At 37.8% G+C, this 62833-nt stretch overlaps 7 protein-coding genes, 2 long non-coding RNA genes and 2 pseudogenes across 20 annotated transcripts in view; 9 read left to right on the forward strand and 2 right to left on the reverse strand.

Annotated features, from left to right (window-relative positions):
• The first annotated feature begins 648 nt into the window (after positions 1-648).
• On the forward strand, positions 649-4068 carry LOC103341105 (beta-1,4-N-acetylglucosaminyltransferase family protein). 2 transcript variants are annotated; one of them, XM_008244584.3, is made up of 2 exons: positions 649-1034; positions 2590-4068. In XM_008244584.3, exon 2 carries the CDS (start codon positions 2683-2685, stop codon positions 3772-3774), a length of 1092 nt encoding a protein of 363 aa, XP_008242806.2. In that variant the 5' UTR covers positions 649-1034; positions 2590-2682; the 3' UTR covers positions 3775-4068. The 2 variants fall into 2 exon arrangements, with proteins under 2 accessions (XP_008242806.2, XP_008242804.2); XM_008244582.3 differs by having other exon boundaries at positions 650-1050.
• A 5109-nt stretch (positions 4069-9177) lies between these two features.
• On the forward strand, positions 9178-19625 carry LOC103341104 (topless-related protein 4-like). Of its 6 annotated transcripts, none has more exons than XM_008244581.3 (26): positions 9178-9346; positions 9574-9669; positions 9765-9944; positions 10071-10184; positions 10288-10446; positions 10548-10725; positions 10811-10934; positions 11377-11492; positions 12134-12302; positions 12450-12559; positions 12674-12743; positions 12895-12968; positions 13131-13226; positions 13310-13405; positions 14434-14561; positions 14682-14916; positions 14995-15159; positions 15230-15319; positions 15500-15646; positions 16453-16560; positions 16652-16831; positions 17451-17579; positions 17666-17761; positions 18210-18398; positions 18683-18849; positions 18955-19625. In XM_008244581.3, exons 2-26 carry the CDS (start codon positions 9590-9592, stop codon positions 19148-19150), a joined length of 3396 nt encoding a protein of 1131 aa, XP_008242803.2. In that variant the 5' UTR covers positions 9178-9346; positions 9574-9589; the 3' UTR covers positions 19151-19625. The 6 variants fall into 6 exon arrangements, with proteins under 6 accessions (XP_008242803.2, XP_016651789.2, XP_088898538.1 ...); XM_016796303.2 differs by having other exon boundaries at positions 9206-9346; positions 11380-11492; XM_089042412.1 differs by having other exon boundaries at positions 9214-9346; positions 9501-9669.
• Positions 19626-20768: 1143 nt separating this feature from the next.
• On the forward strand, positions 20769-23087 carry LOC103341163 (F-box/FBD/LRR-repeat protein At5g22700-like). The gene is made up of 4 exons (XM_089042415.1): positions 20769-20890; positions 21197-22180; positions 22282-22425; positions 22662-23087. Exons 1-4 carry the CDS (start codon positions 20858-20860, stop codon positions 22971-22973), a joined length of 1473 nt encoding a protein of 490 aa, XP_088898541.1. The 5' UTR covers positions 20769-20857; the 3' UTR covers positions 22974-23087.
• Positions 23088-28492: 5405 nt separating this feature from the next.
• LOC103341162 (F-box/FBD/LRR-repeat protein At5g22700-like) lies at positions 28493-30803 on the forward strand (annotated as a pseudogene). The gene is made up of 4 exons (XR_016122647.1): positions 28493-28525; positions 28822-29807; positions 29909-30052; positions 30293-30803. The product of XR_016122647.1 is annotated as an F-box/FBD/LRR-repeat protein At5g22700-like (transcript).
• Positions 30804-34107: 3304 nt separating this feature from the next.
• LOC148914492 (uncharacterized) lies at positions 34108-38383 on the forward strand. The gene is made up of 3 exons (XR_016122960.1): positions 34108-34286; positions 34430-34480; positions 34682-38383. It is a non-coding gene; the product is annotated as an uncharacterized LOC148914492 (long non-coding RNA).
• Positions 34729-38180, reverse strand: LOC103341103 (BRAP2 RING ZnF UBP domain-containing protein 1-like). 2 transcript variants are annotated; one of them, XM_008244580.3, is made up of 11 exons: positions 37867-38180; positions 37330-37438; positions 37122-37236; positions 36907-37004; positions 36474-36580; positions 36055-36307; positions 35890-35943; positions 35637-35780; positions 35442-35506; positions 35114-35168; positions 34729-35027 (listed from the first exon to the last, which is right to left on the reverse strand). In XM_008244580.3, exons 1-11 carry the CDS (start codon positions 38178-38180, stop codon positions 34866-34868), a joined length of 1476 nt encoding a protein of 491 aa, XP_008242802.1. In that variant the 3' UTR covers positions 34729-34865. The 2 variants fall into 2 exon arrangements, with proteins under 2 accessions (XP_008242802.1, XP_088899660.1); XM_089043534.1 differs by lacking the exons at positions 34729-35027; positions 35114-35168 and adding an exon at positions 35229-35368.
• A 504-nt stretch (positions 38384-38887) lies between the features above and the next one.
• Positions 38888-41321, forward strand: LOC103341101 (putative clathrin assembly protein At4g32285 pseudogene; annotated as a pseudogene). Its single transcript, XR_016122534.1, has one exon. The product of XR_016122534.1 is annotated as a putative clathrin assembly protein At4g32285 pseudogene (transcript).
• Positions 41322-41552: 231 nt separating this feature from the next.
• Positions 41553-44137, forward strand: ARP6 (actin-related protein 6). Its single transcript, XM_008244578.3, is given in 9 exon segments — positions 41553-42373; positions 42492-42567; positions 42569-42709; positions 42798-42861; positions 43219-43303; positions 43389-43439; positions 43525-43587; positions 43668-43803; positions 43913-44137. Coding segments are annotated over 8 exon segments (1284 nt in total). The 5' UTR covers positions 41553-41696; the 3' UTR covers positions 43795-43803; positions 43913-44137.
• A 792-nt stretch (positions 44138-44929) lies between these two features.
• On the forward strand, positions 44930-47252 carry LOC148914493 (uncharacterized). Its single transcript, XR_016122535.1, has 3 exons — positions 44930-45355; positions 46172-46273; positions 46965-47252. It is a non-coding gene; the product is annotated as an uncharacterized LOC148914493 (long non-coding RNA).
• A 954-nt stretch (positions 47253-48206) lies between these two features.
• On the reverse strand, positions 48207-57396 carry LOC103341098 (Transducin family protein / WD-40 repeat family protein). Its single transcript, XM_008244577.2, is given in 21 exon segments — positions 48207-48929; positions 49035-49088; positions 49408-49481; positions 49694-49786; positions 49893-50037; positions 50219-50340; positions 50527-50813; positions 50898-51102; positions 51259-51364; positions 51496-51656; positions 52286-52468; positions 52565-52640; positions 53002-53110; positions 53250-53415; positions 53618-53684; positions 54332-54468; positions 54634-54815; positions 54942-55029; positions 55534-55993; positions 56262-56958; positions 56961-57396. Coding segments are annotated over 21 exon segments (4011 nt in total). The 5' UTR covers positions 57259-57396; the 3' UTR covers positions 48207-48628.
• Positions 57397-60819: 3423 nt separating this feature from the next.
• Positions 60820-62833, forward strand: part of LOC103341097 (uncharacterized) — a 2127-nt gene continuing 113 nt past the window's right edge. The window contains exons 1-4 of one of the 3 annotated variants that reach the window (XM_008244575.2): positions 60820-61207; positions 61296-61410; positions 61497-61611; positions 61800-62833. The exon at positions 61800-62833 is cut by the window's right edge and continues 113 nt beyond it. In XM_008244575.2, the coding sequence (XP_008242797.2) occupies positions 61107-61207; positions 61296-61410; positions 61497-61611; positions 61800-62731 (1263 nt within the window). In that variant the 5' untranslated portion in view covers positions 60820-61106 and the 3' untranslated portion in view covers positions 62732-62833. The remainder of the gene's footprint in view (positions 61208-61295; positions 61411-61496; positions 61612-61799) is intronic. The other 2 variants (XM_089043446.1, XM_089043448.1) reach the window with 2 other exon arrangements.

Here is a 62833-nt window from a genome sequence, read left to right on the forward strand (position 1 = left end):
AAGTTGTAATCTTGTTTTCATTCAGTAATGAGTATTTCCGGTTTTCAAGTTTAATAACTTCAAGTTTTCAGTTTCTCTTTTGAGTTCCAACATTTGGTATCAGAGCCCCTTTACTAGGGCCTAATCAAAACACCAAGCAACAGCCTTACTCTTGCGGCAATAAGATTAAATGGTGTCTGAAGGCAATGTTTTGTGCAACCAACAATCCCTCGCTTTGATGGTTATTATGATCATTGTAGCATGTTGATAAAACAGTTCTAACTGTGGTGAACAACCTCAACCACAACTCCTACAAACTAGGAATCCTATTTGATTTGGACTCTGGGTAACTTTATTTAATTAAAACTTAATTAAACATAACTAAATAACTCTTAATATAAACATATCATAATCCTAACTTAATACTCACCCTCCTTTGCAATTTGTAAAACGACCTTTCGTTTATAGCAAAGAAGGGACGGGGTCGTTTTAAATAAGGGTAAATAGGTGATTTGGAATGCAAGTCCATTCATCCAGATCCAGCGTGGATACCAATGGGATATACGAAAATAGCCACGTCGGTCGATGTCTCCAGAGTCATAACTCATAACCTGCCACTATCAGGAGTGCCGATCTTATCTCATCACCGATTCACCTACACTCAAACATATTCTGCTCTGAACACCCAATAAATATGTGCCACCCGGCTCCCGACTTTAATTCCTAACACGTGTCTGCCCATCGCGAGTTGTAATTGCAAACTGTACGATGTTGCAGCTGTAGGCGAGCGCTGTTCGCATGTTTTCCTAAGGCTCCGAGGTTCCACAGTTCCACTTCCTCCGGCTTCGGGTCTTCACCACTTCGTCGCACGTGACCAGCCGTGCTCCGATATTGCCTCCGAGCTTCTCTTCTTCTCTCTCGTCCCCTAAATCTCTCTCAATCTCTGCAATATCTCTCTCTCTCTGCCTCCGAGATTCTCCGCTTCTCTTTCTCTCTTGGCGGCAATGTGTGCGCGGCCAAGTAACATTCCTCTCAGCCTCTACAACTTCAACAAGGTCAAGCTTTTATTTTGTAAGTGTCGTATTTATCATTTTTCTGTGTTTTTTTAAAAAACTATTAATTATCTTCTTCATAGCAAGGTGGGTTCTTTGTTGATTGATTACTTACCTCGTGAAGGTGGGTCCTTGTTTGAATGTTGTTGGTTTTCGTTTGACTCTTTAGCAAGAGAAAAGGGTTGCCTAAAATTTCACATATTCAATGTTCTTCTCATAAGTCATAGTATGTACAGTATAGAATTTGAAATTAGTCAGAGTTTGTTTCGTTCAATTTGTTTTTGAGTGAGTGGGTTTCATTCAATTTGTTTTTGGTGCTATATTGTGCTAACTGTCATGAATAATGGTTAAAGAGGCAACCACCAAACTTGGTGTTTCAGTAACCATATTAGGCTTCACATCCAAAACCTGAGAGCAATACTGCAGGGTGTAAACTTTTTCCTTTTTTTGGTCCTACGAAGTATGTTGCTTGCATAGGCATTCCACTTAGCCTTAATTGGTTTTAATTACCTTGTAATATCTCTCAAAATCTGCGGTTATAATTCCCACAGAAAGGAAAGATGATCAAGGCATTGATTGGAATCAAGTCTGTAAAATGGGCCGAATAAAATTACCCCCATGACATGAGGCTGGCATTTCTCTTTCTTCTATACCCCATCTTTTGATAAAAACAGCTCGAAAATAAATTCCAAAACCCTTCTCAAATCTCAATTTTTGGCTCCTTCGAAAGCTGGTGTGTTGTCTTAAACATCAACGCCGTCGAGTAAGTTTGTGCGACAAGTTCTAATTGATTATGTAATGGTTCTATGCGTCTGCCGCCTTCTCGATGCCTTCTTTACTTTCTACAAAATCTGTTTAGATTCTGCATAGTTACTGGAGGAATAAGACCAAAAGAAGAATTCTTCGGCAACTATTTTGTTGGGAACTTTGGATCCTCATCTAGGCTTGACCGGCCTGGTTTTGTCGTGCAATTCCTTTTGGTCCTCTTCTCTTGCTTTTCTTTTGTATTATATCTCGTATATTGGAGGAAGAAGTCAATGTTAAATGCTATAATATTTAACTTCATCGCTCTCTTTGTTATATATAACTTTGATATGTTGTTTTCTATGCAACTTTGTACATTTGACTTTAAAGTATTATTGGTGGTGCTAGGGTGGCAAGCAACTATTTAATAATGCATCAGATAATGATTTGGCAGCTTGCCTTGCATGAAATAAATAATCATAAAAGGTCCAATTCAAGAAGTCAAAGACACAATTCTTTTGTGTACATAAGATCAGACTATAAGTGCACATTTCTTTATCCTAGAATTAATCTTTGGAATAGAAATTTGTAGAAATTTGTCCATATCTGGAAAAACAGAAATGCTCGTTTACTTGTGTTTGAGTGAGTATATGATTAAATTGAAGTTTGATTGAGGATATGCTCCTTCCCGTTCTGGCATTCATCAAAATATGGGTTGTAGTATTCATTGAACTTTTATGCAAAGTGAGTTATCGCCTTATATATCATGAAGGCTTTTATTGTAGTAGCTAATCTACATATTAATTTTATGCAGGTGACCAAGGTTGTTAGAGCAATGTTTATGTTGGTAGTTGAATTGGGACAAACATGTTAAGTACCGCCCATCTTGATAATTATATTTCAAGGTATGGCAATACGATCTCTCCGCCCTACTCTCAGACGAACACCACCTAAGTTCTTTTGTTTCATTCTGTTGATAGCCGTGCCTACATGTATATTTGGAATCTGCACAAATTACCCGAAAATTTCGTACTTCTTTCGGCCACTTTGGGACAAGCCCCCAGCCCCTTTCATACGCCTGCCACACTACTATGCTGAAAATGTAACCATGGACCATCTTTGCCGCCTTCATGGCTGGTCCCTACGTGCTGAACCCCGCCGTGTTTTCGATGGCATCATCTTTAGCAATGAGTTAGACATGCTTGATATTAGGTGGCATGAGCTTTATCCATATGTCACAAAATTGGTAATACTTGAGGCAAATACCACTTTCACTGGCATCCCGAAGCCTCTTTTCTTTGCTTCAAATCGGAGCAGATTTGCCTTTGCTGAGGAAAAAGTCGTCCACGATATCTTTCCTGGCATAGTTGTACCCCATGGATCGAGTACGGACCCCTTTGAACTTGAGAAAAAGCAACGTATAGCTATGAATGCTTTACTTCGGCATGCGGGGATTTCCTATGGTGATGTACTGATAATGTCAGATACTGATGAGATCCCAAGCCCGCATACTGTGAAATTACTGCAATGGTGTGATGGGATTCCATCTACAATGCATCTTGAGCTGAAGCACTACATGTATTCATTTGAGTTCCCTGTGGACTATAGTAGCTGGAGGGCTACATCCCACATCTATGGACCGCGTACCTTTTATCAGCACTCTCGACAAACAAATTATTTATTTTCTGATGCAGGATGGCATTGTAGTTTTTGCTTTCGGCATATTGAAGACTTTGTGTTTAAGATGACTGCTTATAGCCATGCGGACCGTGTGAAGCGGAGAGAGTTTCTGAATTATGCAAGAATTCAAAAGCTCATTTGTCGAGGAGATGATCTTTTTGATATGTTACCTGAAGAGTACTCATTCAAGGAGTTGATTAAGAAGATGGGACCAATACCTCGTTCGACTTCTGCAGTTCATCTTCCTGCTTACTTGATAAAGAATGTAGACAAGTTTAGGTTCCTTCTCCCCGGAGGCTGTTTAAGGCCACAGGATTGAAGGTTTTGTAGGTAAGGAAAGCAATTTTTCTGATTTTAGCTTTTGATGTGCACAGGAAACTAGCTAGCTAGTATTACAATAGCGGTGGCATATGCAAGCTGAGAAAGATTTATGGTGATCCAAAACAAAACAAAGATGCTGAGAAAGATTACATAGTTTGTTCTTTTTTTTTCTGAGAAAGATCATAACTTATGACTTAGAAAAATTGAGAATGTTTTCACTTTCCAAACGAAGGAATCAAATCCACACTGAAGTACTGAATTGATGGGAAATCGAATGTTTCCTTTTTGTCCATCCCTTACATGGTGGCTTTATTATTACTTCAGACGTCTGAAAGTGAGATTCTTGAGACAGCTTTTTCCTATGAAAGGTGAAATGAAATATGAACTCGTCTTCTACGAGGAATTTTGTATTCACCATTTTACGGTTTCCGATTCATTTACTGGATTTTATACATAACGGTTCATATTCGCTATGACCACTAAAGTTAATGAAGGCAGGCTCTCTAATGAGAGATGAGTAAAGTACATGAAACCTTAAATTCTACTAAAAAAACAGTAAAGGAACCCCTATTTAGCAAAAGTTGTGTAAAAAACAAAAGAAAAAAAGAAAACTCTCACCCACCCATATTGTAATGAGTTTTTTGCATTTTGAAAATGCAATATTCTAAACTACCATAATGTACAAAAAGATGATCAAACGAGTGAGTACATTGTCCAAGTTAAAGGAGTGAGTGAACTCGAGTTAAAGGAGTGAGTACATTGTCTTCGTCAACTAGGCAGGACTGCAATTTATTTAGAAATCATTCCTCAAAATTTTGTATTTGGTTTTTGTCTTCGAGGTTAAATAGGTCTTCCCAAAACTCAAGCGCTGAAGTGCGTTTTGGACCACCATCTTTTTAATTAATATTATTTATTATCATCAAGGTGGCTAAATTAGTTTCGACTTTTGTGCAACCCTAGATAATCTACTTGGCATCAATTTTTAATGCAATTGGATTGGTATTTGGAAATTGGGAGGGCTCACATTTGTGCACTTCTACTTTTCATGATGCCACAACTCCAGACGAGTTTAGAGACGTCATGGTATTCAGCGTTTTGAACTTGTTTGTCTTTTTAACTAAAACGATTATATCATGCTTTCAGAAATTAACATCGAAACAAACAATCACCTTTCCAAATGTGAGAATTTGAAGAGAAATAAAAATAAGAAAAAACAAAAACAATGCCATCCAAATAAATAAATTATTTAATAGCATTAATTTAATAAAATAAAATAAAAAATTTGATTTAATACTAAGGCGCATTTGGTTAATGGAAAATAAAGTTTGGGGATGGAAAATCAATTGCATTGCCATGTTTGTTAAGCCCAGGTGCAGGAAATGGTTTGCTTGAAACATGGGGAAGTATGGAGAAAGTGAAGCCCTCCTCTCAACTTGGGTTTTGTTTTATCTCCTCATAGGAAAGTTTGGAAAAATGAGCCAACATTAAATGCACATTTTTCATTAGCATTTTGTTCCCATTAACAATTTAGAATTATAATATATCATTAGATGCTTTTTTTTTTTTTTTTTGAATTAATATGGGTAATATTAAAAAAATTATACAAATTTTGTTTTCCATTCTTACTTAAAACAAACATGGGAAACAAAATAAAGTGATATCTCCCGGTTTCTTTTCGGGCATTACCAAACGTGAATTCCATCTTTTAGAAATGACATGAAGTAATTTCTTAAATCCGTTATGTGAACCAAACTGGTCTAACTGCGAAGACAAAATAAATAACAAATACAGCAAAGCACTTTGTTTTTCTTGGTTTGACATGATTTGAAGGAGTTACCCAATTCCCACCCACTCTTTATCAACCAAATGCAGCAAACAAAACGTGTAAAAGCACAAAAGCAACCTCTTCATTGTCTATTGCTGGAAGAAAACAATACAATATACGAGTGCTTGTAGCCTGTACCTCCAATGGACCGAAGCATCCAAGAAAATTCCATCGAAAGTGACATTTGTCAGGACAAATGCTGCGACTCAGTCTTCTGTAGGAATTCTCACAAGGACTATTAATTAACGTATATGGCATGAGTGGTATTTTATGGATCTAAATATAGGGTTCAAAATCCCTAGACATCCAATCCAATTCCTATTTAACATCAAAAAAATTATTTAATGCACATACACCATAAACTTCATAATCATTCTCGAATTTATAGTTATGTGATATCACACAATAGTTAATTTGTTCATTATGTTGGAATTTAACAATTTTAGTACTTAATTTATAATTTGTTCATTGTGCTATTAATAGCTAATTTTCAAATTATTGCATTTATATAGTTTGACAGTCCACCTCCCGGATTTTAGATTAATTTAAAGTAAATAGTAATAATAAGAGTGGTAATAGAATAAAGTCAAAAGTATTATAAAAATGAAAAAATAAATCATTTAATAATGCTCTTACTGGTTGTTCCAAAGCGTCCCACTTTATATACCGTGGAGGGTTACGCATGTGATATGAACCCTCCTTTTCTCTAGATAAATACAAAGGGATCTGATTAGAACCGTTTAAAATGTCTTTCGTCAGAACGAATTGACGTGTGGTTGTTATCCCACGTGAAAATGACTTGATAATAAACATATATATCGTGCTACGATATATATTATCTTCTCGATCAAAGTGAAACGATAAATTGATTATTTAGGACTTTTCTTATTCATCACTTTATTCTATTTAGATTATTCTTTAACCAGTATTTCAGTCCAGCACGCATTCATGTGCGTACTTTTCCTTTTTAAATTAAAAACATGGGTGCATACGTTTGTGTTTTGACAGGAGCAGACGTAGCTTACTTTGAGCCTAAATTGGAATGCCCTTAATGTGCATTAGATTATTTACTGTAATTTAGACTATCGATTGTATAAGTAAAAAAGTGACATATACTCGAAGTCTTACCTCAATTTGATTAAAATGGAGCAATGTACATTATTTGCAAAAATGGGTATATTAGATATTTCCATATTAATCTCTTTTACAAGGACATAATCCACCCACAGAGAAATGTCTTCCTAGATTTTGAACATATTCATTCACTCATTAATATATAATTATAGTCACTAATTTGAGAAAATAACATAATTAAAATAGAAATAACAGAAAATACGAATCTTTGGAATCCATTAAATACACTTCCTTTTGTGTGTATGTACTTTTTTCTTTCTTTCTATGTGTAGTAGTTTTTATTCATTCCTTCCTTAAAAAGAAGATGGTAAATGATGACAGACCATATGTAGCAAATGGCAAATAGTGACCAACCACCCTAACAACTTTCACCCAAAATTAGAGGTAAAGGCAAAACTTGGTTTGATTGTGGTTCCTCATATTTCAAGAGGAGAGGTATGTCATTTCCTGTAATAAATGCATTTTTATGGAGGATCCCCTGCACTTGCTTGCTCCTATGTATCTTTTAACTCACCAAAATTATTTTATCCCTTCAAATATTATTATTAGTTTCTTAACATTTTGGCAAGACTTTACTATCCACGCATGCATGCACCTGCGTTGCCCAAAAAACACAAAAGACATATAACATATTCTTTTTATTTTTTATTTAAAGAAACATTGCACGCTACACATAATTGTCTTGCACCGGCTATTTAAAGCAGTATGAGTCCTCATGCAACTTTGATGAGCTTGACTAAAATGTTTTTTTTTTTTTTAAATACAAATGGTGTAATATTTTAATTTAATTAATCTAAATTATAGAGAAGGGATTCAAACTCGGGTGCAAATTTGCTATAGCCAACTTAACTAAGCCAAAGTTCGTGACTAAAATGTTTTTTGGTATATAAAAAAAAATCATGATTTAGTTGTTTGGTTGGACATGTTAATTAACCTGATAACGTAATGTTTGTTAAGCACTTTGATTTCTTATTATTGTTTATTTTGCCATGAAATTAGTACACACGGATTTAAAATATGTAATAATTGACACGGATTTAAGAAATGTAACAATTGACACATCTTAAATAAGCAAAAGGTTTGAATATAACTCTTAAATTAATGACAATTTATCATCTTCCAAAATGCGTAACTCATAACACATTTATATTCTTCATTATTCTCGTAAGTAAAGCGTAAACTATTTAATACCAAACTTTGAAAAAATAAAAGTATATTGAATTATATTTGTACGTTCTTTCTAATAGGCACAACTGTATTTTTATGTCCCTCCTCATTCTTTCTATTTATTTTTCAATTAATCTGGTCAAAATTGAGTTGGGGGACATATTTGGTGGGGAATTGGTCGAGGGGAAATATCTTGTGGGGCTAGTTAGGGAAGATCTCGTGGTGTAATTTGGCTGAATTTGGATCTTTGACAGGTGTAAATAAAAAATCAAAAGAAGGCAACTGACTTTTGTTATTTGTTTTTATGGTGGTGGAAATGATGGATTTGGGTACAAAGTGGTGGTGGGAATGGTGTCTGGTGTGAGTGATGGGAACTGAATTTTAAGTGATAATTTTACTCCTAAATTTATAGAAAATTTAACAAATCTGACGGAAGGCCAACATTGCTAATGAAAGTTGAGTTTAGGAGCTACACCAATTATTTTGCAAATTCGGAAACCAAAATGCAAATCGAGTCTAAATTCAGGGACTATGACAACTAAAAAGCCTATATATGTATATAACTTTCATGAGCAGACATATATAATTTTTTTTAAAGCTATATGCTCACTACATGAGAAGCATAAAGCAAGTATACTTTCGAAAAGTAAAAGTTTATTAATGAGAGGTGATTTTATCACTTTTTTGTTGTCAACTTACATTATTTTTATTGTTATAATAAAAAAAATATTAAAAAATAAAAGGGAGTGTAAGTAGACAAAATGAAAGTGAAAAAATTAGCACCCAAATTATATATTATATATTTTTTATGAGCAAATAAATACGAGCCACTTTTTTAATCAATTGATTTCGAATCGATGTCAAAATTTGAGAAACATCGTAATATAGTGAGAGGAGTTATGATTATGAATATGTGTATATATTTTCTTGCTATATGCTCACTACATGAGAAGCATCAAGAAAGTATATTATCAAGGGATGGGCATTACAACTGTAACAACATTTTGAGGTATACGAATACCAACATACAGATTAGCGAAGCCAATTTAACGTTAGTATTAATAAAATTGTGATTTGATAATAATTTAGAAATTTACAACAACTAAAGGCCGCGCAAATCCAGCCGAAAATAACTCCAAATCTAGCGATACACGTACCCTATAAGCAAAATGTACTTATCACCTATAAACGATATTCGTTGATTTATAAGCATTAGCGATTATCAACCCGCTTATCATTCCAATACATCTCATATCGTTCTCGCTCACGCTATTTAATTTGTCTGCTACCATCTACCTCTCTCTCTCCTCTAAATCCCTAATCCTCTTCTTCTTCTCCGTATAAATACTTGAGCTCCCCAACTCCAAAATAAAGAAAGCTAGAGAGAGAAATTAGAGCGAGAAAGCTTTCAAACCTTCCGATCTGAGCCATCGATATCATTAAGGTACCTGCTTTTCCTTCTCATTTTTCTATCTGATTTTGTTCCATCTTGATTTTTTTTTAAAAATAAATAGTTTTTGTTATTTAATTTTTCAAACTGAAACTATATATATATATATATATATATGTATATTGTTTAATTTTTGCACGCAATATAGGAATTTTTGTGTCGCAGTATTGTCGAAATTGAGGCAAGAGGGTTTAGATCTTTGACTTAATTAGGCTTGGCAGGGAGTCAGGGGCGGAGATGTCCTCGCTTAGCAGAGAGCTCGTGTTTCTCATACTTCAGTTTCTGGATGAAGAAAAATTTAAAGACAGTGTTCACAAGTATGCTCAATTATGTTTTAATTTTGTAGGTTGTTGTAATTCAGTTTAATTTGTTTCAATTTTTATTTAATTATGTTGTGATTGTCTGTGTGGAGGTTGGAGCAAGAGTCGGGGTTTTTCTTTAACATGAGGTATTTCGACGACATGGTGACAAATGGGGAGTGGGAGGAGGTGGAGAAGTATTTGTCCGGTTTCACAAAGGTTGATGATAATAGATACTCTATGAAGATCTTCTTTGAAATTCGCAAGCAGAAGTACCTTGAAGCTTTAGACAAGTAGGTTTTCTTAACCTTTTTTTAAAATTTAATATATGGTATTATGTTTAATCATTGTTGATGAGCTTACTCCGTTGAAATTTATTTGCCCCGTTTGTTTAACAAGTTAATAAATGGTTAATGTAGGCGGGATCGAGCAAAAGCTGTGGACATTTTAGTTAAGGACTTGAAAGTGTTTGCAGCATTTAATGAGGAACTTTTTAAGGAAATTACACAGCTGTTGACTTTGGATAACTTCAGGTGAGAACAGATTTTCTTGTACTATTGTTGTTATAATTGGCTGGCTCGCATTTCTGTTATATTTATGACGTTACTTGTTTTTTTGGTATGCATTACTTTTCAGGGATAATGAACAGTTATCTAAATATGGTGATACAAAGTCTGCAAGGAGCATAATGCTTGCTGAACTGAAAAAGTTAATAGAGGCGAACCCGTTGTTTCGTGATAAACTTCAATTTCCTACCCTGAAGAACTCGAGATTGCGCACTCTTATTAATCAGAGGTCCTTGAGAAGCTCCTGCCTCGTGTGTCTGACACTCTATATTTTTCCTTACTTTAATTGTAAGATATATAGTTTCCTAATTTTTGTCATTACAACTGCAGTTTAAACTGGCAGCATCAGCTTTGTAAGAATCCAAGGCCTAACCCTGACATAAAGACCCTATTCGTAGACCACAGTTGTGGACAACCAAATGGTGCCAGGGCTCCATCCCCTGTCACTAATCACTTAATGGGGGCGGTCCCTAAGACAGGGGGTTTCCCACCATTGGGTGCTCACGGGGTAAGTAGAACAGAAAAAATATAGTTTTGTTGGAAGTCAAACTGTCTATAAGTTGAAGTTTGACTGTGTGTGTGTATGTATGTAGCCCTTTCAGCCCGCACCAGCTGCTCTTCCAACATCTCTTGCGGGATGGATGGCAAATCCATCACCTGTGCCTCATCCCTCGGCTTCTGCTGGGCCTATTGGTTTGGCCGCAGCTAACAATGCAGGTATTATGGTGTTACCTTTTAATGGGTTTCAAATTGTCAAAATGCATTATGTGAAAACTTTGATGAGAAGCCTTGTCCATTACTGTGGTTGTCCTAAATTGTACAAGATACACTGTATATGTCAAGAGAATGCGTTACACATTTAACTTGCGCGTTCCTTTTTCATCTTTTGTCCATAGTTTATTTTGTCCTTTTCATCCTTAGATTGTGTGTGGTGTTCCTTTGTACCTCCTATGAAAATATTTATGATGAAAAGGTGACGCACTTTGGTCAACAAATTGTAAGAGCATGGAAGTTTATGGACAATTTATTAGGTTTAGCTTGTATTGTTATTTTTTCTGAAATGCTTTATGACATGCTTGCTTTATTCTTTTTCCGTTTAACACATGCTTTCTGCTTGTTATTTTCTTATTACTCTTTATGTATTTACTTGTCTTGATAGCAGCCATGTTAAAGCGGCCTAGAACTCCTCCTACCAATAACCCAACTATGGACTATCAAACAGCAGATTCTGAACACGTGCTGAAGAGATCAAGACCTTTCGGAATAACTGATGAAGTATAAATCTATTCGTTAATTTTCGCATATTCTGATTTACCTGCTGGAAGTCTGAGTTATATTACTAAATTATAAGTTTTCCGCTCTTTTGATGTACATTCATTTGACCATGTGATATTAAAATTGTTTCAGTTCGACCCAACCAAAAAAAACCAGTTATTGCAAAATAGTTTTTTTTTCTTTAACAAATTGTTTCTTAAAAGGTAGGTAACAAAATGTTAAGTTTATGTTTATGCAAAATACGAGAGCACAGCTTGATAAGGAAGGGTGCTTCGTATTTTTGGTGAGGCATTGATTAAGCAATTGTGTCTTATCAGTTCCTTTTTTAACAGGGAACATTCTGTTTTTGTTGGAATTTAGAAATTTTGGTTAGCTGGACGAATTTTTGGATTTAAATAGAATGCAATTTAAGCATTAATAACATCTCGAGTCAGTACTATTGTGTTTTACAGCCTATCATAATTAATAGTAAAGTATATGGTTGTTAATCTGATGGAATTGGTCCTGCATTACATGACTTGTGATGTGAATTGTTTGACTTGTTGCCAAAAATCCGTATCATGGCTTTATTTTAAAGAAAGATTTCAAGTTTCGACTTCTTAGTTTATGTAATTGTTCTCTATTAACTTAATTTCTAACAGGCCAATAATCTGCCAGTAAATATGCTGCCTGTTGCGTTTCCTAACCAGAGCCATGGTCAGAGTTCCTACTCTTCTGATGACTTGCCCAGGTCTGTTGTTATGACTTTAAGTCCAGGTTCAGCTGTCAAGAGTATGGATTTCCACCCAGTGCAACAAATTATACTTCTTGGTAAGCTCCTACTTGTGGAGAGAGCTGTTCTCCAATTCCACACAATTTAAATTATTGTTTTTTATCTCACTTTTTATTTCATTTTTTAACTGTTGGATTATAGCTGTTATGTTCCCCTTCAAGTAATAAGCTATATTATCATTTCAGTCGGAACAAACATGGGTGATGTCATGATATATGAGCTACCAAGCCATGAAAAGATTGCTATTAAGAACTTCAAAGTCTGGGATCTTGGAGAATGTTCAGTGCCACTGCAGGTTTGGCTTTTGATTCTCTAATAATTTGAAATTGAGTATAATATGAATGCATTTCAGAAGAGTCATTATTTGTCATTATTATGAAAGAACATTCCCCTTTTCATTGTCCAATAGGCATCTTTGGCCAGTGACTATACAGCATCAATCAACCGCGTGATGTGGAGCCCTGATGGGACACTTTTTGGTAAGCATAGGTGTCCTTGTTTGTTTAGTGTCTATTTAATTTTATTCTCATATTGTGAATTAGACACCTGCTAGTTCATCACAAGAAAGTATTATCAAGAAATAGGAAATGAATCTTAAGCTGGTTATGATCAATCAGGTTTCTACTGCAGGTGTTGCATACTCTAAGCACATCGTGCACATATACTCCTATCACGGTGGTGATGATATACGAAATCACCTAGAGGTTTGTTCCATTAACCCATCCCTTCGAAGATAGTTATCTTGTTATTTTATTTTGCTTTTTTTTTAATCTCCTACACATGTTCCTATTCTCGCTAGATGTCTCATGTTTCTGTATGGGGGTAAATTGACTTAAGTATTGCTGTGGTTGTCCTCTTGTTTTCAGATCGAGGCTCATGTTGGAAGTGTAAATGATCTTGCTTTCTCATACCCCAACAAACAGCTGTGCGTTGTCACGTGTGGGGATGATAGGGTCATTAAGGTTTGATCTATGACTTAACTAATTCTAAAGTGATTGTGCAGGTTCAAGTTCAATGTCAGTTATGATTTTTCAATATTCTGCAGGTGTGGGATGCAGTCACTGGGACTAAGCACTATACTTTTGAGGGCCATGAAGCACCTGTATGTTCGGTGTGTCCACATCACAAGGAGAATATCCAGGTAATATCTGTTTCATTTTATCATGTTGATAACCTGGAATGCAAAATGAAGCTGTTTGGTTATTTTGTCCCTACCCCCTCCCCTTTCCAGAAGAGGTATTGTTTCGAGCATCCACAATGGGCTTCCTAAACCACCTCCTTAGACAAATTTTAGGGAGGAATTGGAAAAATACAACTCCAACCATGCTCATTGCTCCCTATCCACCTCCTAAAATAGGGAGACCTCTAGGAGCTCCTAAATTTGAGGAGAGAGAAAGGGCTTCTAGTGGCTCCCTGTAATTTAATGTCGCTTTGTTTTATGCATATTTTAAACTTTTAATTAATACTAACTATTTTTTATTATTATTATTTATAGAGATTGACCAATTATATTAAATCAAAAAATAATTATAGTATTTATGACTCCCTAAACTAGGGAGTATGATTGGAGTTCATGATTGTAGGGAGTATAGCTATATTTAACTAAAAATAAGGAGTATAGCTATATTTAACTAAAAAATAGGGAGTATAGCTATATCTAACTAAAAAATAGAGAGCACGATTGTTGATGCTCTTATAAAAATAAAATGACAAGTAACAAGTTTCTATTTTTTTTTTCTGTGCATAAATTAAATGGAGAATGTGGAACAGTTATTACATAAGAGCCGGTTATTTCATTCAAAGATTTGAAAATGAATGGAACTCAACTCTGCTATATTTTTGGACACCACTTTCCCATATTTATTCTTTGGGATGTCCACAACATGGTAAAAGCTACTCAAGACGTTTAGAAGTATGGATTGTTAAGTTCGAATTAAAAAACTTTCTACAGATTGGTGAATTGCTCCATATTACTCTTACTTTCACCAGATGGGGGAATAAGAAACTAATTCATAAAGTACATAGAAAAAACAAATATTTGGGGGGCTCTCAACATAAAAAAAAATCCTATGCAGTTTTAGGTATTAGTAACTTTAATTTGATGTTTAATAGATTATACAATTATATATAGTACTAACAATTTCTGATTTACTACTATTTCCTTTTCAGTTTATTTTCTCGACAGCTACTGATGGAAAAATAAAGGCATGGTTGTATGATACTGTGGGCTCAAGAGTTGACTATGATGCACCAGGCCATTCTTCTACCACCATGGCATACAGTGCTGATGGGACAAGGTTGGCATATTTTCTGCCCCCTTTACAAAGTCATTCTTCTTTTAGTGGTGTTGATATTTTTTATTTCTTTTATGTGTGATATTATCATGGACATCTTTGTATCATCTCTGGACAACATAGGTTGTTCTCATGTGGGACAAATAAAGAAGGTGATTCATACTTGGTGGAGTGGAATGAAAGTGAAGGAGCTGTAAAGCGTACCTATCATGGTCTTGCAAAGCGAACTGTTGGGGTTGTGCAGTTTGATACTACTAAGAATCGGTTCTTGGCGGCTGGTGATGAGTTCACAGTCAAATTTTGGGACATGGACAATGTCAACCTTTTGATAAGTACTGATGCAGATGGTGGATTGCCGGTAGGCACTACAACTTGTTTATTTTTCTCAATATAACTGTTCCTCCCAGATAATCATCACGATCTTATAAACCTGCAGGCTTCTCCCACTATTAGATTTAACAAGGAAGGAATACTGTTAGCTGCATCAACGAATGACAATGGTATTAAAATTCTGGCAAATTCTGATGGAATTAGGTTGCTAAGAACTGTGGAAAGTCGTACATTTGATGCTTCAAGAGCTGCTTCTGCAGCTGCTGTGAAGGTAAAGTTTCAACTTTTCCATATCTTGTTAAACTTAAAACTCATTAGCTAAATGCATCATTAATATGCAGGCCCCACCATTAGGAACATTTGGGTCTTCCAGCATAGTTGGAACAAGCATTGGAGAGCGAGCTGCTCCAGTGGTAGCCATGGTTGGACTGGTGAGTGTCATGATCTCTCTTATATTACCATCATCAACATAACTTATGTTTTAATGATCTGATCAAAATGTATGTGATTATGCATATGAGATGTGTTTGAATCCATTATTTTTTTCCAGTAGTAAAAAAGGGTGTTGTGATATTCAATGGTTTAACCTTTTCTTTTTGGAGTTTTTGTAGAACAGTGATAGTCGAAGTTTGGTTGACGTGAAACCTAGAATTGCCGATGAGTCGGTAGAAAAATCCAGGATCTGGAAACTGACTGAAATCAATGAACCATCACAATGCCGGTCACTGAGGCTCCCTGATAGTTTAACAGCAACGAGGGTATTGATTCTCTTTTGCCCTAAATTGTTAAAACTTATAATTTTTAAATACTTTTTCCCATGCCTTAGCTCTTTATGAACTCTGCGAATTTCCTGCAATATTTCACGTGTGCGTAATTACCCCTTATTTTACTTTCTTGAAGCACATTCTTATCTCTATTCTTGTTGCATGATTAGCCAGTGATTGTTCATCTGAGATAAACCTGTTTGTTAGCATAGTTTTTACAACTTAGTTTGACCTTGCAAAGAAAATAAATACTTTTTCAAAAGATGGGCCATGCAAATCTTATATGGTCTTATACTTTATATGCATACTTATATAACGTGCTTGAGCATTCTAACACTGTGAGACATCCTGTAGAACTTTTTTTCTGCTTGTGGAAATGGATGTTTGACCCGCTCGTGCCAGTGTTAAATTGTGATACAGGAGTCAGGATTATTTATCTATAAATTTTTAGGTTTATATTTTATGCTTTGTTCTGTTTTCTTTTCTTTGTGCATCATGCATGCTACACCTTGTAGATAAAGAGCAATGTTGTGGAAAAACGTCATCCTATTTATTTAGGGTACATTGATTATGTTGTGCTGTAATTTTCAGTGAGTTGCTTTTTTAAGCATATGACTTATACTCAAACCAAAATTAATCTTGTGGAAAGATTTGTGATTTCCTTTTTAAGACATTTCAGTACAAACGCTACATTGTGAACCTCTGTAATATATGCATTTGATGTTTGTTCCTTTTAAAACATTTTCATGAGAACCATGCATGTTTTAATGTCAAGCTCTGAGTATTGATAATTATTTCAGGTTTCTAGATTAATTTATACAAATTCAGGACTTGCCGTATTGGCATTATCATCTAATGCTGTACACAAGCTCTGGAAATGGCAAAGAAACGAACGAAACACGACTAAGGTATTAGAATTCCTAACAGAGATGGTTGCATTTTTGTAACTTTTTATGTATCCTTAAGCTTGCCATTTACTAAAATGTTTATTTCTTGTAGGCCACAGCTAGTACTGTACCCCAATTGTGGCAACCTGCAAGTGGAATATTGATGACCAATGATATAAGCGATACAAACCCTGAAGATGCTGTTCCATGCTTTGCACTTTCAAAGAATGACTCATATGTTATGTCAGCTTCAGGGGGGAAAATATCCCTTTTCAATATGATGACATTTAAGGTAGGTTGTTTCCTCTGAAAATTTCTCTCATTCGATGCATCTAGTGTACGGGTTGATTAATTTAAGATAAGATACTGGATATGCATCGTCTATGAAACTTTTGAAGTGCCATGCATAAGACAATCTAAAAAGACAGTGGTGCTTCTGTACCGTCCTTCAAAATGCTTACTCCACCATCTACTTTGCATACACCTATTGAAAATCAGGGGAAAAAAAAAAAAGAACCATATTTTTCAATCTACCCACCAATATTTTCTAAAATACCCTTAAAACCTAATTCATTTTTGCTCGGTTTGTTTCTGTTTTGTGTTATTTGTTTAAAAAGGGGTTGGGATGAGCATATTTTGGTTTGGAAATAGAAGCACTCACGGTGAAACTGTCAGTGTTCTTTTTGCTTTCAATCGGATGTAGCTAACTTTCTTTGGGTGGCATGAAAATTGAAGTTATTTCTACGATGTTATAATCATTCTTATGCTTCCTTTATTGTAAACAATGAAAACTCCCTCAAAAAGGGCAAAGAAAAAAAAAAAGCAGAAAAAGAAAAAAAAGAAAAGAAAAGACAAGACAAACACTCATTGTTTTATATTGTTGTGATATTGTTATGCCTTTTGAATTGCAGACAATGACAACATTCATGCCCCCACCACCAGCTGCAACATATCTGGCGTTTCATCCTCAAGACAATAATATCATTGCCATAGGAATGGAAGATTCTTCCATCCAAATTTACAATGTTCGGGTTGATGAGGTCTCTGTTCACTGAACTTAAATTTGTCAGTTTGTGATGATATCTGGAATATGGGATTGCTTACAATGTGGATGCTCCTCTCACAGGTTAAAACCAAGCTAAAGGGACATCAAAAAAGAATAACAGGCCTTGCCTTTTCTCATGTTCTTAATGTGCTTGTATCATCGGGCGCTGATTCCCAGGTATGAATGTGCGAGTCTATATCTGTGCATGTCGCTGTGCCTTTAAGGCTTTAAGCAATGAACTAGTGACTAACAGAACTAACTTATCACAAGTAGCCAAGCCAAAACGGATCAATGTAGTATCCAGATAGTTTATAGTTCAACTTCATAGCAAACTGATTCCCTGGTTGCATTTGATGATTCACGTTGAAATCATTTCATTTAACCGTAAGTGGAGAATGCTTTTCTGAAATGCATTTCTCTAGAATTGTGGTTTACTTAGTCACTTAGGTGTTGATTCCCTCAGGCCTTTACAAAAAGCTATTGGTTTTAGACTTTCTTGCTTTTAACCAATATAGTCTTTCTGTTTCTGTCCTTGAACTTCATGCAAGAGACGCTTCAATAGATTGACTAGGTGTTGGTACTGGAGTAGTTAAGTCATCAATGCTTTTATTTTTCTTCGCTGCAGTTGTGTGTTTGGAACACAGATGGATGGGAGAAGCAGGCCAGTAAATTTCTTCAGATTCCAAGTGGGCGAGCTGCTGCTCCTCTTGCAGATACCCGAGTTCAGTTTCACTTAGATCAGACACTTTTGCTGGCAGTTCATGAAACACAGATAGCCATATACGAAGCACCAAAATTAGAATGCCTCAAGCAGGTGCAATGGTTTATTTTTTGCTCAAATTTATTTTTTAAATTAAAAAAAATCCTGTTAGTTCAGATTAACACAGCCAGCATTAAAATAGATATTATTGCATGGGCCTTGATCATTTCATGCATACAACACTGGCATAAGCTTGTATCTAGTAAGAGCGCAAGCAAGCATTAAGATAAATGTTTCGGTGATTGTGATGTTCTAATGTGTTTAATTGTTTGCTTTTACTTTGTTGTTTTGGTTTACTTAGTGCTACTTACATCTGTGGAACTATGTTTCTCATGTAGTGGGTTCCTCGAGAAGCTAGTGGTCCAATTACACATGCTACATATTCCTGTGATAGCCAGTCAATTTATGTTAGCTTTGAAGATGGAAGTGTGGGGGTTCTCACTGCATCTACACTTAGATTGAGATGCCGAATACTACCTACTGCTTATTTACCTCCAAATCCAAGGTATGTTTTTTTGTAAGCAAAGTGAAGATAATAATTTTTTTTCCTAGGATATTTGCGGTCTTTCTGTGTTGTAAATAACATATCTAACAATAAACGTTTTAGCAGTTTTGTGCATCCTCTTGTCGTTGCGGCACATCCATCCGAACCCAATCAGTTTGCCTTAGGACTTTCAGATGGTGGAGTGCATGTACTTGAGCCTTTAGAATCAGAAGGAAGATGGGGCACTTCCCCTCCGATTGAGAATGGTGCTGGGCCGAGCACCACTTCTGGAGCAGCCGGTTCAGATCAACCCCAAAGGTGACAATTCCATGTGCACAGCTCCCAATGAGGATCTTGAGTGTATCTCTTCTGTGTGAACCCTTTTCCTGGTCTCACCATATTTTATTTATTTGTTGAGGGGAAGTTGCAGATTTAGGTATTTATAGTTTTAGGATACTCAGTAGAATTCGATAACCCAATAGAATTTGTTATAGTGGCATTTTAAGGTGAGGCAATTTCCCCTCATTTAGGATAATTGGAGAAGTGATGGAACTATAGTGTAAGTTTTGAAGACAACGAAGCACCACCGGCAAAAGGTCGAGTTCAGACAATGAGGGAATTCAGCAAAATATTTTAGTTGCTTTGGTTGGTTCGTGTCTAGACTATTTTATCCCTTTTTTCTTCTAAAGTTATTATCCTAGAAATTAATTTAATTGTGAATCAGACATGATTACTCATTTGTTTTCCCCACTCTTGAGTTAATTTTCAGGTGTTAATAAGAAATCAGCTTTTGGCTCTGTGCTTTTGTCCTTTCGTTAATGTAGTGTCTTGCCAAGCAACTCAAAAGAGTTATAATGAACCGGAACGAACGTGGGATATTTTCCTTCAGACAAAAAAAAAAAAAAGAACGTGGGATATTTTCCATTACGTACCAGTCTATATTGACTCTACGCAATTCAGAGTATCTTGAATCTAATGAAGTAAAAGTAAAGAAAAAAGAAAATAAGTGTTGAGTTTAAATGACCCAAAACATGGGCAGATAATTCTAAAGCGGAAAAAGAAAAGAAAAACTGGGTTGATCATTATTGGTGCATCATATGAATAAATGGGTCTCTTGCATTCTCTTCCTCATCGCACACCATTCTTTTTAGATGGAGAATCACTCATAACGAGCCCTAAGAATCCAAGTGATAATAGAAATAATGGATAACTGAATCACCAAAGATTATCAAATGAGCAACATATATAGATATTTGACACAGTAGAAAGAATTTGAATCCTTTCCTTAGTATGGGTTTTTGTCCTATTACCTAAATTTGAAAACCTAGAGTTGTTTTTCGTCAGCAGATATGTATAGATTCTTGGCCGAGTGGATTGACAAAAAATTAGACTTATACCCGTCACGTCACAGTGAAAAATAATAAGAAGATGAACAAGTTGATTTGAAAACTTAAAAGAATTACTAGTTTTCAAAATCTTGAGGTGGGGAAGACTAGACATCGTTATTCAACTCCTATCTTTAAGGTGATTTTTTATTATTTGAAAAATGGGAGATATTAGTTTTTTGTCCTATTTTTTTAAATTAGATTGCGAAAAAAAAAACTGTACCCATTTTCTCTTTCTTATTATTCAACGTGTGTGTGTGAGAAGGGTAGGGTTACCTAAACCCTAAACCCTAAATAAAGTTTTGTATGGTTTAAAACTACTCTCTCTCTCTCTCTCTCCCCAAAACGCTCTCCCTCTCTCTATACAAAACGCTCTCCCTCTCTCTCTACAAAAAAGCACAATGTAATTATAAATTAAATACTCTCTCTCTCTCCCCCAAACGCTCTCCCTCTCTCTATACAAAACGCTCTCCCTCTCTCTCTACAAAAACGCACAATGTAATTATAAATTAAATTTGCAGCACGGCATATCTGCAATTACGTTTCTCTCTCCCTCTTTCATTTGACAAAATCCCTAAAACTAACTCTTCACGCCAAGCACTGCTGTGACTCGTCGCAAACTCCCAGTTTTAGTGGAAAAAAGAATGAGCACAACCTCTCAATCTGTCCAACTCGAGGTAAACATCACAAACTAGTTTCTACACTAACACTAGCATGCATCAAAATTGCACCCTTTTAAACTTTTTTTTGTTTTCCCTTTATATAACCTGTTCAAAATTTTGCATATTTTTTTGGTACGTTTATTTTCTTAATGTTGTTATCGGTCGCTATTATTATTTGATTTTTGAAAAAAAAATTATAGTTGAAATCATTTGACTGAATGATGAAATCAAATAGACCCATAGCAACAACACCACTAGTGCGTTACTTTATTATTTTATTATTATTTTATATAAATTTTCTGATATCTCCATAATTATAAGGATGATGAGTACAAGTTAGATGAGCCGCGAAAGAGAAGGAAAATAATCAAGGATGATGAGCACAAGGTGGTGGAGGACCGAATCAGTGAGTTGCCATATGAGGTTATTGTTAGCATAGTGTCACTCTTGCCGCTAAAGGAAGCAGTAGCTACAAGTATCCTTTCTAGGAGATGGCGGTATGTCTGGTCATCTACTACGACCCTCAATTTAGAGACTGTTAATTTTGAAGACCCTGAGACCGTAAACTACTTCTGTCAACTTGACTGTGATAAACGAGACCAAGAAGAAGGCCATAAATACGTCAATTGGGTGAATCACGTGCTGGAGCAGCATAACGGCCAAAGCATTGAACGATTCAGGGTTATCTTTTTTCTAGATGACGTCTTTACAAGTTCCATTGATAAATGGGTTCAATTTGCAATGGAAAAGAGAGTTCAAAGACTTGAGTTGGACTTATTGACAACTGGGGGGGGTTGGCACGACGATGACTATACATTTCCCTACAAACTGTTGGGTATGGAAAAGGAAGAATTTGCTTCCAATGGCATTCCAAGTCTAGGTTCTGGTGGATATTACAATAATATTGGTTTCAAGTTCCTCAAAGTTATTCATTTTCGACATGTTGGTGTGACCGGGGAAGTTGTTGAGTTCTTCTTGTCCAACTGTCCACTTCTTGAGCGGTTGTCTCTAGATGTTGCCAAAAATTTAGTTAATTTAAGAGTTGTCGGTCCCTCGATCGCATTGAAATATTTGGAGATAAAACATTGTCAACGACTTAAAAACATTGAGATTTGTGATGCAAACATTGTCTCATATATTTATTGTGGATCATTGATAACTTTGCATCTCAAGAATGTACCGCTGCTTGTTGATGTAACCTATTACAAGTGGTACGCTTATGCTGAATTCACAAGGATTGTGTTCAGCCAACTTTCGCCTTGTCTTTCTCATATAAAGATTCTGAAGCTAGATATCAGAGGAGCGGTTAGTATGTAGTATTATTATATGTGATGTGTCGGTTTTCTTTTCTTCCTTTTTGTAATTTATTCTGTTCCTTACTTGTGATTTGGTTTGGTGGATTTCAGGTCTACAATCAAAATCATGTACTTCCCATACTAGCAAATCTAAGGCATTTGCAATTATTAGTTGATGCAGGCTACCATTGGTCCCTTGGTCGCTTAGCTTCTTTCATGAAGGCATGTCCTTACATGCAGAGACTTGTTTTGGGGGTATGCATACATAATTATTCATAGATAGATTGACTGATTACACATACAACTTGATAGACAATTGTATATTGTGCATTCATATCTAGAGTGGTTTCGTTCATTATTTCTCTTCATTTTATTACCAATTGCCAATATTTCTGAAGAAAGAAAAGCATAAAACGGAGAACAAGAAAGGAAGGTTTTGCTTCTAGTTCTTGTGAAGTAAACTAAAGTGTTGTTTCTTTGGTGCGGTGCAGTTAGGTCTGAAAATATCCAATACGAAGATGGCAAAAATAGAGAAAGCTGCCGAATGCCCCCATTACTACCTCAAGGAAGTAGAAATATCAGGGTATCGTGGTCACAAATGTTGTGTTCAACATGTCATGTACTTGAAAAAGAATGTTATTGCATTGGAGAAGATTGTTATAAATCCTGTCCGGTTTTGGTGTGCACCTTCTGGAACCGAGTTCAATTTCCTGCGAGTCAATGAGGAACAGAATGCAAGAGATCATGCTATCCAATACCTTAAACAAAAAATGCCTTCTACCACAGAATATATATGCCTCTAGTATTAAGAGCAAGTGCAAGTGCTTAATAATATATCTAGGGTTTTTATTAGTATCAACAATTACACTTTGATTTATCTATGTTTACTCGATGGCTTGTGCAAACAAACTCAAATTGAGTGCGCATATTTTATGTTCTTTCCTTTCGATTAATTGATTATGGTTTTGTGTTTTGATTAGTTAATTAGTAATGAAAGTTCCATCATTTAATTTTTTCAAAGTTATGTCAGACTTTTACACAATGACCTCATGGTCTAAGGATCCTGGATCGGCCATTGCCAATTCAGGACTGCCTCTGACCAAAACTGATTTGGGAGTTGCATTCCTTTCATCATGTTTCGTGTCATGTCAGCGATTGTTGCAGTTTTTCTCTGCCCTGCGACTCCCTTTTGATGTGGGGAATGCCTAACCGTAAGCTGTCTTCTATGCCTTCTTTGCTGCAGTAATTCATGTAGTGATTGCTAATAAATTGAACTCCACGATCCGTTCTTAAAGTCTTCAATTTCCTGCCACTTTCTCTTTCAACATGTGCTAAGAATCTTAGGAAAACAAAAAAAACAAAAAAAAGCTTATGATTTGTGATCAAGGAAATATAGCCACATCATTCGAGTATAATCATTAACAAATAATAGAAAATATCGCCCGTTATCAAGTGAAGGAGTCCTTGTAGGCCCAAACTAGTAATGAACTTTTCAAAATTAATCTCAACAATTGTGATATTCTAGTGTGTTTAATTTTTTGCTTTTATTACTTTCTCGTTTGGGATTGACTTAGTGCTACTTACATCTGTGGAACTATGTTTCTCATGTAGTGGTCGTCCAATCACACATGCTATGCATTCCAGTAGCCAGTCAATTTATGTTAGCTTTGAAGATTGAGCCATTAGAACCAGAAGGAAGATGGGGCGCACTTCCCCTCCGATTGAGAATGGTGCTGGGCCGAGCACCACTTCTGGAGCAGCCGGTTCAGATCAATTCCATTCCATGTGCACGGCTCCCAACGAGTGTTTCTCTTCCATGTTTCCTGGTCGAAGCTGCAGATTTAGGTATTTATAGGTTTAGGATACTTGAATAATTAACCCGTTATAGTGGCATTTGAAGGTGAGGCAATTTCCCCTCATTTAGAATAATTGGAGAAGTGATGGAACTATAATGTAAGTTTCGAAGGTAACGCAAGCAGCACCACCAGCCAAAAGGTCGAGATCAGACAATGATGGAATTCAGCAATAGATTTTAGTTGCTTTGGTTGGTTTCGTTTCTAGATTGTCTTATTTTATCTTAGAAATTAATTTAACTATTGTGACTCTTTAGTTAATTTTCATGTGTTAATAAGAAATCAGCTTTTTGCATCAATGTATATGCTTTCTCCTTTCGTTCGTTAATGTACGTAGTGCCTTGCCAAGCAACTCAGAGAATTTCATTCGGAACGAAAGTGGGTTATTTCCCATTACGTAACAGCCAATAGTGACTCTTTGCAATTCAAATTATCCACAATATAATGAACGAAAAGAAAATAAGTGCTTAGTTTAATGATCCAAAACATGGTTGCAAACAACTGGTACATAATCCTACAGCAAAAAACTAAAACACAAAATTCCTAATACTATATAGCATATGTCGGTCTTTTTCGTTATTCTTGTCGTCTTTGAAATTACTCGTCGTTGCTCGTGAGTTTTATTACCATGTTGTTCTTTAGGCCGATGTCATCGATCGACAACTCTTCATATGGACTTTAATCGAGCCAAAGACGAAGTGATATGTTGCTGCTGGCATAGGGATGTTCAATTCAGCCAATCGTTGAGCCAACCGTGGTCTCAAAATGGAGACCTTGTCGCTAGGATAAACATTAATGATGTATTGATTTCTCCTTTCTATTAGGACCTTCACCGCTATCTTATGTTCTTCCCTTACATTGCCGACTACTTTTTCTGATGCATCATCTGTATGGTTGGCTGCTAATGCTGATGCATTCGTCTGATTGACTGCTGCTGCTGCTGATGATGCAACATTTGATTCTTGGGTTAGATATAATGAGGTGGGATCCCAGGCTGGAACCATTTGATTTGCCGCTGAGCACTCGCCGACTATGACCTTTTGGTTGATGTCCTCTGCGCCAACAATGGTTCCTTGCTGGATAATAATATCCACCCAATTCTCGCTCAAGTTTGTGCGAAAATCCAGGAATGGGCAACAGTTCTGCTCCAATTCCCTTCCGTTAAAAAGTACTGTTATATGGTGTGAATTTTGTACTTGCAACACTTTTCTCAACCGTTGTGTAAGTGTGAACACGTTGTCCAAAACGCCAACCACTTCAGTAAAATGAGTAGACTGACGATCAATTAACGAACAAGCCATAACTTTCACTTCAACAGTTTGAGTTTGAGAACCATCACTAAACAAGAAAGCAATACTCAAGAGCAGTAGTCAATTTCATGTCAATGATCAATAAAGCACGTAGTTATTAAAAGAGAGGGTCAATTCAAGAATTAATTACCCAGAATTAAGAATATATGCAATTTGCTCGTCTGTGACTTGAGCTGCCTCTGAATTGTCAAGACCACCACCACCACTAAAGAAAATTGAGTTGTCAATGTCATCGGGAATAACCAAGAAAACAAATATGTATTAAAAGAGGAAACAATTGAATAACATTCGAGGATTCATTACTTGGAATCAAGATGAATATCAATCTCCTCTTTTGACACCGCGGCCACCTCTGGATTGTCAAGACCACCGCTATTGAAAGAAGACGAAATTGTTAATGTCATCCGGAAATCAAGAGAGGACATAGAGAGGATGATTAAATAAATAATTAATAAAATATAAAAGAATTAGTTACCTGGAACCAAGATGACAACCAATCTCTTCATCTGGCACCGTGGCCACCTTAGGATAAGGTAAAACTACAAAAAATCCTTTCTCCAAAGTTTCAAGACCTATATGCTCATCTTCTCCAACTACCAGAAACAACTTCTGTTGGTCAAAGGCAATGCCAGAATCTTTTTCAATCTTACACTTGACGTCCTTCACTCTCTGCATGTCACTGCAATAGTCCATATTGTAGCATTCGTAGTATTTGTAATCTTCGTGTATGAAAACCACAGGGAACTCTAACAATTCAAGGGTGGAGGTGGAGGTGTAAAGTTTCAAGGGCTTAACAATTCAAGGGTGGAATTCTTGCGGAGGTGTCAGTATCAGTGTTACGATTTCGAAGGCTTGCTAAACAATGATAAAGTATGCTATTTCTCTTTAATATTAAGGTATTTATATAGATGTACAAATTATTTAAGTTAACAATAGGAAAGAAATCCTAATTACAATATGAGTATTAAAAAAAGGTAAGTATTTACAAACAAAGAAAAGGTAAGTATTTACAAACAAAGAAAAGGTAAGAAGTACAAAAGAAAAGGTAAGTACTTACAAAAGAAGGGTTAGTATTACAAAATAATAAAAATAAAAATAAAATAAAAAAGGAAATAAAATATTATGGCCGCCAGAGCTATGATATGAATGTGTGCGGGGGAGGGAAATATTTTATTTTCTGTTTAAACTAGCCCCTTTGGCACACGTCATGCCAATTATTTATTATTTAAAAAAATTTATTTTAAAATTAAAAAAAGATAATATGGGTAATTATGTTCCATAAAAATAGGACATATTATCTGATTTTGTTTTTAATATGAAAATTTTGAATTTACCATATTATCCTCATTTAACAACTAGATCCATATCCTATTTGTTGAATTATTCGATACTGAATCCGATAACTTGATCCATTTATTTCATATATACAAATAATTGAAAATTATTTTTGTTTATTTACAAAATTCACAAGATTGTTACATATGCATATATATTAAGTAAGTAAAAATAAAATAAAATGAAATATATGTTATATCAAATGGGATCATATCATTATTGGATCGAATTAGGCAAGATCCAAACTTGTTTCGTGAACTTAACAGGTTAACAGATTTGAAATATAATCTGGTTATCGGATTAAGCCACCAAATTCATCTCCTATTAATTACATCATATTTGGATCGGATCAAAATTCAAGCAGTTACCTGCAGTTTACAACAACTCAGCAAGCAGTTGCCTGCGATTTACAAAAACTCTCAGACAAAGAGGGAATTCAGCAAAATATTTTAGTTGCTTTGGTTGGTTCGTGTCTAGACTATTTTATCCCTTTTTTCTTCCAAAGTTATTATCTTAGAAATTAATTTAATTGTGAATCAGACATGATTACTCATTTGTTTTCCCCACTCTTGAGTTAATTTTCAGGTGTTAGAAAATAAGAAATCAGCTTTTGGCTCGGTGTTATCTTTTGTCCTTTCGTTAATGTAGTGTCTTGCCAAGCAACTCAAAGAGTCATAATGAACTGGAACGAACGTGGGATATTTTCCATTACGTACCAGTCTATATTGACTCTTGTTGCGCAATTCAGAGTATCTTGAATCTAATGAAGTAAAAGTAAAGAAAAAAGAAAATAAGTGTTGAGTTTAAATGACCCAAAACATGGGCAGATAATTCTAAAGCGGAAAAGAAAAGAAAAACTGGGTTGATCAGTATTGGTGCATCATATGAATAAATGGGTCTCTTGCATTCTCTTCCTCATCGCACACCATTCTTTTTAGATGGAGAATCACTCATAACGAGCCCTAAGAATCCAAGTGATATTTCATAGCACAAAATAATGGATAACATAATGAATCACCAAAGATTATCAAATGAGCAACATATATAGATATTTGACACAGTAGAAAGAATTTGAATCCTTTCCTTAGTATGGGTTTTTGTCCTATTACCTAAATTTGAAAACCTAGAGTTGTTTTTCTTCAGTAGATATGTATAGATTCTTGGCCGAGTGGATTGACAAAAAATTAGACTTATACCCGTAACGTCACAGTGAAAAATAATAAGAAGATGAACAAGTTGATTTGAAAACTTAAAGGAATTACTAGTTTTCAAAATCTTGAGGTGGGGAAGACTAGACATCGTATTCAACTCCTATCTTTAAGGTGATTTTTTATTATTTGAAAAAATGGAGATGTTAGTTTTTTGTCCTATTTTTTTTAATTAGATTGCGAAAAAAAAAAACTGTACCCATTTTCTCTTTCTTATTATTCAACGTGTGTGTGTGAGAAGGGTAGGGTTACCTAAACCCTAAACCCTAAATAAAGTTTTGTATGGTTTAAAACTACTCTCTCTCTCTCTCTCTCCCCAAAACGCTCTCCCTCTCTCTATACAAAACGCTCTCCCTCTCTCTCTACAAAAAAGCACAATGTAATTATAAATTAAATACTCTCTCTCTCTCTCTCTCTCTCTCTCTCTCTCCCCCAAATGCTCTCCCTCTCTCTCTACAAAAACGCACAATGTAATTATAAATTAAATTTGCAGCACGGCATATCTGCAATTACGTTTCTCTCTCCCTCTTTCATTTGACAAAATCCCTAAAACTAACTCTTCACGCCAAGCACTGCTGTGACTCGTCGCAAACTCCCAGTTTTAGTGGAAAAAAGAATGAGCACAACCTCTCAATCTGTCCAACTCAATGTAAACATCACAAACTAGTTTCTACACTAACACTAGCATGCATCAAAATTGCACCCTTTTAAACTTTTTTTTGTTTTCCATTTATATAACCTGTTCAAAATTTTGCATATTTTTTTGGTACGTTTATTTTCTTAATGTTGTTATCGGTCGCTATTATTTGATTTTTGAAAAAAAAAATTGTAGTTGAAATCATTTGACTGAATGATGAAATCAAATAGACCCATAGCAACAACACCACTAGTGCGTTACTTTATTATTTTATTATATAAATTTTCTGATATCTCCATAATTATAAGGATGATGAGTACAAGTTAGATGAGCCGCGAAAGAGAAGGAAAATAATCAAGGATGATGAGCACAAGGTGGTGGAGGACCGAATCAGTGAGTTGCCATATGAGGTTATTGTTAGCATAGTGTCACTCTTGCCGCTAAAGGAAGCAGTAGCTACAAGTATCCTTTCTAGGAGATGGCGGTACGTCTGGTCATCTACTACGTCTCTCAATTTAGAGACTATTAATTTTGAAGACTCTGAGACCTTAAACTACCTCTATCAACTTGACTGTGATAAACGAGACCAAGAAGAAGGCCATAAATACGTCAATTGGGTGAATCACGTGCTGGAGCAGCATAAAGGCCAAAGCATTGAACGATTCAGGGTTATCTTTTTTCTAGATGACGTCTTTACAAGTTCCATTGATAAATGGGTTCAATTTGCAATGGAAAAGAGAGTTCAAAGACTTGAGTTGGACTTATTGACAACTGGGGGGGGTTGGCACGACGATGACTATACATTTCCTACAAACTGTTGGGTATGGAAAAGGAAGAATTTGCTTCCAATGGCATTCCAAGTCTGGGTTCTGGTGGATATTACAATAATATTGGTTTCAAGTTCCTCAAAGTTATTCATTTTCGACATGTTGGTGTGACCGGGGAAGTTGTTGAGTTCTTCTTGTCCAACTGTCCACTTCTTGAGCGGTTGTCTCTAGATGTTGCCAAAAATTTAGTTAATTTAAGAGTTGTCGGTCCCTCGATCGCATTGAAATATTTGGAGATAAAACATTGTCAACGACTTAAAAACATTGAGATTTGTGACGCAAACATTGTTTCATTTATTTATTATTGTGGATCATTGATAACTTTGCATCTCAAGAATGTACCGCTGCTTGTTGATGTAACCTATTACAAGTGGTACGCTTATGCTGAATTCACAAGGATTGTGTTCAGCCAACTTTCGCCTTGTCTTTCTCATATAAAGATTCTGAAGCTAGATATCAGAGAAGCGGTTAGTATGTAGTATTATTACATTTGATGTGTCGGTTTTCTTTTCTTCCTTTTTGTAATTTATTCTGTTCCTTACTTGTGATTTGGTTTGGTGGATTTCAGGTCTACAATCAAAATCATGTACTTCCCATACTAGCAAATCTAAGGCATTTGCAATTATTAGTTGATGCAGGCTACCATTGGTCCCTTGGTCGCTTAGCTTCTTTCATGAAGGCATGTCCTTACATGCAGAGACTTGTTTTGGGGGTATGCATACATAATTATTCATAGATAGATTGACTGATTACAAATACAACTTGATAGACAATTGTATATTGTGCATTCATATCTAGAGTGGTTTCGTTCATTATTTCTCTTCATTTTATTACCAATTGCCAATATTTCTGAAGAAAGAAAAGCATATATAAAACGGAGAACAAGAAAGGAAGGTTTCGCTTCTAGTTCTTGTGAAGTAAACTAAAGTGTTGTTTCTTTGGTGCGGTGCAGTTAGGTCTGAAAATATCCAATACGAAGATGGCAAAAATAGAGAAAGCTGCCGAATGCCCCCATTACTACCTCAAGGAAGTAGAAATATCAGGGTATCGTGGTCACAAATGTTGTGTTCAACATGTCATGTACTTGAAAAAGAATGTTATTGCATTGGAGAAGATTGTTATAAATCCTGTCCGGTTTTGGTGTGCACCTTCTGGAACCTGAGTTCAATTTCCTGCGAGTCAATGAGGAACAGAATGCAAGAGATCATGCTATCCAATACCTTAAACAAAAAATGCCTTCTACCATAGAATATATATGCCTCTAGTATTAAGCGCAAGTGCAAGTGCTTAATAATATATCTAGGGTTTTATTAGTATCAACAATTACACTTTGATTTATCTATGTTTACTCGATGGCTTGTGCAAACAAGCTCAAATTGAGTGCGCATATTTTATGTTCTTTCCTTTCGATTAATTGATTATGGTTTTGTGTTTTGATTAGTTAATTAGTAATGAAAGTTCCATCATTTAATTTTTTCAAAGTTATGTCAGACTTTTACACAATGACCTCATGGTCTAAGGATCCTGGATCGGTCATTGCCAATTCAGGAATGCCTCTGACCAAAACTGATTTGGGAGTTGCATTCCTTTCATCATGCTTCGTGTCATTTCAGCGATTGTGCGGTTTTTCTCTGCTCTGCGACTCCCTTTTGATGTGGGGAATGCCTAACCGTAAGCTGTCTTTTATGCCTTCTTTGCTGCAGTAATTCATGTAGTGATTGCTAATAAATTGAACTCCACGATCCGTTCTTAAAGTCTTCAATTTCCTGCCACTTTCTCTTTCAACATGTGCTAAGAATCTTAGGAAAACAAAAAAATAAAAAAAAAAAGCTATATCAATGATTTGTGATCAAGGAAATATAGCCACATCATTCGAGTATAATCATTAACAAATAATAGAAAATATCGCCCGTTATCGAGTGAAGGAGTCCTTGTAGGCCCAAACTAGGAATGAACTTTTCAAAACCTTAATCAACCAACAATTGTGAAATATTCTAGTGTGTTTAATTTTTTGCTTAAAAAAAAAAAACCTGCCTATCAAAAGTACTTAAACAATCTCACGAACTATATTTTGGGATTGACTTAGTGCTACTTACATGTTTTGTGAGGTTGATCACCTATGTTTCCTCATGTAGTGGTCGTCCAATCAACAACAAATCAATTTATGAAAGGTTAGCTTCGAAGATTGTAATCATAAGCCATTAGAATCAGAACAAAGGTACCAAGATGGGGCGCACTTCCCAACATCCGATTATAGAATGGTGCTGGGCCGAGCACAAACTTTTTCTTTGGAGCAGCCTTGAGTTTCCACAGATCAATTCCAAGTGATTCCATAAAAAGTGCACGGCTCCCAACGAGCCGCGTTTCTCTTCCATGTTTCCTGGTCGACCCCAAACGACGCTGCAGATTTAGGTATTTATTGGTTTAGGATACTTGAATAATTAACCCGTTATAGTGCCACATTTGAGGCCCCAACAAGCTGTGACGCAATCTTCCCCTCATTTAGAATAATTGGAGAAGTGATGGAACTATAATGGGTAAGTTTCTGAAGGTAACGAAAGCAGCACCACCAGCCAAAAGGTCGAGATCAGAGAGAAGGGCTGCGATGAAGGGAAGGTTCGAAGCAATAGATTTTAGTTGCTTTGGTTGGTTTCGTTTCATAACGGATTGTCTTATTTTATCTTAGAAATTAATTTAACTATTGTGACTCTTTAATTTTCATGTGTTAATAAGAAATCAGCTTTTTGCATCAATGTATATGCTTTCTCCTTTCGTTCGTTAATGTACGTAGTGCCTTGCCAAGCAACTCAGAGAATTTCATTCGGAACGAAAGTGGGTTATTTCCCATTACGTAACAGCCAATAGTGACTCTTTGCAATTCAAATTATCCACAATATAATGAACGAAAAGAAAATAAGTGCTTAGTTTAATGATCCAAAACATGGTTGCAAACAACTGGTACATAATCCTACAGCAAAAAACTAAAACACAAAATTCCTAATACTATATAGCATATGTCGGTCTTTTTCGTTATTCTTGTCGTCTTTGAAATTACTCGTCGTTGCTCGTGAGTTTTATTACCATGTTGTTCTTTAGGCCGATGTCATCGATCGACAACTCTTCATATGGACTTTAATCGAGCCAAAGACGAAGTGATATGTTGCTTGCTGTCATAGGGATGTTCAATTCAGCCAATCGTTGAGCCAACCGTGGTCTCAAAATGGAGACCTTGTCGCTAGGATAAACATTAATGATGTATTGATTTCTCCTTCCTATTAGGACCTTCACCGCTATCTTATGTTCTTCCCTTACATTGCCGACTACTTTTTCCGATGCATCATCTGTATGGTTGGCTGCTAATGCTGATGCATTCATCTGATTGACTGCTGCTGATGATGATGCAACATTTGATTCTTGGGTTAGATATAACGAGGTGGGATCCCAGGCTGGAACCATTTGATTTGCCGCTGAGCACTCGCCGACTATGACCTTTTGGTTGATGTCCTCTGCGCCAACAATGGTTCCTTGCTGGATAATAATATCCACCCAATTCTCGCTCAAGTTTGTGCGAAAATCCAGGAATGGGCAACAGTTCTGCTCCAATTCCCTTCCGTTAAAAAGTACTGTTATATGGTGTGAATTTTGTACTTGCAACACTTTTCTCAACCGTTGTGTAAGTGTGAACACGTTGTCCAAAACGCCAACCACTTCAGTGAAATGAGTAGACTGACGATCCATTAACGAACAAGCCATAACTTTCACTTCAACAGTTTGAGTTTGAGAACCATCCCTAATCAAGAAAGTAATAATCAAGAGCAGTAGTCAATTTCATGTCAATGATCAATAAAGCACGTAGTTATTAAAAGAGAGGGTCAATTGAATATAAATTCAAGAATTAATTACCCAGAATTAAGAATATTTGCAATTTGCTCGTCTGTGACTTCAGCTGCCTCTGAATTGTCAAGACCACCACCACCACTAAAGAAAATTGAATTGTCAATGTCATCGGGAATAATCAAGAAAACAAATATTTATTAAAAGAGGAAACAATGAATAACATTCGAGGATTCATTACTTGCTATTGAAGAAGATGAAATTGTTAATGTCATCCGGAAATCAAGAGAGGACATAGAGACGACGATTAAATAAAGAATTAGTTACCTGGAACCAAGATGACAACCAATCTGTTCATCCTGGCACCGTGGCTACCTCCGGATAAGGTACAACTACAAAAACTCCCTTCTCCAAAGTTTCAAGACCTACATGGTCATCTTCTCCAACTACCAGAAACAACTTCTGTTGGTCAAATCCAATGCCAGAATCTTTTTCAATCTTACACTTGACGTCCTTCACTCTCTGCATGTCACTGCAATAGTCCATATAGTAGCATTCGTAGTTTTTGTAATCTTCGTATATGAAAACCACAGGAACTTCATGGCTTACGTGGAGGTGGAGGTGTAAAGTTTCAATGGCTTAACAAGGTTGGAATTCTTGCGGAGGTGTTGTAAACCAAAATATTCAGAGAAGTATATGAAGAAGATATCTAAGGAAGAAGGAAATAGAAAGAGAGAGAAATTGCAAATCTTGACTTAATGTATTGCTTAATAGTAAGGCTTAACAGTGTAACCAATCCAGCTGTCTAACTAATTTTACTAACAACCCAGGTGTCACTATCAGTGGTACAATTTCGAAGGCTTGCTAAACAATGATAAAGTATGTGAGAATCTTCTGATATGTATGTTTCTCTTTAATCTTCTGGTTATCGGATTAAGCCACCAAATTCATCTCCTATTAATTACATCATATTTGGATCGGATCAAAATTCAAGCAGTTACCTGCAGTTTAGAACAACTCAGCAAGCAGTAACCTGCGATTTACAAAAACTCTCAGATCAGTCCAATCCTCTCATATGCGCAGAAAGCCAAATTTCCGAAACGCGGCGAAAGGTTGTATGGTTCTAAATTCTATGCATTGCCTTTCCTTTACTTCATTGTTTATTTCTAGTGTGTTTTCTTGCAAATCGTATAAGTGGGATGTGTTATATACTGATTTGATTACTTTCTTCTCTCAATCTATTTTCTTTACACAGAAGAGTTGATTTTGGGTTCACAATCTAACTGTTGGGTCTTCACGGCACAAGGTGAGAATGGCTTTCTTTTCTTTTTGCTTCGACTAAGCAAGAAAAAAAATATATATTAAGTTTGCTTTCGTATACAATTTGCTTATAACTTATTGTTCTTGGTTACATAATTTTTTAAAAATCTTATAGGTTTACAATGGTTCGTTTGCACTGTTTGTTGTTCTCATACATATTGCCTCTTTGCTCAATCCCTTTCTTCAGGAAAATCCTTGGCATGGTCATGATTTGGAAACCTTCTCACTCACAGATGCACATCCAAAGGAAAGTTTCTGAAGCATTAAGACTGAATGAAATCGCTACATGATCCAAAATCAGCTGGACACACAATTATTAATATACACGAAATGTTGAGTTTACTATACACGAAATGTTGAGTGCCCTTCTTTTAGTTCCGTCTTCGACCAGATTTTGTTTGTCGTCTAGAGTTGGCAGGAGAAGATTGCTTTGAAGAAGGTACAGGCAAGAGCGTTCCCCCTTTGATGCCATCTGAATCCGTCATGTCCTTGAGTGTTTTTTGGGCTTCAATATAGACTGTAAGATCTCTAATCTGTGACCACCATCATTTAAACTTGTTAAGAAACCAGCAACTTCTAAATATAGTGGCTAACAAGCAGAAACTCGTAACAGAAATACCTGTTCTTCTAGATCAAGTATCCTCTCCTCTCTTAACCTCAGTGATGCAGCTTCCCTAAAAGGAGGATATAAAAACCAAAGAACTCAGTGCTGCTAATAATCACAGACTTGCCTCTATGCCATATCCTATTGATCTAGCACTGGCTCATGGGTCCTGAAATGATCACTATCCTTGGTTGTGTAGGAGAGGAGGGGACAGGGTGGGAAGAAAGAAAAAAAACATATTTTGAACAACCCCTTATCACCCTCATGGTCCTATCCGAAGTGTTAGTATCTAAACAATGGGAGAATTGACATCTATCAATGAAGGAGAGAAAATAATATGTACCTCTCTTCAATTTCCTTCAACTTTCCACGCCGGGTTTCTTGGCCCTTGATGAGATTACGGTTGATCTAAGAAACAAACACAAAAATAGGCACAATAAATTAAAATAGACTGTCAGAAAAAAGAAGAAGAAGATTTCAGAGACACAGTACACCTATGCCAAACTCCAAAATAAAGAGGAGCACATTACAAACTCACATCTTCAACAACATTTCTTTCCTCAAGACATTTCTCCAGTTTCGCTTGAAAATCCTGCATCTTGGAATTTACAGCTTTCTCCACTGCTTCTAACATTGAACTTTCCTTTTTACTTTTGGCCTCCATAAGTAGAGATTCATAATACTGAAGTTCAAGAAACAGAAAAGGATATCACTTGATCAACAACCAATTAGGTGGAGGGAAAAATAAGAACACAAAGCAGAGGTCAAACGTGGGTTTGGTGACAGCCTACTTGTCTTTGAGTTTCAAGCTGACTTGCAAGAAGTCGGTTATACTCGTCTACAATCTGTTGTAGCACAACATCTAAAGATCAGTTATGTGAATAAGAAATCGAAAATAATGGATAGTGCTAGGTAGAAAAAAAGTTAAAAAAAAAAATCTTAAAATATATACATACAGTTTCAACTTTGCTGCTATAGAGGGCTCCACTAATTCCAGAATCATCACTGCATTCACACCTGTCACAATCCCCTTCCACAGACATACATTGAGAATCCGTATCAGTTATTAGCTTGCCATCAATTTTTGATTGGTTCAGGCGGTGAACATAAGCATCGCCAACGTAATCCCAAATCTGCTGCCTGTTCAACTCAAGAGAATAGCAATGCTGTGTATCCTTCCAGTGCTTAACAGCATGGCCTTCTGTATATCTTTTTGAAGAAAAAATAATATCAATAATTTTCTGTCTGGACAAAATTTAATTAAGACAACGCCATAGCTCATCAAGTAAATGATGCGTAGGCTATATTGTTTTCTTTGCTTTGGAGACAGAAATAACCAAAGATATTAGAAGAAAAAAGAGTGTATCATGTTTACCTTCCACATCCTACAAAACCACATATTACGCAAACCCAGGGATTCGCAGATATTCCACAAACAGAGCAAGCTGGCTTTTCATCCTGCTGCTGACAAAATCGGCAAACCTAGTGGCACACAAAGTCAGCAACTTTCTTGTATAAAGCTGGATTCTCAAACTTTGCTCGAGTTCTAATACATATCAGAGTTACAAAGGGCCCAACGCCAACTCAAGGAAAACTCAAGCTCAAATTGATAAACCCAAGACCACAATTGTTACATAGAAATATTTCATAATAATCTACATAAGAACTTTTAAATAATTAAATTACAAATATTGCAGTACATGCAAGTAACAATAGATATCAGTAGTGCAGTCAACAATGCTCTCAACCAAGATCTCTAATAAACTTAAACACATAAGACAAAATTTTGGAACAGAAAACCAACTCACCTGACAAGATAAATAAGTCCATTTTGAAATGCATGGACATTGAAATGAATGGTCACAAAGTGTACTCGCTATTCCACTTGTGTCTGCATCCAATCTCTCTGACATTGAAACAAAAGTCAAACCAAAATAATATAAATACTGGGCACAAGAATATTATACCTCTGAAAAAAATAAATAGAAGAACCCCCGTCCCACCAAAGAAAATTGTGACTCACCAAGGCAAACTGGGCAAGTAGGTAATTCAATACATCCTTCTGGAGGAGTCCCAGCTATTTCATCTGAATCTGTGTAGTCCACAGAAAGCAGAAACAGAATGTGGCACACCTCAGCCTGAAAAAAAAAAAAAAAAAAAATCGCACACATAAGCTCAAGATGTATATACATCATCCATGAATATAAGCGATAATAAGAAAAGCTCATTACCTCTCCAGGCGAATACTTCTTCCCATTTAAAGTGTGATAAAATCCGTCGGCGGTCATCTGATTCTTCAGCTCAACTAAAACACTGTACCGATCTTCCATCCCATCGTTCCTAATCCAATTAAGCAAATACTAAATTAGACTTTGTTTAATCACTAAGGAAACAAAAACATAGATAAAATGGAACTTTAATTTCAAACAAAGATATTCACTGAACTGATACATAGACCCTTTTTTTTCCCTTTAGTTCAAAGCATTGCTTTTTCAGATTTTCAGCTCAAGTTTATCTTTTAAATTTGATTTCTTATATTCATGAAAATTATCAATGTAAGCCTGGCACAACTCTGTGGCTCAATTGAAGTAAAACCCTATCCAAATTTTTCTTTAAAATAAAATTATAAAAAACAAATTTTGCTATTTCCTCAATTTCGTCACAAACCCAGTGCAGGGTTTTGATCAACAATCCAACCCACAACTTCCGAATTGAAAGATTCAAAATTTCTTAATTTCTGGGTAAACAAAGAAATTCTAGAATGGTACCTGATGAAGACGAGTTGGAGGACATGGTCGATTCGGGACCCACAGAAGCGGATGAAGTCGTCGAAGGAGAGGTAGTTGGGAACAGCAATGACGAAGAGGAGAGTGGATCGAGAGGCAGGGCTGTTCGGCAGCGACGAGTGTCCTATGCTTCGGAACAGGTGAGCTATGCCTCTTCGCTCGCTGAATTTGGGGATGATGTTAGGGTTTGATTCAGTAGCACTGGTGATCTTGGAAGTTGTGATGGTGGTGAACTCGGCGTCTTCGAGGCTGAGAGGGTGGTTGGTGTCCACTGAGTGGACTCGGAGGAAGAACATCGTGGTTGTCTGAGTCGACTCGGTTGGGGAAGAGAGAATATAGAAATGACAATTTTGAGAGGCAAAGCTATTTATAAGCCAAATGCGACCGAAGCTGGTATTCGCGGGAAATGCGCTTTCTCCTTTCCGACAGTGTATAATATTTACAATTGTTTTTTATTTATTTATCAGAAAGTTCAATTTTATAATTACATTTCAGCCCATTTATCTTCGGAAATTTCAATTTCTTGCTAGCAAATAGGAAAAAATTATAATAATTGAAAAGTGAAAACTATTTTTGGTCCGTGTTTATATACTCTATTCTCACCAATTTACAATGTGACGAAAGAAAATATATGACCGTCAAATTCGAACTTTTTCCTTTTCTTTAGAAGAAAAATAATTTAAAGTGCACAAGGTAATTGGGATAAAATTAACATTTAGTAATTTTTTTTTATACTAGCAAAATAAAGTGGGGATTAAAAATTCAGGAGCCGAATGTAAGGACGACTATAAAAAAATTGATGTGATTGTCACCTCCCACATAAGGTGGTATGAAAATGTGATAAGAGTATTATTGTTCTAATATATATATATATATATATAAATGAATATTTATTGAGTAACCATATAGATTTACATTGACAAAATTGCTATGATTGATACCCACCGTTACTGGAATTCACATACATTGCATGGAGAAAGAGTCCACAAAGTTCAAACCGTCAAACGCCATCTATCTTTTGCATTGAATTAGCCCGTAAGCAAAAGGTTTTAGATTACGCGCTTTTAGCCTTTCGCAGCACAGCGAAAAGTGAAAGAAGACAAGACTGCCTTGGTCTCTGGTTTTGCAGCACAGCTCCGTGAGTCGTGAGCCGTGACCCTTTCCAATCTACTGCAATTCCGATCGTACGGACTCAATCTCCACCGTCTACGACGTTGAACCAAGTCAGCAGATCTCTCGTTTCATCCTCTACAGTCTCGATCCACGCCTGCACAGCCCTGAACAAAGCATAGGTAATCAACAAAAACAAACCCCTTTTTCCTCTTGCCTTTTGAATCCTATCATCAATGGCACCCAGCACAATTCGCAAGGCAATTGGGGCTGTCAAGGACCAAACCAGCATCAGCCTAGCCAAAGTGGCCGGGAACATAGCCCCGGACCTCGAAGTTCTAGTCGTTAAGGCCACGACCCACGATGAAGACCCAGCTGACGACAAGTACATAAGGGAGATCATCAACTTGACCTCCTACTCGCATGGATATGTCACTGCGGCTGTGGCAACTATATCTAAGCGTTTGAGCAAAACCCATGATTGGATTGTGGCTCTCAAGGCTCTTATGCTTGTTCACAGAATTTTGGTTGATGGGCACCCTTCGTTTGAGGAGGAGATTGTGTATGCAACTCGCAGAGGCATGCGGGTTTTGAACTTGTCTGATTTTAGAGACGAAGCGCATTCGAATGCTTGGGATCATGCCGGGTTTCTAAGGTTTTATGCGATGTATCTTGATGAGAAGGTGGAGTTTGAGGTTTATGAGAGGAAATCGGGAGGCACAGATGGCGGTAGATTGGATCAGGAGAGAGATTATCGAGAGGAAAGGAAAGAATTTGATTATGGAAATGATGTGAGTGATCAGTCACTGGAGAGAGAGCAGAAAAGAGAGACCAAGTCTAGTACGCCAATAAGGGAAATGAGGCCTGAGAGAGTACTGGGGAGGTTGAATGACTTGTTGAGGGTTCTTGATCGAATTTTGGCTTGTAGGCCTGCAGGTGCGGCTAAGAGTAGTAGGTTGGTGATTGTTGCGCTTTACCAGGTTTTGAAGGAGAGTTTTAGGCTATATGTTGCGATATGTGAGGCATTGGGGGTGTTGTTGGATAGGTTTACTGAGATGGAGTATGCGGATTGTGTTAAGGCTTTTGATGTTTATGTTAATGCGGCAAAGATGATTGATGAGCTTGTGGGGTTTTATGGTTGGTGTAAGGACACGGGGATTGCCCGGTCGTCTGAGTACCCAGAGGTTCAGAGAATAACTGATAAGCTTTTGAGCTCACTTGAAGGGTTCTTGAAGGAGAAGACAAACAGGCCGAAGAGTATGGAGGAGAAGGGTCAGGTTGATAGTGAGCCAAAACAGGATATGAATTATGAGGTGATGAAGGCTCTTCCTCCGCCGGAGAATTACACTCCTCCTCCCCCGCCACCTGAAGCCCAGCCTAAGGCTTCACATCCTCAACCTGTGACAGAGGACTTGGTCAATTTGAGGGATGATGGAGTTACTGCTGATGAGCAAGGAAACAAATTGGCTTTGGCTTTGTTCTCTGGACCTCCTACTACTACTAATACATATGGATCCTGGGAAGCATTCCCATCAGATGGAGAGCCTCAAGTGACCTCAGCTTGGCAGACACCAGCTGCTGAGAGTGGTAAAGCAGACTGGGAATTGGCATTGGTTGAGACAGCTAGTAATCTGTCAAAGCAGAAGGCTGATTTGGCAGGTGGTTTTGATCCATTGTTATTGAATGGCATGTATGATCAGGGAGCAGTGAGGCAACATGTGAGCACCTCACAACTGAGTGGTGGGAGTGCAAGTAGTGTGGCAATGCCCGGGGCAGGCAAGGCTGTTACGCCATTGCTGGCTCTGCCTGCCCCAGACGGGAAAGTGCAAGCAGTGGGGCAGCAAGATCCGTTTGCCGCCTCCCTTGCAGTGCCACCTCCTTCATATGTTCAGATAGCAGAGATGGAGAGGAAGCAATATTTGCTTTCACAAGAACAACTGCTTTGGCAGCAATATGGAAGAGATGGGATGCAAGGGCAAGTGGGTTTAGCCAAGATTTCTTCTGGCGGCTCTGGCTATTATGGCCAACCTCAGCCGATGATGCCTCAGCCAGGAGGGTACTACTATGCGCCCTATTGAAATCGGATGCCGCCTTGTCTTGACCAGTTTGTTCCTCCCATTATGCAAATACCTTTCGACTGTTTGGATAAAGCTTTTGATGCTGCAGCTGCTTGTTATGCTACCTCTTTCATTTTGGAAAATTTTCTTTACTTACCTTATGTAATTTGTCATTTTGCTGCACTTACTCGCAGTCGTGCACTGTAATGTTGTAGATGACATACAAAGTTTGATATTATATACTTAGCAAATTTTTGTCTTTAAATAAAATCAATTATCCTATTGTAATTTGTAATGGTCGGAATGTTCGGAATGTCACAATTTGTGTGAAAGAACACAATGGTACAATAATTATATTTCTATCAAACCCTTTGAGTTATATAACTTGTACCAACCAAACTAAACCAAAATTTTCAGTCTAAGAACTTAAGTAAAACCCAAGTAGTTCAAAAGCGAATACAAGCTCTAAATTTTTGTTTGACATTGGCCTATTGGTGCATTTTCATTTCCTGTTGCAATGCATCCTTTAGACCCCTAATGGCAAATGCATAAACCCCAGCGAGTCACTCACACACACTCGCCTAAACCTCAACCTCGCGCCAAATCAGTCCCAGACCCCCACCACCCAACCCCCTCCACCTGGACATGCATCAAAACGTCGTCGTGTTGGACAACGGCGGCGGCCTAATCAAAGCCGGACTCGGCGGCGAGCGCGACCCCTCAGCCATAATCCCCAACTGCGTCTACCGCCCACTCTCCTCCAAGAAATGGGTGCACCCTTCACCCACCGAGCCCATGGACCTCACCTCCGCCGCGGTCCGGCGGCCCATCGACCGCGGCTACCTAATCAACCCGGATCTCCAGCGCGAGATCTGGGCCAATCTCTTCTCCTCCCTTCTCCGGGTCAACCCGGCCCAATCGTCCCTTCTCCTGACGGAACCCCTCTTCACCCTCCCCTCCATCCAACGCGCCACCGACGAGCTCGTCTTCGAGGACTTCAACTTCTCATCGTTCTACGTGGCCCACTCTCCCTCCCTGGCCCACCTCTACGAGGCCAGCCAGCGGACCTTTAAGGCCCAATGCAGCCTCGTCGTCGACTGCGGCTTCTCTTTCACTCACGCCGTCCCTGTTTTCCAAAACTTCCCCATCAACTACGCCGCTAAGCGAATCGACTTGGGCGGCAAGGCCTTGACCAATTACCTCAAAGAGCTTGTATCTTACCGCTCTGTCAATGTCATGGACGAGACCTTCCTCATCGACGACGTTAAGGAGAAGCTCTGCTTTGTTTCCTTAGACGTTGCTCGTGACCTCCAGATCGCAAAGTTCGTGAATTTATTTTAATATTGTTTCTATTTTCTTGTTCTATTTTTCCTGGAATTTGGTTTAATATCAGTTCTGGGTTTTGTTGTTTTTTTTTTTGGGCTTGAAATGGGTGTTCAGGAAACAAGGGAAGGACAATGCTTTCAGGTGCACGTATGTGTTGCCTGATGGTGTTACGCATACAAAAGGGTTCGTTCAAGAACCCAGAAGAGGCGCAGAGATACTTGGCTTTGGGAGACGGTGACACACTTGAAGAAGTGCAGGAAAAGATGGATGTGGATCAGATGGAAGTTACAAACAAGCTGGAGGATCGAAAGAAGATTGATTTAACCAAGAATGTAATCTTTCTCCCATATATTTGAGCTAATTTAGTAACTGGTTGTGTTTGTTTTCTACTTCTAAGTGGTGTTTGTTGTTTTTGGGCAGGAATTTGACTTGACAAATGAAAGGTTCCTTGTGCCGGAGATGATCTTCCATCCTGCTGATTTGGGTTTGTCTTATATTCTGGTTTCAAAGTACACTTTTGGGGTTTTAGTTTGATTCTTGAAACAAATACGATATATGATTCTTTGTTGTTGAATGAAACATTCAGTATCCTTTTGTGGTTCATGTTGGCTAGGGGTTATTACTTCTGCAAGTTGTTGCGTGATTCATGTAGAGCATAACGTTGGAAATATGTCATTAGCTGTTTCTGTAGAATATGATACTATGTGGCATAATAGGAGGTTTTTAGAAATTCTATAACTTGTGTGTAAATTGTATGTGATTTAGTAATGATTTTGCTCATTCCTTTTGGAACTCTATGATTCTTACAAAACAAAAGCGCTAACTTGGACCTGTTTTGCAGGAATGAATCAGGCTGGGCTAGCGGAGTGCATAGTTCGAGCTGTCAGTTCCTGCCATCCTCATCTTCAGCCTGTACTCTATGAAAAGTGACCTTCCAAACTCTGCATTTTACTTGAAAGAAAAAAAAAATTATTGTCAGTACTCACCCGCGTGTCTGAATGTGTTGGCCAGCATTATTTTAACCGGCGGAAGCACACTATTTCCTCGACTTTCTGATAGACTGTATGTACTGATCTCTTTTCCGTTCAGTTGTGCAATGCCAGATTTAATACTAAATCATCCTTAAGTTTGTTTTGATATTTTGCAGAGAGAAGGAGCTGCGGCCTCTTGTTCCTGATGACTATCAAGTGAACATAACTCCTCAACAAGAGTAACTTTCCTCCTGATCTGTATTACTCTGTTTAAGCATACCTACTTCCAGTTTTATTAAAATTGTCCATGTTTTTACAGCCCCATACTAGGTGTTTGGCGAGGAGGATCTCTTTTAGCATCAAGTCCTGATTTTGAAGCAATGCGTGTCACCAAGGCTGATTATGAGGAGCTTGGATCTGCTCGATGTCGCAGGAGATTCTGTTAATCTTGAAGGGTATGTTATCTGAATGATAAAATCCACCTTTTACAGTAATTTACATATCATGCTGTTTGGTTGAGAGGAATTGTTGGACCACATATCATTCCCTTGTAAATTTCTATAGCACCTTTGTGGAAGCGAATAGTCCGTGAGGGATAATGCAGCTGCCTATGCATGTCACTTTTGTTGTCAACACTGAAGAAAAAGTAGGTAAGAAGCAGGCTTGGCAGCTTGGTTATGAGAACTGAAACCTGATTGTCCGCCCTCGTCATACTCATGAGCGTGCTAAAATGAAATGCTACATACATTCTGCCTTCCCCGACCCCTTTTATTTATTTATTAATTTTTTAATCGATGTCCAGAGGAAGATTGAGGTTCGATCCCTTCGCTATAGAATCCTCCCTAGACTATCCAGGAAAGCTATTATTTATGTGGAATGGGCAAACTCAAGAAAAAGACGTAAAAATATTAAGATTTAAAATTTTGATCCGGAAGAGTTCAGGAGATGGTGACTCCTCGGCCATTGTAAGCTACATTGCAGTGTCTTCTAAATCAAGACCTATCTGATTCGAGCTTTGCCTCCAGTATGGGGTGGACGCGCAGAACACCTTGGTTTGTTCATGTTTGAGATACCTTGGTTATTCTTGTAGAAGAAAGATACTTGTTCTAACATGTTACCTGCGACATATTTATCTTGAATCGTCTTTTAAACATAAAAATACTGCATCCCTATACTTGTATAAAATTGCTCTCTAATACGTAGGATATTTTATTGACAAGTTCATGTTGATGTTTGTTCGACTTTCTGTAGCTACAAAATCAAATTACAGTCCAAGTTTTTGGATGAAATCATCAACCAAACAGCCCCAGCCCCAGCCCCGAATAAGTAACAATCCAAGTTTATTGCTTATTGAACACGGGCCACTTCTTTTCTTGGGCCGGAGAAGCAACAAAACTAAACAAGCCCGTAGCCCATCCAAATCGACAAACTGAGATCTGAGACAATCGTATTCATAAGCCCTGAGGAGAAACAAAAATCCCCAAACCCAAAGCCCAAACAGAGCACAGAAAACCCGCCAACCGTCTCTCTCCGAGGCTCAAGCCCTAATCTAATCCCCGACAAGAAGCTTTGATTCGATTCGACGAAATCATCTACGATCGCAATCACCGATATGTTAGTCACGTTTGGGTTTGAGGCCTTTGCGAAGATCGCGGTTCAAACACACTCGACGGATCTGACGCCTTTGCGATGATCGTGTTCGATCGGTCGGGCCGGTTGTTTCCGTAATTCGATCCAATTTGGGTTCGAAGACGATCGTCGATGGCGAGGTCGCTGGTTTTGCCCGTGGATGAACGATTTCAAGGTCGCGGTGTTTCCGATGGTGTAAATTACAACCTTGACGGTGTAACGTTAGGGTTTGTTGTTGGGCAGATCGTATGTGGCTGATGTGCCTGATATGGTGGAGCCTGAGTGAGCTTCGGAATTGATTCAAGCGATTCTCTCCTTTTTTGAGACAGATTGACTCGAAGATGTTCAAATCTTTACCTTCTCGATCTTCATATGCAGGTTAATTTCTTCACGCCTTATACTTTTAAGAAAAATGATAATAAAATTACTAATAATAAATGATTATGATAATAGTTTTATTTATTTATATAGTGGTGATATATATTACGAAAATAATCATGGACATGGTTATCGCCATTGGAGGCGTTGAATGACTGTTTATTTGTGATGGAAGGCATTGAATTACTGTTTATTTGTTGAAGCATTTCCACCTCATAAGAAGAGTGTCTATTGTTGAAAATCTTTCTGCACATCATTATCAAAGAAGAGTTTTAGATTACAAGCTGTGAAACCTTTAGGGTTTATTTGGACCGTTACATATTTTATCGTGAAAATAGTGATTTATTCAATACGGTTTTGTAATACAAGTATATGCTGTTTCTAAGGTAAATTAAGATTTATAAATGAAGCATTCAGCCACATGAGTAGCTGATAGGGAAAATTTGCTGCCCTATAAAACGCAATGGTTAAGTTATATTTTTCTGTTTTATACTTTGGTGCCGATCAGTGGTCCCACCGACCATTAACAAACAAATTTGATGCTATGGTTTGAACCTTAATTGGAAATTTTGTTGTCAAAAGTTGAAATCGTCATCAAGGTTGGTCACCTTCCTCGTTCAAGCAAGAAAGGATCTCCGATTAGTTAGTGGCAGGAATTATTTTCATAACTTTTACACCTGGGGAAAAAGAAAAAGTTAAAGTTAAAGGCCTGTAATATTTGTATAATTTAACCAACCTAATGCCATGATATTAGATAGATAAAATTTAGCCTTTGTTCATGTGTTTAAATTCGTTTGTTTTGTTCTGTTCTTGAAGAGGAGGCAACCTCAGGAAGGCAGGACGGGCCTCGCAGGACCAATGTTAAGTGAGACAAAGTTGTAAAACTTGCAAGGTGAACTCATGAAAGATCTACATAAGGTACATATGGAGGCTAGGACACTTACTGAAAGCATATTATACCTTATATTGGAAATGCATAAATTCAGAGCATTACACTTTCTGGAAACATAATTCTGTGAACAAACCTATATTGTTCCTATGCATTAAGTCATGCAGCCACTCGTGTGGCTGGGAGCCAGTATGTTGCACTATAAAATACAACCATAGTTATAATTCTGTTTTATGCTTTAGTGGCATGCTCGATGCTGATCAGTTGTGCCACAGGCGATTAAGAACCAAATGCTACTGCTGCAAGCTTATTGTTAACTTCTGTGTATGGATAGTTAATGTGGGGCAATAGTTGTATCAAGGTTACATAATTTGGGTCAATGTTGGGTGTGGTTGTCTCCCATCTGTGGTTGTTTCAGTGATGATTTGCATTGTTATGAATGTGGTGTTTTCTCGTATGTTTCTCTTTGTTCCAAAAAAATCAGGTGCTTGGGTTGCACCTTGGACAACTAAGGGTTTTGTTGCTGTTTCCAAAATATTTAAAAGAAATCTGTGCACGTTGATGTTTAGCCTTTGTGAAACTGAATTTATCGGGTCTAGGCACATTTTCAAATCATCATGTGTATATATTTTCAAAGTCTACGCACATTTTCATAATCATCATGTATATATTATAACATATTGTGAGAGTTAACTCTGTTGTCCTCAATATTTTGTTCAGGTGGGCAGTAGTGTGACCACAATCAAAGTGTGGAGTTCTACGATACGAAGTAGCTGCTGCTCAGGATATTTTTACTGGGTCCTTGTGTTTTGGGCAAAGGCTTCAATTTCCTGATAGGTGTTGTTCCCTGATGAATGCAGCTCTTAAATTTTACGGAGCTTGAACTCGAAGTGGGTTGATATTTCAAGTTGGGTTTTCTCGTTCACTTATATATTTCTATAGATAGGACTCCTGCAGCAATTCCGTAAACTTGTTTCCGGCCTTTTTTATTATTATTTTTTTCCTGTATATCAATAGTAGCTAATGCAGAGTCATTCTACAGTGCGGACTTCAGTTAAGGGCCATATATAAGGCCCTCGTTACAGAATTCTTGAGCTAATGCAAAACGGATGTAAGGTGTCATCATAAGTTGCGTCAGTAACAAAGGTCGTCTTTGTACAGAGTTGACAAGAACCGTCCTGCTGACTAAATTGGGCCCAATATCTGAAGCTCAAGGGCTAATAAGACAGCCCAGAAACGACTATGCTAGCCCAACCTAAAGCCCCAAGGCGAAAACTTAGACCCAAAGAAAAGCCCGGTAACGATGGCCTAACTTATATAAACAATGAATAGTTCGGCCCATATACAAGCCCAAGTAATGAATAGTTAGGCCTAGAAAGAATATATGGACGAACTAAAAGCTCAATAATGAATACTTGGGCCCAGTATCCAAAATGATGGTCCAAATAAAGCCCAATAATGGACATGTCAGCCGAAATTAAAGCCCAATAACGAATAATTCCGCCTAAAGAAAAGCCCAGTAACTAAAATTGGGTCCAAAAAATACGTCGGCCCAACCAAAAGCCCACAAACGAATATTGTGGCCCATTATCGAAAATGATGGCCCAACTAAAGCCCAACAACAAAGTATTGGGCTCTAGAATGGAAATTCCTGCCCAAACAAAAGCCCAATAACGAATAATTCCGCCCAAAGAAAAGCCCAGTAACGATTACTTGGGCCATACAGAATATGTTGGCCCGACTAAAAGCCCAACAACGAATATTTGGGCCCAGTAATGAAATGACGGCCCAAAGAAAAGCCCAATAAAGAATAATTGGGCCCAGTATAGAAAATGATGACCCAGCCAGAGCCCAATAACGAATAATTGGGCCCAGTATCGAAAATGATGGCCCAGCTAGAGCCCAATAACGAAAACGTCGGCCCTAACCTACTGATAGCCACAAAATGGTTGACCAGAAAAATGTACAAAGCCCAAAAATGAGAGACTTTTTAGATATTCTCCTGTCAAAATGAAGAAATAACATCATTACACATTCCTACCACACAAAAACATTATATACTTTGATATAGATTTATCTTGACAATTTTCTACATTTACAACATTTTCCAGTAATGTTTTCTAGCTAAACTACATAGCTGCAGTTGCGATCAAGCAGATCCAATTTCAAAACCAAAAATTTCTCTCAGTCGATTGCTGGCTAAGAATATGACCATTCTCGAAGTTGGCTAGGTATCACTTTCATGTCCTCGTAACGTCAAATTGCTTTTGGCCCATGAATCTAGTAAGAGCTGTGGATTGTTTTATCGATCGAAAGTCTGCCATTTCTTACCGTAAAATACGGAGAAAATGACTAAGTTGTACCACGTGACCAGGCCTAGTCCTTCATTCAGAGAATGGTTGCGAGTCCATGCATAGATGCACCAATTTTCTTTGGTATTGCCCATAATATTCACTGACTGCAACAACATCTTCATTCTCAGGGCCCAACCCAGGCAAGTGAAGCAGCTTGTCCTTGATTGAAGAACTAGATTCATCATCTGAGTTCCCTAAATCAGAGATGAAGTTGGCATGAATTTCTCGGCAAGCAAGGATGAACATAGCTGCTGTGTCCGGTTGTTGGGCCTCACGAAGTGCTGCCAATGCCTCTTGCAGCGCACCAGCTGCAACATACAAAATCAGAGCCCTGCCAATGGATCATTTAGTGCAAGTCAGATGAGAAAAAAAGAATTTATAAAATACTTTTTAACAATTTCCATTTTAAAAACCTTAATGAGTAAAATAATGATACCTCCATATGTTGTGTTCAGCGCGAAGGACATGCGAAGCCCATCTTAGTAACACCCTGGAAGAACATAATACACACAATTCAGCTACCATAACCATAGTGAAAGAAAATTAGAATTGTACAAATGAAAATCAGGGGACTAGAAATGGATCTGTTTAGCCAAAAGACAAGCAGCAAACGTGGGGATGAGTTTATATGTCATCAAATGACGATACATTATGAACTTATGATATATAAATAAATGAAGAAATAAAAACCTGCGCTTAGGCTACCGGGCCAGCAATAAGCAGCAAGCTAATCAACTAAAAAGTAATATAGAGAAGGAAGAAAAAAACTGGTAGGAGACCTCAGAAATGGTGAATAGAAAGTAAACAACCTTGCATAGTCAGATCCTTTTAAATGCGCAGCAGCTAAAGTTGCAGCATCTGTCCAACACCCAGCATCTTGTAGCTGCATAAGAGATGTCATGGTAATTGGTGGTAATATAAGATAATGCAAACCAATACAAGTTGGATCAGATTCTACAGGCAGAAAAGCTAGAATAAAGAAGATTAGTGTGATTACTTGACACAAAACCTGCGAAGTTGTATGAATTTAAACTGAAAACAAAGGCCACACTTAGATAACTAGGTTTACAGAACTTTTTTTAAGTAGAACCTAACCTGAGAACAAGCTTCTTGATACCTTCCTACAGCACAAAGAAGATGAGTCCCAGATAATGACCTGTCAGTCCTGACCATGTTGGCTGCAACCACCTAAATGACATAAGCGTAAGTATACAAAATGCTGAGACACTTAAACCACCTTATTCCAGTCACAAATGCATTTTGGTGTCATGAGCTGATCTAAGTAAGCACTCACCTTAACTGCAAGTTCAAGGAGAGACTTTGACACAGCAGAAGAAAGAGCAACAGCACGTAAAGCATTTGCAGAGAAGTAATTGCTCTCAGGAGGGGTGGAAAGCAATAAACTAACTGCGGCTTCTAAGTTCCCAACCGAGACAAGCCTAAATTATCAAGAACACAAAGTAAATCATCAGAAGTAAACCAAGAACCCCCAAGAGGCAAAGTCTGGCATTCTTTTTAACAAGCCTACAATTTTAAATAAGGCATTAAGTCATGCTTAAGCTTATCCAGTAAATATGTGGGCAGTACATCTAAACCATGAGAATGATATGAAACACTCACTCATGTACACGATTTTGAATAGCCTCTTCTCCCTCCAGCTTCTCATGCCAAGGGATACGTTCACTAGCATTTGCCCACAAGTCCTCTTGTTCAAAAGCCATTAACCTGAGCTGACCTTGGTTCTGCTTATCATAGAAGTGGATAAATTATAGAAACGTTACAAAGCTTTTATGAAGGAAAATTACCTACAACAATAGTTTAGAATTGAAGAGCACAAGGTATAGGAGAAATGTTAGGTAACATAGCAACCTAGCTTAACACATTGTTTACAAAATTTGAGAGTAATATCATCCTCAAAAATAGCTTACCATTGCATCTTTCTTTTCTGTTCCAGACACTGACTTTCCTTTTGATGTTATCCTACTAAGCATAGATGCATCATCAAGCTCTGGAACTGATGCTGACACAGGAGCTTTTTGTGGAGACTTGTTTACTAACTTATTCATCAAATGGTTAAGAGCACGAGGCAGTTGCAGCCAGAAAAGGGCTTCTGAGGGTTCTCCAAAAATTGCAGCCGCAAAAGCAAATCTCACAGAACAACCGTTGGTCACCACCTTTGCATATAATTTTGCCCTCTCATCATCCAGTATGCAGCCTTGAGCAATGTAACATTTATAAGTTAATAGTAAAAACACTAATAATATGATACTCAAATGTGAGCTACTTAAAGAGGACCCACCTTCTTTACGATAAGGTTCTAAGACTTTAAGCAGCAATTCTGGTACCACAGGGTCACCAACAGGTGGTAAATCGATCATGTAACTGCGAAGATCCTCACTGGACTTAGGAGTTCCTGGAATTAGGTGAGGCCTCTTATCTAAAGTTGTACTGCTAGTATTAAACCAAGAGGGCTTGACACCTAATTGTAAGATCACCCGCAACGCCTGTAATTAAAAAATAGGTTGTTACTTTAATGTAGTCTTACTCTAATACAGACATGAACTTCCAGTTGTCAAAGGGCATGATTGACAAATAATCAATAGAACTGAACAGATTAAAATTGCTTCCATCAAATAAAAGGAAAATGGAAACATGGTTACCAGGGCATGTGGTATTGGAAGCAGTATAGGAGAACATAAGGGCATCGGACGGAACCTCTCTTTTATAGATCTGGGCTGGTGGGTATACCCAAGTTTTTTGTCAATTCTGCATAAGAGTAAGACTATTAAAGCACAGAAATGGCTAACACCAACACAGGCCATCCCCTCCCCATTATGACTTAATAACTTAAGGCATAAAGAAATTACTCATAAAATTGAACAAAGTTTGACACATACATATTAATCTCGACAAGGCGAAAGCTACTATCAGCTCCAGCTATGCACAATAACAGGGGGTCGTTTTTGTCAGTTCGCAAAGGCAACCAATCAAGTTCCAACACGAGGGTTCCAGGAAACTGAGGCTGTAAAAGTGAATTGGCCAGTGGGTCTGGAGAATCCTGCAATTAAGACATGTAGAGAGTTACTGAAAAATGATAAGAAAGATCAACTGAAAGTAAAGTTGCGACAAACAAAGCAAAGTATTTTACTTAACAAACATCAAATCTGGACTTGGATAAAAGAGGACTGGGTAAGCTAACGCTTAAAACTCAGTCATGTCCTATAAATATGGACACTAGAAAAGAACCCATTTAATAATACCAAATGTATATCATCCAACAGAATGTTCAGTAACTTATGCTGATGAATTTCAAGAAATGTTTAGTTAGGAACTCAATAAGAGTCAGGAAGTGAGTGATACCTAAACACTCTACTGAAGACTACATCTTACAAGACACACAAATAGTGCCATAAAAATCTCTTGAAATATTGTGTCTGCTGGCTATCTTTACCTTTTTATTTATAAATAAATGAATATTTGTTGCCAATAAAGTTCATCAATCATAACCTGAAGTGGCATCCCGTTTTCCTATCCAAGCGACATATATACATTTGCTTGCTCCATTTGGGCAAATTATGATTCAGTAGGTTACCATATGTACTAAAAATAAACTCCAATGGTGGTTGACATGCATATGACAGAGGAAAGAATAATTGCCCATATAATTTTTTTTTTTTCCAAACTTACAAGGTCAAATACGGAAAATGTATTGTCATAAAATAGTACAGCAACACGCCCCCTACTGCGGTCTCCAGGCACAACAGGTGAGAACTTAATTCGCCGGATACCCTCTCTATGAGTGTTAAATGAAGAAGAATGTCCAGTGGTTACATCCCACCAGCGAATATTTCCTGACCTGTCCCCCATAACCTGAAAATGATTCACAGAACAGAAATCTGAAATGATTGAGAAGATTATATAAAATACCAATTGGCAGAAATGAATACAAAAATATGTGATACATACTACGTGAGGTAACCGGTAGGCCATGGCAGTAATTAGTCCATCTGATGAGACAAATGAAGAGGAAGGCCATTTTGGTCTAGAAACAAGCAAAGAATAGCCACTATGAGAAAAACTTATCTACATGAAATATTAGTTTGTAAGAGGTCAAACAACTGATAATGATACTAATATTTAATTGTTGATGATTAAATAGACTCTGGATGAAACAATATGTTTGAAGATTTTAAGAAGCGAGAAAAATCCAAGTTCCAGATGTTCTAGAAATGGTCTAAAGGAAATAATGACAAATGAAAATCAGTACTTATAAAGCAGCAATTCTGTCATTCTCATTCAACCTCGTTATTATAGGACCAACTTGGCTGGAACCGAAAGTCAGTGTGTGGCTACAATAGGATACAGATTTGACAATCTATCCATTATATTAAAAAGAAACACACCTGAAGTCACGAATCCTCCGCCCATGAACCTCAAAAACACCAAGAGCACCATTTGCCAGTGCAAATGCAAAGCTTTCAGAAGTGTCATCTTGGGATCCATCTGAGCTCTCTGCATTTCAAGGAAGAAAAAACTTTACTTCTGTTTCTTGAACAATTAAACAATCCAATAGAAAGAGAAGTAATTCATATAGACTGGCAGCTGGTATACAAATTAATATTATACAAGCTTATCAAGTAAACAAGCTCACTGGAATCAGATGATAACTTTGTTGGAGAGGATGTCCCATCTGATGCCACAGATGTCTGATCGTTGGAGGATGATGATGATTGCTTAGCAGGTCCATTTTGAACAGGTCGTGGAACTGTTGGGAGGGTCCATTCCAAAACCGTAAAAGGAAGAGCTAATGATCTAAGCTACACGAGATATAGAGTGTAATAAATACCACAATGCATACATATATACAACTGGGAAGAGTTGTGAGATGCATATAAAAAAGTGCGTATATTTCCTGGTGGTTTGAAAATTGTGAAGTTTCTGTTTAGTGTAGTTGAAATAAATTGCTGGGAAATCTTTCCAATTGGAATATGATAAAACCAAAGAAAATAACAAATTTACCATAATAGGAGTCTTTGTCATTGCCCAAACCTCTACTGGTGCATCACGAAGCAAAATAAGAAGGTACCTGGAAAGCATAAGCAAAAAAGTTACATTCTGTAGATAGGGTAGTTAAAAAGAATAAAAACCAACGTGGATGCAAGAAGTGCGAAGAAAAGGAGAAATAGTGTAGATATCCAATAGCCATATTGAGCCAAATAGGCCAATTCAGCCATATTGAGTCAACAAGGCCAATTCAGACAAACCAAAACAGATATTGTTGATTTCTACTAAACATCTTTGCAGGAAATACTTGCCAAAACAAAATTTTCCTTCACATAATTCCACAACTTGGTACTTCTTATGTGTCCTGAGGCTCTTGATTACACCTTTTGATGTCACATATGAAGACCATAAAATGCCCTTTTTTATAACTAAATGAAATTTGAAACTGTTTCTTTTTTCTTCGTAAAAGAGTTGTAAATTTTGCCTCAAACTTTGAAACACCCTCAATTTTTAATCTATGATCCAGTAGAGGAGTCAATTGAAGACATTAAGTCAACTAGGGGATAAGAAAGTACCAAGTTTCACTCTAAACCATTCAATATAAACAAAGATACCTTTTCAGCTGAAGTATCAATCATAAATTCGAGTAAACCCAAAAACATGACACAGGATATAGAAGATCTAACTAATAACCATAAATAAAGACAAGAACCAAGGTATGAAGTCAACCTTCCAGAGGAAGAGGCCCTCAAAGCTCTTATTGGTGCACGTTCAGGCTTTTGCAAAACCCGAAATGGTCTATTAAGGCCACTTCTAACACAGGTTACAATGAGCCTGTTGATGAAACCTCCAGATTTTTCACTCACCTATATCAACAAAAGTAATGCTAGATATAACAATCAACATGGATTGATGATACTTTTTTTTTTTAAAGGGAAAAAATGTACTAATCGAAGATAATGCTGAGCATTAAATCACAACAACTAGTAGCAATCAAACAATTGACAACGTTTGAATTCATCGTAACATACCTGACTATATGAAAATGAAACTAGTCTAGAATTTCCAAGCCATCGTAATCCCCTAACAGTACCATTATGAACAGAAAAGCTTGCAGCAACAGCATTGGCAGAAACATCAACCACATCAACTGTCCCACTTTGAGTTCCCAAAGCAACTAATGGAACGGCTACAACAGGATAGTTTCCCCCGCCTTCATACATAATCAACTTACATGGTATTATAATTTCTCCCAAAATGATGCTAACTCAAAATATTCTACAACAAATATATATATATAATCAACATATACAGTAGATTAATGACAGGATGAACTAACGGCCCAAAGTAGCTGTTGAAGAAGGCGAAGGTACAGCTAGCATAGTCACTGCTGAAGAAAGAAGCTGAAGCTGTCCAACTAAGCTAATCTGCATCAGTAAGTTGGCTCTTTAAGCATGCAGAAATTTTAGATTTGAACTTTGCACTAAATGGGATTGGCAGCATGGGATTTTGGCTTCTTACGACTACAACAGAACAAAAATAAAGAAAGAAAAGACTGGTAATCCGGTATTGTGGTCCTGTTTCTACTGGAGTAACATTGCAGTTAATGGGAAATAAAGAAACATTTAGATGACCAAATTTACAGCTAGATATACAGAAAGTATATGAACACAAAACCAGTTCTGCTCTGAACCATATGCAACATCGGGCCTGTGTGTGTATGGGTGGGTGCGTCTGTCCTTTTGGGAGGATCTAAACAAGGTTGTGTAACCAATTAATACCAATATCTGTTTAAATAGACGGGGATGTGAGTGGGAATTGTATCTAGCTATCTAATTCACATCCATTGTTCAGGTTGCATTAAATTCTCTAGCCAGTATTAACCATGAAAAATTGAAAGTTGGAAGAATAGCAATAATCTAGAAACCAACCTTAAGTGATATATCCGTATGGCTGACAGCAGAATTTGAAGGTCGGCTTCTGCCTGTTTGTTTACTTGCTTCCATGTCAAGTCCTCCAGTAGCAGAAACTAGAATGTTGGTATTGGTCCCAGGAACTGGGACTTCACTGATATCCAAGTTTGTATCATCCTTTGGATTATCTTCAGCCCCTTCAGCAGTCAAGAGCCAGTCCCATATTTTTCCATCATCAGAAATGGAGATCAAATGTGTTTTAGAAACAAGAAGAGGTTCATCACAAAAATCAAAAGGATTATCAAAATCCACATCAGGGAAAGGAGAATGAGGTACATCAGAGTAAAGCTTGCTGACGTTTTGGAAGGTCGAATCTGATTGGGAGATGACGAGAGCAAGCAATAAAGGAGAAGGGACAGATGTGCCAATCGAGGGAATCAACTCTTCCATTGAACACATTATGTGCACCTGTTCTCGTCTGCGTAAATATAAAATGCATATTAAGAATAGTAGAGTTGATTGATTGCGATCTAAAAATTACTTGAACTTCGTCATAAAATGGTTCAAATGCCAATAAGCTCCAGTTCGATTTCATGCACAAGTAGAACCATCGAGCAGCTTAATTCAAAACCTAACTTTCTACACTTAGATCGAGAGGTTCAATCTTTCAGATATAGCATAACGTAACAAAAATCATCAACGGAAATTGAAAAGGCTGCAATCAATCAAACTTTTGGATAACTCACTCTTTTCGGCGCCAAGTACTGAGCTTGCCATCAAGATGAGCGCAATAGAGGTACTCGTGATTGGGATCGGGTAACACATCCAGAAACTTGCCGCAGCCGCGAGGTAATGTAGCTGAAAATAGGGGCGCTTCGTACTGCAAATCGAACACCACCAGCTCCCTCGGGAAAGTCACGAACAGAATGTGCCTCCATTGCGGTGAGAAGGCGAGCCTCGCAGCGTAAAGCGGGAAAGCCGCGGACGCTGACGACGAGTTCCCGGCGACTCCACCGGCCAAGTCTCTCTCCAGCTTCAGCAACTCGGAGCAGTCGGTCCGAATCTGAAGCTCCTTAATAACGACGTCGTCTTCTGTCTCGCCCAACACGGTGACCGAGAGCAGAAAGCCTTTGAGTCCAATGACGCAGAAATGGCGCGAATCGAAGGGATCGCGACGAATGCAGGAGAGAATCTCAGGTGCGGCATGGTATCTCCAGAAGCATCGGCCGGTGGAGCTGTTGTAGAGGGAGAGAGAGGAGAGTCCGGAGATGGAGGCGAGGAGGTAGGAGTCGGGTCGGGCCTGGACCCAGGCGAGGTCCTGGATGGCAAGTTTGGACGAGGAGGAGTCGGAGTCGAACCAGAGGACTGGGGACTTGAGGCGGAGGTCGAGCAGGGCGATGCGGCCCTGGCGGTCACCGGCGGCGAGCAGGAGGTGGGAGCTGGAGGCTCGGTGGAAAGGAGGTCGCGGCGGAGAGGGAGAGGGGTCCACCGGACGGAGGTGACGAACGGGGAGAGAGATGACGTGGAGGACGATGCTTGGGTGGGAGGGGGCATAGGGAGGGTGACGATGAGCTGCATTGAGCGAGCGTCGAGGACGGAAATGGAGCTACCGGAGGGAAATGCGAGGAGGCCCGATGGGCTGAGGTCGACGGATCCGAAGTTGTTGCGGCTGGGTGGGCCCGGCAGCATGCAGTCCCAGCAGTCCTGGACTGTAGAGGCCGTCGACGCTCTGGGACTCGACATGGCGTTGCAAGTGTGTTTTTTGTCCGACTTTCTCCTACTGTTGCGAGTATATAGACATTTTAGACAGATAGAAGAAGAACGTTCGGTTTGATGTTTTCTTTTTCTTTCTCAATTGGTTTTGGTGGCTAAAATTAAGGTCAATGTAATGGAAATTCCAAGGTCTCTCTGTCTCTATGATCCATTTATTCTTTCCTTTTTTAAACAATTTAATTAATGGTAGTTGTAGATGTAAACTTCCCAGCTTATTGGCCCAACTTATTGCCTCCCACCATCTCTGCAACCCTGCGCATCGTGATGATGACGATGGATTGCCCTGCGGCGAGCATTGGGTCATTGGCCCCTATCATGCTTTCAAGGGGCTAAGATTGTTGGGCCGGCCCTAACTTTTTTACTCTTTTTTTCCGGTACAATCGTTGGAGCAGCGAATACTTATTGGATGTTTGGGGGTTTTGAATCTTTAATTACGTGAGTGGAGGTGAAAGAGCTCGACTATACCCATTAGCTCGAGTTTGCGTAACATATCTGATATAATTTGTTATTTAGTTGGTCTATTCATATTTTGGAATTAAATTTGTACAATTCTAACAAATTGAAATGAGTTTACCTTTTTAATATTAGTATTGCTGAAAATGTGGGTTAGACTAGTGAGCTTAAAGGATGGTAGAAATCCTCATCGGGTCGGGTCGTCATTGATTCCCATACCCTAATAGGGGTGGGGTAAGGGGGATTCCCGAATTTTAAAAATTATTGATCATAGACAGGCAAGGATGATATTTTATTCCCATCTCTGAACCCAGCCCGATAACATATATATTTTGATAAAAAGTAATTTATTTCTTTTAATTAGAATAAATTTATAATACTATAACAATGAACTTCTTATCAATTTCTTTCTTCTTATCAATTTATCTTTTGGCCGAGGATACACTGATAGCAAGATTGTTTTTGGTTTTTATTACTTTGGCGCTGGGACATTCCTTCAAGTTCAATAAATAAACCATATATTTTTGTACACGGGATATGACTGTTACAATTTGATTTTGCATGAATAGGATTATAGTATAATGGGTTCAGATTCTTTCTTTCTTGCATATTGCATTCAATTTAATTTTATGCACATGTATTTGTTTGTATCAATAAATGTTTGTAATTGCTGGAACAACATTAAGAAAATGGAACATATTCAGTTTTCTATATTATTTTTTTTGGGTCAAATATTCAGTTTTCTATATATGAGTTGGTTGTTTATAAATAAATCAGGGATTCGGGGCGGGTTTGGAAGACACTTCCCCAACAAAGATGTGGAAAGAGATTCCCCGAAATTTTTTTATTAGGGATGAGGGCGAGGATGGGGAGCGGGGACTGGATCCCTTCTACCTAAGTTTGAATCCCACACTCCATAAATTACAAAAAAGTCATGATAACTAGTGTGTAGTCCATAATAATCCACCGTGGTTGGTACAATTCAATAATTCTTCAATTAGAGCCTTATTTAATCAAAATAGTTGAGTCATCTATAGTGAAGGTTTTATATATGGTCCTTATGTAAGGTCCTATCTCTTAACCGTTCAATAAATCTAACAAATTTGATCCAAAGTTAAGAGATATGGTCTCACCTAAAAGCCATATATAAGGCCATGACTATGGAATTCTTGCAAATTAGTTAACCGTTAAATCAAATTAATTAGTTCGATTTAATGATTAAGAGATAGGAACTTATCTAAGGCAGTTACTATAGAATGACTATGGTACAATTGAATTGAATTTGGGGCAGCGATGGAGTGGTCCTGGCCTGGTGAAGAGGATGATAACGATAACCCACTAACTAACAACTAACCAACTTCAACTTCAACTTCAACTTTGTGTGGCAACAGTCAAAGGCTGAAACTGAAAAAGATAAAGGGTTATTAATTACTAGTTTTTTTGTGTTAAGCAGTTCAAGTAATATCATCACCACCACCTATGTCAATTCATTTGAAATTGAGGTCATCTGCTGTCAAGTGTACGTATTGACTACTTGCCCTAATTTATTTGATTGTGATATGTACTTTTGTTTTGTGCAAAAGATTCGATTGGATAGAACTTAAAATGTTTGCAATGCAGTGTATTGAATGTGACGTGGGCATATAATTAATAGCAGCAGCAGACAGATATTGTTTACCTTTGATCATCAGTTTTCACCAGTCACCACTTTGCAACAAAAAATATCAGACAGATATATACTTTTCTTTCAGTAACTTTCACCAGCCAATGCCACCACCCCACCCACCCTTAAAAAAACCCTAATATAAGCTCTCAAAATGAAACTAATGCTTTGCTAAAAAAGTCTGGAGTGATCCAATCCAATTCAAAATCCAATCAATGGAAGCAAAGTATGAGGAGCTAATGATCAGTTAATGCTTTGCTCATCTTTGATCCTGCAATATGAGGTCTAGGACAAAGGCAAAACTGGCAAACATGCATACCTGTACTTAAAAGTGACAAGCACCTACCAAATGCGTCATCAACGCTAGTGCTTCTGAGTTTTGCAAGCGACTGCTCAGAATTGAAGATTGCAAGTTGGATTTGCTGGATCGAATCGATCACCTAAACAGCAAAAGGGTTCAAGGCCTAGTCTCTACTGCCTGGCTCCTACCTTTGGTTTGGTCCTTTCCCTTTTGTATTGTACAGCCATTTTCAAGAGCGGACAAGACATGAGCTTTTGGTGGGGAAGAGCAATGCACTGTCAGGGTGGTGTCAAAGCCAAGGCAAATGTTATAGACCACTCAACAACAACAACAACAACAACAACAATAAATAACAAATAAACACTGTAAATATTGATGCTTTTAGTTTAGCTAACACAGCTCAGCTGCTGTGTATTTCTCTTCTTTTCTGGGAGCTGCTGCTGCACATTGTTATATTTATGACTTTATGATCTTACTCAATAATAAGATGTATGTGACAAGCTTCTTATGTATAGGTAGCTTCGGATGCGTCAACCAACCACAACATAATTGTTCATGCCAACGCTTCCATCCAACCTCATCTCTACGGATCCTTTATGAGTGTGACAAACTTAACTCTACAATTATCATCACAAACAAGTTTGATAAAAGGCTATTAAAATCCAAAACCCTAGTATCCAAATAAAAAGTGTCAAAAAGATTATGAATCTATATTTTATTTGATCAGGGATTGTTTAGTTGTCAAATGTCATAAATCACAGTAGATCGTTAATTGTATTGATTGCACGATGATGATTGATTCAATTATCTACAAGGAGGGACACACCATGCACCTACATTGCACATCCACATTAAGAAGGGGAAATACCATGTTATATGACAAATCTTGTAACATGTCATGATGTGCACTCTCCTAGTATTAGTAAGATAGGGTGTCAATTTTCCCTTATGTTTCTGTCTGCCCATACTAATGGGCCAATTGCTGAATGGTATGGGCAGGGACAAATTTGCAGGCACAATTTGATACCCACCCCACAAACCACAATAAGCCCTCTTTTTCCCAAAGAGGGTGACCCCCAACACACAAAGAAAAGAAAAGATTGAACATCAAACTATGGTAAGCTTTTCTAAATTATTGGGGGAAGACAAAAGCATGGGAAAGCTACCCTTCCTCTCTCCCCATGTACTACTGCCCAGCAACAACTGTCCCATTGCACAAACTTAGAGAATGAAGGTGGGGAAACAGAAACAGTGCAAAAGCACAACTGAAAAATGAAAACCCATCACTCCATGTAGAATAGTCCTAGCACTAATTTGTCCTTCCAGCAAACCACGGCCAACGTATTTCTCTTCGTCTTCTTTGTGCCCAGGCTTCATAAGCTGCTGCTCTTCAAGTTCAAGATGCCAAGGCCAGGGCCAAGACCTTATGAGTGTGTGAGGCGAGCTTGGCACAGCGATAGACACCAACCCATGAGAGGTTCTATCATTCAGCAGATTTTCAGGTATTGGGTCCTCTTTGTTTCAACGGGTTTCTTGGTAAAGGTTTCTGCTTTTCACATTTTGCTGCTTACCCATCACCTGTTTGATTAGGGTCGTCAGTGAGGTTCATGGCTCCGTGACTAAGAAGAACAAGGAATGGCAAGAAAAGCTACCTATGGTGGTTTTTAAAGCAGAGGAAATTATGTATTCCAAAGCCAATTCAGAGGTTTTTCTTTTTCCATTTCAGGGTTAGAGTTTATTCGCATTCACTGTTGGTTGTGCCTTTGCTCATTTTGCTTACTTCTATTGAAGGCTGAGTACGTGAATCTTGAAACGCTATGGGACAGAGTAAATGACGCCGTTAACACAATTATCCGGCGAGATGAGGGCACTGAAACCGGAGAGCTTTTGCCGCCTTGTGTTGAAGGTACCGTTGACTTGATTTCTTTGCATTTTGTTGGATTGAACTCTGAAATTATGCTACTGGGTTGTTCTTATTTCAATGCATATTAGTTCAAGCTTAGTTTAGTTTGCAAGCAGAAATTGTGCAAAATGAATACACTAGAGGTGTGATTTTGTATGTGTGTTTTGGTTCTTCCTCTTTATGTTGTTCAGCTGCCCTTAATCTGGGTTGCATTCCAGTAAGAGCTTCAAGAAGCCAACGCCACAGTAATCCAAGGATTTACCTCACTCCAAGAGCACAAGAACCCCTTTCTGCTCCCACTAGGATTTTGGATAGAACTACTGATGAAAGACGCCCTCAGTTTTCTCCACACCACTCTGGCAATCAATTGAACTTTGCAAAAGCCTCAACTGGGAATTCTGCACATTCGGTCCCAGAATCATACAGCCGCATCAACCAAAATACTAACCTTAATAGCCGTCAGAATTACCCCTTTTCACTCGAGAATCTTCCTGCTGGCCATAACCAGTTAACAACAATGTCAACCAACAACTCCTTGGACTTGGGTTCAGTATATCCATTATATTATGGAACTCACTATCAATCCGAAGAGTGCCAGGTAGGTCCTCAGGTCCCAGAAAACACACATTCTAGGACTATATATGTTGGCAAACCAATTGTTTCCTCAATTGCGGAGCCTACTAAGCACAACCTTTTCTCCTCTCAAACTGCTGAAAATGTGTCACACAGAATCACACAAGTAGAAGTCCATGATAAGCCACTAGAAACGGAATGTGATTTATCATTGAGGTTGGGTCCGGTCTTGCACCGATGTATTCAAAGAAGTTTGGCCAGTGAAACGGAAGATATTGGTTCGAGCAGTTCTCAAGATGGGGGAAAATTAAATGATTTGTCACCATCGATAAGTAAGGAAATCTGTTTCTTTCCCACAAAGACTGCTTGTGATCGCTTTGAGTCCACTTCAAGTATGTGGAATTCAGAGGGTGAAGGTTGGAGTCCGGAGGCAACTGTAAGGAAGCGCAAGGCACCTTTTTGTAGCAATGAAGAGGATGGGAAATTTTGCGAGCAACCACATGTCCTGCCCAACAGATTGGCTGATCGAACTACAGGGCCTGGTTTGTAGACACTCTTTTCCTTGTGTAGTATATATGCTTAAAAATCCAAGATCCCAATATATTATTGAATCCTCTTTTGAGAGAACTCTCTTCTTATGTAGCTCTGGTTG

This window comes from Prunus mume, linkage group LG8 (genome assembly GCF_029339155.1).
Source record: "Prunus mume cultivar Tortuosa linkage group LG8, ASM2933915v1, whole genome shotgun sequence".
NCBI classification, from domain to species: Eukaryota; Viridiplantae; Streptophyta; class Magnoliopsida; order Rosales; family Rosaceae; genus Prunus; species Prunus mume.

Excerpts from the sequence above, each read along its gene's own strand:
- LOC103341105 (XM_008244584.3), top strand. The coding sequence starts at position 2,683 with ATGGCAATACGATCTCTCCGCCCTACTCTCAGACGAACACCACCTAAG.
- LOC103341104 (XM_008244581.3), top strand. The coding sequence starts at position 9,590 with ATGTCCTCGCTTAGCAGAGAGCTCGTGTTTCTCATACTTCAGTTTCTG. Across the intron at positions 14,562-14,681 it reads TACAGTGCTGATGGGACAAG|GTTGTTCTCATGTGGGACAA; the intron begins GTTGGCATATTT and ends TGGACAACATAG. Across the intron at positions 14,917-14,994 it reads ATGCAGATGGTGGATTGCCG|GCTTCTCCCACTATTAGATT; the intron begins GTAGGCACTACA and ends ATAAACCTGCAG.
- LOC103341163 (XM_089042415.1), top strand. The coding sequence starts at position 20,858 with ATGAGCACAACCTCTCAATCTGTCCAACTCGAG. Across the intron at positions 20,891-21,196 it reads CTCAATCTGTCCAACTCGAG|GATGATGAGTACAAGTTAGA; the intron begins GTAAACATCACA and ends CATAATTATAAG. Across the intron at positions 22,426-22,661 it reads TGCAGAGACTTGTTTTGGGG|TTAGGTCTGAAAATATCCAA; the intron begins GTATGCATACAT and ends GGTGCGGTGCAG.
- LOC103341103 (XM_008244580.3), bottom strand. The coding sequence starts at position 38,180 with ATGTTCTTCCTCCGAGTCCACTCAGTGGACACCAACCACCCTCTCAGC. Across the intron at positions 37,005-37,121 it reads TACTTGCCCAGTTTGCCTTG|AGAGATTGGATGCAGACACA; the intron begins GTGAGTCACAAT and ends TTTCAATGTCAG. Across the intron at positions 35,507-35,636 it reads AAAGAAATGTTGTTGAAGAT|ATCAACCGTAATCTCATCAA; the intron begins GTGAGTTTGTAA and ends TTTGTTTCTTAG.